The sequence below is a fragment of the Eschrichtius robustus genome, chromosome 4, assembly GCF_028021215.1.
Source record: "Eschrichtius robustus isolate mEscRob2 chromosome 4, mEscRob2.pri, whole genome shotgun sequence".
Taxonomy (NCBI): Eukaryota; Metazoa; Chordata; class Mammalia; order Artiodactyla; family Eschrichtiidae; genus Eschrichtius; species Eschrichtius robustus.
In genome coordinates this window covers 60155154-60227242 of record NC_090827.1, presented here as the reverse complement: position 1 = coordinate 60227242, position 72089 = coordinate 60155154, and the positions used below count along the sequence as shown (strand labels likewise).

Below are 72089 nucleotides of genomic sequence, written 5' to 3'. Positions count from 1 at the left end.
AAATGGACAAGAGGATTTATTTATTGCATTATTGTTTATATTTGCAAAAATCTGGTCATCTAACTGCTCCTCAGTTGGGGATTAGTTAAATAAATTATGGTAAGCCATATAATGGAATATATTAAACAAACCACTGGAAAGAATGAAGTAGACTTATGTGTAAGGATATGAAAAAATCACCAAAATATATTGTTTGGTGAAAAAAATCAAGGAACAAATCATGTAACTTCACATGTGCTTTTAAAAAGATATATTCCAATATGCTTATGCGTACCTTTAAACAATTCTGGAAGGACATATACAAACTGTTAACAAAGGTCTCTTTCTAGAAGAATTTTTTCATTTTATACCTATTTATATTGTTAGAATTTTTTACTGTATATATTTTCATAAAGAATATTAAAATATATGTCAGTAGTTGCCATTGAGTTTAATGGGTTTTAAAAGACTATGTTTATTCCCCAAAGTGAGGATAATTTGCTGAGTTATATTCAGGAAACCACTTCAGAGGAAAGATTTAGAACATTCTGCTGCTGATATTCTAAGGATGACTTTGGATCCCGAAATATCCCTCCTCTTCTCAATTTCATGGTGAATGATGCCCAATTACTACATTTTCTGCTCGTCGATTCCAGCTCTCATTGCTCTGTCTGTATCTTTATAAGAAGTCCCACCCTTCCTCCACTTACTTGAGTTAACAAGAGCTAGTTCTTTTTAACCAGAACACCCCAGGTAAAAAAGATATTTAAAAAAAATGATAGTTTAACTAATTTAGGTTCTTAAGCCTATGGACACTGATATGTTTTCTGACCAAGACTCTAGGGAATATACTAGTGTATTAACTCGTTCTTAACCAACTGAATTATATCGAAGGAGACATTTATGATTAGTAAGGGCCTATAACCAATTGTTCTCAAAATAAAATGAGGAAAGTGAAAAATAGAGACACTCAGTAACATTTCTGAGAGAATAAATGAAAATCATCTGGAGGTCTCACTCTCCACTGTGATGGAGGTTGTGGGTAGGAATGACAACACAGAGGGGGAAAGAACCATGAGAATTTCATTAGAAGGAAATCAAGGCTGGGGCTGGGAGATAGATATGGGATGGAGAGAGGCTTTGACATTCAGCAGTGGTTCCCAAGTGACGGTGCATGGACAAGCTGCCTCAGATTTATCTGGGGGAGATTTAACCATTTGTACGGGGCTGACAAATGGCCCTCCCCAAAGAGGTCCAGACCCTAATCCCCAGAACCTGTGAATGGATTACCTTACATGGCAAAAAGGACTTTGCAGGTGTGCCATATTATGTTAAAAAAAAAAAAAAAAAGGCAAGACTTCACTAAGATTTCAGCTACATAAATAATATGTTAAAGAAAGGACTAGAAGGAAATGCATTAAAAAGTTACTAGTGGTCAGCTCTAAGTATTAGGATTATGAGTTGTTCTTATGTTCTTTTTTGTTCATATGCATGTATTAATAACAAGTTTATTGAAGGACCTTTTAAGGTCCTTGAGATGTTGATAGCATCCTGCATTATCCAGATGGGCCCAATGTAATTACACAGGCCCTTAAAGAAGGAGGAGGGAGGCAGAAGAGGAGGTCAGAGTGAGGTGATGTGAGAAGAACTCGCTGTGCTGCTTTGAAGATGGAGAAAGGGGCCATGAGCCGAGGAAGGTAGGCAGCCCCTAGAAGCTGGACAAGGCAGGGAACAGATGCTCTCCTAGAGCCTCCAGAAAGGAAGGCAGCCTTGCCGAGACCTGTGTTGGATTTCTGACCTACTGAACTGTAAGAGAATAAATTTATGTTGTTTTAAGCCACTAAGTTGGTAATTTGTTATAGCAGCAATGGGAAGTAAATATGCCATCTACGAGCTCTGGGACCCCATCCTAGGTGATTCTGATCCAGCATTTTTATAAAGCTGATATCTGTCCAGGTTTGGAGAACCCTGCTTAGAATATGCTTTAAATCCATTTAGAAGAATGGATTTAAAGAATGTAAGTCTTTAAAACTTTTTGTAGATAAAACTTTTTGGAGATCTCATTTTTCTAAAGCACGTCCAACCAAATACTCCTCCTGATGAAGGAGAGTGTGTGACAGAGTGACCAAGAAATCCAGAAATCAAGTTTTAATACGTACTGATTTTTAGTGAATTTGGTGTGTTATTACTTTGCCGAGTTCTGCTATGTTTGCTATCTACTTCCTGGAACAGTTAATTCCAAATTTATCTCTCAGATAAAGAGATTAATTTGTGTAATTCTTTTATAGTTACACATTTTGTTTCAAAATGCAATGCGTCCAGCCAGTATTTGGTGGGCATTCCTGTGAGCAAGGCACATCAAACCCTCCTTCTTCCCGGTTCTCGCCTCGGGGCTGGGTCAGCAGTCCAGGGCTTCTCAAGGTGGCAGCTGGCCCTTGGTTCTGTGCTGTCACCGAAGAGCGAATTATCCTCACTCTTGGGGTAAACACATAACATGATTACAGTTTCATCAAAACTGCTGCTTTGCTCAGACTCAGTATTCACATTGTGTCATTAAAGACATTTGAATCTTATGTTTTGTAATGAGAAGCTCCAGCCTCTTTGTCAGTTATAATTTTTGTTCTGATTAAGGTCTAAACAAAACAAAACAGAAGCCCTCTAAGGTAGAGGTTTTCAACATGGCCACATATTAGACTTTAACATAATTGTTGATGCCCAGTTTCCACCCCCAGACTTTCTGATTCTGTTGATCCGGAATGGGGCCCAGGTGTCAATATTTTTTAAAACGCTTGCCTCCCCAGATGATTCTAATGTGGAGAACCCTGTTCTAAGAGACTTGAACTCTAGGGTGCCTGTCCTGCCTCCTTTCCTTTTGAGATTTGAGATGCCCAAGAATTCCTGCTGGTGGTTGTAGGGAATCCCACTGTTGGAGGGGCCGGCAGCAGGCGCTTTGGCCTCGGCAACACGGTTTCTTCTTGGATTAGAAAGCTGACAGGACAACCTACTCTTTCAAGTGGAGTTATGGATGCCCAGTGACCTTATTCTTGTTCCCAATGGCTTGGGAAATGGACACGTTACTGCAGGATTCCTGCAGATGACTCCAAGTGACAGCCCAAAGTCTGAACCTGCATGAACGTCTGGTACAAGAAACAGCTGTGAGCAAATGCACTAATTAGGGCTATGTTCGTAGCTCTCCAAGGAAGGGTACTCTCACTAGGTTACACAGGCACACTTGGGGAACTGTTGTTTTGGGCTGATGATCTACATGATGACTACATCATGCGCTACATGATGCACACAGTGTAGCTGAGAGCGCCCAGCTCTGTTTTCACTTGCAGATATGTAGCAGTGATGACTAAACAAAAACTAGAATTCCAACAAATGCTGTCAGGTCCCGCACGCGACAGACATGACAAAGCCGTTTTCCATGTGTTCTGTCAGTTAGATGGTAAATACAGAGGAAATATTTGAAATGCCCCCAACCAGATTGGGAGGAAGGCAAGCATCCAATGGGTGAAGCAAGTGCTCCCTATTTAGGCTGGAGAACCTATCTCTACCCCAGCCATAAACATAAATGGGGAAGGAAGGCCTAGGTTGATACGGGAAGCATTTGCTTGGGAGACTTGGCCTAAAAAAAGCAGTCAAAAACAGGAAAAAAATGAAGAGGCCCTCAAGTAACATCCTATCTGCCTATAGAGAGAGACAGTCCTGATGTGATGTAAAGGGCCACGACCCAAGATCAAGGGGTTGTCTGCCGGTGAGGAAGAATTGTGTTTGCTCTGAGTACAGTATCATGTGTTGTTGTTGTGGGGATCACAGAGACAAGGGATGTAGAAATGCCTTATGTAAACTGTAAAGTGCAATATGGATTTGATGGTAGTGGTTCATTACCCAGAGGACCTTGCTACTCAAAGTGTGGTCTGCAAACCAACATCATCAGTCTCACCTAGGAGCTTACTAGAAATGCTTCTGAAAGTGCTTTTTTTGTTTGTTTGTTTTTAAAGACACCACTTGTACCTGAACTTTTGTTACTTTCTTTTTTTTCTTAATTAATTAATTAATTTTTGGCTGTGTTGGGTCTTCGTTTCTGTGCGAGGGCTTTCTCTAGTTGTGGCAAGCGGGGGCCATTCTTCATTGCGGTGCGCGGGCCTCTCACTATCGTGGCCTCTCTTGTTGCGGAGCACAGGCTCCAGACGTGCAGGCTCAGTAGTTGTGGCTCATAGGCCTAGTTGCTCTGCGGCATGTGGGATCTTCCCAGACCAGGGCTCGAAACTGGGTCCCCTGCATTGGCAGGCAGATTCTCAACCACTGTGCCACCAGGGAAGCCCCCTGAAAGTGCTTTTAAAAAAAAACAAAAAAACAAAAAAAAGTTTTTTTAAAAAAAATTGTGATAAAACGTACATAACAAAATTTGCCATTTTAATCATTTAAAAAAGTACAGTTCAGTGGCATTAGGTAATTTACATTGTTGTGCAACCTTACCATCCATCTCCAGAACTTTTTCATCTTCCCATACTAAAACTTGTACCCTGAATGTGCAAGGTCTCCAGGTGATTCATATGCACAAAATTTAAGAAGCACTGGTCTGGGGATTTCTGGCAGATCCTGTGTTAAATTTAACCATAGTTTACTATGCAGTAGATGCTGTGCTAAGCATTCTTTATCTCACTTAATCTCAGTTACACTTTATCTCATTTAATCCTCCCAGCAACGTTATGAAATATTATCATGAACCTCACTGTACAGATAGGGAAACATTTCAGCGTTTTACTCAAGGTTGCACATTTGTAAGGGGTGGCCTGTCCTGCCTCCTTATCAGCTGGGGTATCACTTAGCATCTGTGGTTCCAGAGCATATGCTTTCCTTCTTCTGGACTTCCTTGGTACCCATAAAGATCCCATCCAGGTGCTTGCATTTGAGGATATGTGTTGAGGAAGAAAGATGCCTGGATATGTAGAGGGAAGAAGTAAAATAAGATCCCACCACAAGTAAATCTTTATTTCCATGGTTTTACACAACTCATGCATCTAGTAAAGAGACTTGGAGAATCTGGGATGCTGCTTTCACAGCATTATTTTACTTTGTTTCTCCAGAAACTTTACTCTCAACCTGATTTTCTTTCCGTTCTTATGCATTTCAACGGATCCTATGTCTCTCTTTTCAGAACCTTCTGGAACAAACCGGAAGGTCAAACAGGAAGTGTTGGTGGGGAATTCTGTGCTGAGTAGATTGGTGTGGCCAGGCTCACTGCTCTCCTCCCTCACACCCCGTGGTTTCAGGGCTCAGCGTGACTCAGGGATGCAAACTCTGGGAGGTCTGACTTGGAATGTGGGTCAGGAACCCTGACCAGTCTCCTTTGTTCATATCTGAAACTGGGACTTTTACAAAACCCCAAACCTTTTATAATCAGAAAAGATAAATCCCCTATAGGGAAGAAAAACACCATGGAAAATTCCATGGGAAATACCTAAAATTGCCTGTCTCTTTCGTCAACCACTGGGAAGTCAGGTGTGGCCAGATGGCCACAATCGGTGCACAGCTGGACAAGTCCTTGTCCTTTCAGAGAGCAAACACCGTAGAGGGTGCTCTAGTCATTAAAAGTTGCTTGAAAATTATATAAGCCAAGACCCAGGCTTTTTTTTAAAAAAAATTTTTATTAGAGTATAACTGATTTACAATGTTGTGTTAGTTTCTGCTGTACAGCAAAGTGAATCAGTTATACAGATACATATATCCACTCTTCTGAAGATTCTTTTCCCATGTAGGCCATTACAGAGTACTGAAAAGAGTTCCCTGTGCTATACAGTAGGTCCTTATTATCTATTTTATATATGGTAGTGTGTATATGTCAATCCCAATCTCCCAATTCATCCCTCCCCACCCCCTTTTCCCCCTGGTAACCGTAAGTTTTTCTACATCTGTGACTCTATTTCTGTTTTGTAAATAAGTTCATTTGTACCATTTTTTTAAGACCCAGGCTTCTTAAAGATTGCTCAGAACTACTCATTGAGCAAAATCGATCAGACGAATGGTTCTCAACCGTGGCCGCACAGTGGAATCAATCACTTGTGAAGCTCTAAACAAACAAAATCCCTATGCCAAGACCCACATCCAGAGACTCTGACTTAATTAGTCTGGGCGAATGCCCAGGCATTGGTATTTTTAATGTGTGCCCAGGGTTGAGAAACACGGAATTAGACAAAGCCGGCTAAGGTCCCATCATCTTTGTATTCACAGTGCGTAACACAGCATCTGGCCCTTCGTAAATGTTTATGGAACATACGTGTGAATAAATGAACTAGTGTTACTACATAAACTACTGTTAGCACTCGGGTAGTTTGTCATGGGTTTCAAAATACTCTTTGATATGCTTCTTTCATTTAAGTCTCGTGACTCCCCTGGAAAATACTGATGTGATGCCCATTTACGGATAAGGAAACTGAGGCTTAATTTCCCCTCCCAAATCCCACAGAACTGATAAACGAACTGTGTTTATTTAACCCTTGTCCACTGGGAAATCCACTGGCTGCTGTGGTTCTCATCTGGCTCTAGTTGTGGCCTGAGGAAGTTTCTCTGATTGTTTGCTTTGGCAAGTATGTCATTTATTCCTCCCATCTTAATGCTGATGTCTAATTTTTAAACAATGCTTATAGTAAAATTCATACAAAAAAGTAAAAAGAACAGTATAATTAACTCATGTAATCACCCAGCTTCAACAATGATCAACTCAGGGCCAGTGTGATTTCGTCTATAGCCCCTCACACTGCCCTTTATTTTGAAACAAATCCCAGTAAATATTTCAGTATGTTTCTCTAAGGGCTTAAAGACAAAAAAACCTTAATATCATTATCATACCTAAAAACTTAACAGTAATTCTGAAATATCATCAAATATCCAGTCAGTATTCACACATCTGATTTTTTTTTTTTCCAACAGTTTCTTTGATTAGGGATCCAAATAAGTTCTATACGTTGCAGTTGGTTGACATGGCTCTTAAGCCTCGTTTAATTTAAGGTTTTCCCTTTCATCTCTTTCTGTTTGTCTCCTTATAATTTATTTGTTGAAGAAACCAGGTTATTGGTCGTGTACAGCCCCCAGTCTGGGTTTTGCTGACTGTAAGCTCCTGTTGTCATTTAACAAATTCCTCTGGGCTCTGTAGCGCCTGTCATTTGCTAGGTAGATCCAGAAGTTTGATCAGATTTGGGCTGGATTTTCTTTTTTTCCCCACAACTCCTTCCTAGGTGCCGGAAAGGTTTTGCCTGAAGGTAGAAATTCTGGAAGTAAAATCAATTGTCAAGGCTAGGCAGCTAATACACATAAATTCATGGCCCAGAAGTAAGGCGACCCTGCCTGACTGTGGCCGTGGTGGGCCCGCTTCTGCTGGGATGATCCCTTTCCCGGCTCAGGGTCCAGGTCCAGCCCTGCCTCCCTCAGGTGTCCTGCGTCTGCGTCTCACCTTTCCTCACTTGCACCCCTTGGCACAGTGCACGGCACCTGCTGGAGCTCTGCGGGGACTCTTCCCCGGAAGTCAGCGTTTCCCTGAGACCAGATAACGTCCCTACTTCTAGCTAGTTGGTGATGAGGGATCAGCATTTTCTAACAGCCACGCTATGACACAGAGCATTTGCTCAGAGTGACATCTAGTGGCTTTAAAAATATCATTTATTGAGGTGTAGGGGCCCTTTTTTAAAGGAACATCAAACTGTAGGTTGGTTTATTTGTATTTTTTTAATTACAAAAGTATCTCATGATCATGGGACTTCCCTGGTGGTCCAGTGGTTAAGGCTTTGCACGCCCAATGCAGGGGCCCGGGTTCGATCCCTGGCCAGGGAACTAGATCCTGCATGCCCCAACTAAGATCCAGTGCACTGCAACTAAGACCCGGCACAGCCGAATAAATAATTAAATATTTTTTAAAAAGTATCTCATGATCATAAGAAAAACCTTAAAGGATACTGAATAATAACAGCCTTGCCAATTAGATTTTTTTCCAGAATTTCACTGAAAACTTTGATGGTGCACTGTATGAACAGAAAGTGAAAGTCCCACAGAAATGCACACCCCAGGAGTAACCACAGCTAATGGTCGATAATTCTCTTTAATGACTGCATAGTGTTTCATAAATTTTTTTCTTTTTTTACCCCATCCTTCATTAATGGACTTTGGGGTAGCTTCTAATATTGTTTTGCTATTACAAGCAATGCTGCCAAGAACATCTGTGGACATGTGATTTTGGTACTCTTGAGAGTGTTTCTGAAAATAGTCACCCAGAAGTGGAAATACTGGGTCAAAGAGAATGAGCATTTTTTGCACCAATTTACACCTCTACCGACAACGTATGAGGGTACGTTTCCCCATGTGCTCGAAACACCAGCATATTATCATTTACATAAAAATCTGTGTAGCTTGTTTTTAATCTTTCTGTTAAAAAAAAAAGAAAAGGATTTTTTTTGTTACCATGACTAGGTTGGGTTCTGTGTGATGCAGTTTTGTTAATCTTCCTAGAAACACTTGTGGGAATTTGTATCCTAGTGGTGGATTCCAACCTAGAAACAAGGAAATTTTTGACCCTTATTAATATTCATTAACTCAAATGATATTTGCGGAGTGTCTGGCCAGTTGCTGGAGACACAATGTGAATAGGGTACGAAACCTGCCCTCTGTTACTAGGGAGCTGGTGGAGCTGGCACATAAGCGGATCACTGTGAGTGTGCGAGTTGGGATTTAGTGGAAGGAACCCAAGGAAAGCTGGATTGAGGAGAAGATGGGTTCCCGGAAGGCCTCACACAGGAGAAGCCATTTGAGCTGGGTTTTTTTTTTTTTTTTTTAATTAATTAATTAATCTATTTATTTATTTTTGGCTGCGTTGGGTCTTCGTTTCTGTGGGAGGGCTTTCTCTAGTTGCTGCAAGTGGGGGCCACTCTTCATTGCGGTGCGCGGGCCTCTCATTATCGCGGCCTCTCTTGTTGCGGAGCACAGGCCCCAGACGCGCAGGCTCAGTAGTTGTGGCTCACGGGCCCAGTTGCTCCGTGGCATGTGGGATCTTCCCAGACTAGGGCTCGAACCCATGTCCCCTGCATTAGCAGGGGGATTCTCAACCACTGCGCCACCAGGGAAGCCCTTGAGCTGGGTTTTAAAGAATGAGGCTAGGCCAGCAGGTGGGGAGAGTTGGGTGGGACACATGCAATTCAGGATCAGGGAACCAGTATGTGAAAAGCAGGGTATACCTGGGGAACCATAGGAAAACCCAAGTGGCTAGAAAGTGTTTGGAAGCAGCTCAGATTTGAGACTGTAGAGATGGGCACAGGCTGGATCAGAGAGTCTGGACTTTATCTGCAAGTCTGATGTTTCTCAAACTCTGGATCTCTTATTTTATTTTTATTATTATTTTTTTAATGTTTTGACCACACCCACGGCATGTGGGATCTTAGTTCTCTGGCCAGGGATGGAACCCACGCCCCCTGCATTGGAAGCGCAGAGTCTTAACCACTGGACCGCCAGGGAAGTCCCTGGACTCTCTTATTTTAAAAGAAAACATTACCTCAATGCTGTAATTGAAAAAATCAGTATCCTTTGCCATAAACGTAAGATACCATAAAAACAACTTTAGTAAAAAAGAAAAAAATCCAAGTGAGTACATTTGAAATAGTTAAAATTAAAATATAATAATGAATCTAATGTTTACAAAAAAATGAGCACCTAAAATTATCTTCAGCTGGGAAAAAAATATAATGATTTATAATTGGTCAGTAATAGAGATTCAGCCCTGTGTCCTTTAGTTTCAGACCAAGAAGAGGGTTCTGTCAAGACAATTCTGTGTTTCTGATTTTGCGTTTATTAGCCCCCAGAAGCTCAACACACCTGTGTGGGTGTTTATGGCCCCCGCCGCCTAAAGACCAGGACGGCAGAGAGCTCAGATGACCTCCCAGATCCCATAGCTGGGAATCAAAATCCATGTCTTCTGACTCCAGACCCTCATGCCAGGCTGATGTTTTTTTTTTTTTTTTTTTTTTTTTTTTTTTTTATTTTTGGCTGTGTTGGGTCTTTGTTGCTGTGCGTGGGCTTCCTCTAGTGCAGGCGAATGGTGGCTACTCTTCATTGCAGTGCGGGGCTTCTCATTGCGGTGGCTTCTCTTGTTGCGGAGCACGGGCTCTAGGCTCGTGGGCTTCAGTAGTTGTGGCACGTTGGCTCAGTAGTTGTGGTTTGTGGGCTCTAGAGTGCAGGCTCAGTAGTTGTGGCGCACGGGCTTAGTTGCTCCACAGCATGTGGGATCTTCCCGGGCCAGGGCTCGAACCCATGTCCCCTGCATTGGCAGGCGGATTCTTAACTACTGCACCACCAGGGAAGCCCCAGGCTGATGTTTGATACAAGGGAAAACTTTCTAACACGTACATCTCTCTGAAAACAGAACTAAGCTGCCTCTGGGAGCAGTGACCCCCTGCCTGTAGCAGTCCAGCGCACACCTGCCTGAGAAGTGGTTTTTGAGGTTATGCTTAGTGTCTGAAGTCTGTGCCTGGGAAATATTTCACGATACTAACCCAAAGATTAAGAAATTTATGACTTTGTTTTAATCATTAAAACACGGGGAAAAGGAGGTTTTGAGTTCTACAGAAATAAACATTCAAATTTGAAGCAACGATTGTTAGAGATTTATGGAACCCTAATTATAACCGCATGTGAGTTCTCTGTCCAGCAGCAGTAGTAATTGCTTAGGAAACAAACCTCCAAAATATTTATAACTTGAAGATATGTCAAAAATCCCGCAATAGGAAAAGACTATTAGTATATTCTTAGAAAATAATGTTTCTGGGAAGTATGAGCCCTTCCTGACACTATCCTTCATGGACTAACACGGTGAAACTTTAATTCCTGGGATTGTCAAATGTCTTGGGTTATCTATTGCTGGATAACCAATTATCCCAAAAGTTAGTGGCTTTAAACAACAATAACTATTTATTATGTTTCACAATTCTGTGGGTTAACTGAGCTCAGCTGGGTGGTTCTTCTGCTTCATGTGTTATCAGCTGCGGCTGCCGTTAGCTGGCCTGGAACATTCAGCAAACCTAACTTTGTTCGATTATAGGTATGTTCCTGGTGGTCTTTGCCTGTATAGTATTGACAGCATGAAAAGTTTATTGATATGGTTTCAAAGTCCCCATTTATACTAACCTTTAAGAACTACCATTTGTCAACTTTTGGTATAGTATCAAAGAGGAATATCCACAGTTATCTGAAAAGGCTATTAAAACAGTCCATCCTTCTTCAACTATCAATATATATCCGTATGAGGCTAGATTTTTTCATATACTTCAGCCAACAAAACATTTCATGGCAGATTGACTGCAGAAGCAGTTATGAGAACCCAGCTGTCTTCTATTAAGCCAGATATTAAAGAGATTTGGAAATATGTAAAAAAGCCATGCTTTTCATGGAATTTTGTTTGTTGTAGGGATATATAATTAATCTTCTTTAAAATATGTTATTTATTATCAATTTGGTTTTGAGAATGTACTGTGGTTAAGTAAGATGTCACCACTGAGGGAAGGTGGGTGATGGAAACCTGGGATCTCTTGGCATTATTTTTCAACTTCTTCTGAGTCTCTAATTATTGCAAAATAAAAAGTTTAAGAATATGTTATTTGTGTTAACATATAAGTATAGTTGTTATTTTAAAATGATTGATAAGTAAAATATTTCTCAGTTTCAATTTCTAATACAGTAAACATACATAAGCAAAAGCTCTTTGGGATCTTCAATCATTTTTAACAGCATAAAAGGATCCTGTGATCAAAAACTTTGAGAATCACTGCAATATAAGTAAGGGAGGAAGTGGGGAGACTGGTGATAAATAATATGGTTTAGACTAGGGAGGTAGCAGTGGAGGAGTAAGAAGGGGTTCAATTCTGGATGTGTTTTGAAGGTAGAGTCAACAAGATTTGCTGAAGGATCGGTTGCGGGAAACAAGAAAAACAGAGGTGTGTGTTTTTGTTTGTGTTGTGCATAAGAAACTGGTGGAACGAAACTGACATTTAATCAGCTAGGAAAGATCATAAGAGGAATTGATTTTGGGGGGAATATATTATTTTGGAAATGTTAAGTTTTGAGATGCCCATTAAATATCCAAGTGGAGAAGTGTATATGTTCAATCTGACACAAGGCTTTCTTGGGTCTGGTAATACTATTTGGGGTTATTTGGCAGTTTCCTCATCTAAATCTGAAAATGTTAGGTTTCTGAATTGGCCTCTCATATTTACAGTTACACCGGTACAAGTAGCAGTTAATGTCTTACCAATCACCCTTCCCTATTGCAGGGTAAACCAATTAGATACGCAGTATTGGAGTCTGGCTGCACTTTAGAATCACCTGGGGAGCCTTTAAAACATTCTGATAGCGCGGCCTCTTACTCAGAGATTTTGATTTAATTGTTCTGGAGTGGGGTCACAGGCATCCTATGTTTTAAAAGCTCCCCAGATGATTTTAATGAGCAGTTCAGGCTAAATCACTGGATTAGAGTCATGATTTTGCTATTTCTTCCTAGAGCGATTTAAAAATTCCTTTTAAATTAAAACTCCCTTGAAACCAACCCCCCCCCTATTAATTCACTATGCTAATTGATAAAGGAAATTTTCTCTGAGCCTTGAGTGTGCAAATAGGACTTGCCCGCAGAACACAGAGCCTGAAGGGTGTAAACAGCAAACAGTGAGGGCCCCTGAAGAAGGAGCCAGAGCAACTGCTTCCCAGAAAACTGATTAGAGTGAGAAGGGCCTGATGTGAGCCTGTGACTATGCTATCTAGACTCAAGGAAGGAACTCGGAGTTCAGCCATTGACACGCCAAGCCCCACTACAACCAACCAATCCTGAACTGACAAGCCAAGGACTTGTTGAAACTGACCCATCATGTTACCTTGTGAAGCTTTGTGGCTTTTGCCTTTATAAGCCCCACCCTTGCCTTTGGTTGGAGAGATGGTCTGTCTTCAGGAGCTCCTCTCCACAATATATTCCTATACATAGTAACCCCCCAGGGCTCTAACTCATCCTCTCTGAGTTATTTTGAAGCCTCAGAGTCCTTGTTTACCTTTAATCACAAAGAAGGGGCGGGGGGGGGGGGGGGGGAACAACACATACTTCATTTGCTGAGTTTTAACTGTTTTCACAAGATATGTCAGACAGATATAAATGTGAATTCATTAGTATACTTGGTCTCTCAGTTAATGAATCAGGCAAGGTAAACACATGGGTCATATGTATTCACTAAAATATCTGAACTTTTCTCCAGATTGTACTCACTGACGGAAATCCAGACTTTTCTGGAGTAATGGAATAAGAAAATGAAAAGTTTTCCAGGAAGCACCGTGTGTTGGTTTTCTATGCTGTGAAACAAATAACCGCAAACGTAGTGGATTAAAACAACACACATTTATTATCTCACAGTTTCTGTGGGTCAAGAGTCTGGGTACAGCTTTACTGGATCTTCAGCTCAGGGTCTCACAAGCTTGCAGTCAAGGTGTTGGCCAGGAGGTCTTCTCACTGGGAGGCTCAACTACATCTGGAAGAAGCTGCTTCCAAGCTAAGTCAGGTTGTTTGCAAAATTTATTTCCTTGTATGAGTGAAGGCCCTGGCTTTTCATAGCCACCAGTTGGAAGCTGTCTGCAGATCCTACAGGACACCCAAAGTTCCTTGCCATGTGGGTTCCCTCAACATGGCTGCTTGTTTCCGCAAGCCAGCAAAGAGAATCTCCTGTTCCATTCTACTAACATAGGATTTTATATAATGTAATATAATCACAGGAGTAACACCCCATCACCTTTGCCGTATTCTACTGCTCAAAAGCAAGTCACAGGTCCTGCGTGCAACTCATGGAGAGGGGAAACACACAAAGGTGTGGCCACCAGGAGGCAGGATATCACTGGGGGCCGGGCTCACCTCAGGGTGTGTTTGCCAAACAAGAAAAGAGGGCAGGAGAAACAGGAATTGTTTATAGTCAAACCACACAAACCTAGTTTGTCCTGAAAAAACTGGAAAGGACAGTGGATGGAGCCAGGGATCAAGGGTTCTGGTCTTGGTTGTGTCATTACCTAGATTACATACCCAGCTGGACCTCAATTTCCTTACTTTACAAATGAGGTAGGGCAGGTGCTAATCAAAGAAATGCATATTAAAATAGCAAGGAAGCACCATTGTTCACCTTTAGCAAAAATTAGAAATGACTGTACTCCACACTCGTGAGTTTTTGGTGAAACAACTATGCTCTGTCCTGGAAAGCAATCTGTCATTAAAATGTTCACACCTGTGACGATTAATGTTATGTGTCAACTTGGTCATGGGGTGCCAAGATATTTGGTTAAATATTATTTCTGGGTATGTCTGTGAGGGTGCTTCTGGATGAGATTAACATCTGAATCAGTAGACCGAGTAAAGCAGATTGCCCTCCCCAATGTGGGTGGGCCTCATCAAATTCATTTAAGTCCTGAATAGAATAAAAGGCTGAGCTCTTTGACAGGCTCCCAGACACCCCGGTGCCCCACGCCCCCCGCCACCGGGTCCGCAGGTTGGTCTGGTCCCTGGGATGCGCCGGGCAGGCAGCCTCAGTTCTGGCCCGCCAAGAAAGGCCCGGTGACCTTGGCCCAGCTCCGGATTCGAATCCGCCTCCTCCACTGGCTGGCTCTGTGACCTTGGGCCGGGCCCCTCGCCCGAGTCCAGGTGACTCATTGGGACGAGAATGACCCTCCTCGTGGGCTAGGTGGTTCCGGAGGGCGCCTGTAAAGCGCTGGCCCAGGCTGCCGTCGGGTGGGGGACCGCCCTGGGTGCTGCGGCTGCCGTGAACCGGCAGGCCTTGCCATTAGCTTAGAACCCCTGGCCCAGAGGTGCCCTTCCAAGCTCGCCCTCTCCCTGAGGTCCCGTGCAGCCGTCACCTGGCCTCCCGGTGCCTTGCGACCCTGCACGGTCCCAGGGCGGTCCAGCCATTTCTCACGACCTCGCAATCACCCCACTGCACAGGCCACGAACCCCGTCAGACCCTCCCAGGCCTTCCAGTGGGGCCACTCCATCTGGACCCTCCTTCCTGGGCCCCTTGCCCATCATCAGCAAGCCCCAGAGAACAGGGTGATACAGTCAAGAGTCCCTCTGGTGCCTGGGGACAGAAGCAGCCTCTCTGAGGAGGTGAGCTGAACCAGAGCCAATCACCGTCAGAGCAAAGGACATTCAGCAGTGCGAGACTCAAGCAGGGGAAAGCTCAGCATGTCCCAGGAGCCAACAAAAGCAAGCCTCTCTACACTTGGATTCATCGTGTTTCAAGTACTCAGCAGCCACATGTGGCTCATGGCAACCGTATTAGACAGCAACCTATAATTTTTCACTCAGAAACAAAAATACCATGCAAGAATGAAGATAGGGGAGTAGAAGGACGTGCTCTTACTCCCTCTTGAGAGAACACCAGAATCACAACTAGCTGCTGGACAATCATTGACAGGAGGACACTGGAACTCACCAAAAACCATACCCCACATCCAAAGACAAAGGAGAAGCCACAATGAGATGGTAGGAGGGGCACAATCACAGTAAAATCAAGTCCCATAACTGCTGGGTGGGTGACTCACAGACTGGAGAACACTTATACCACAGAAGTCCACCCACTGGAGTGAAGGTTCTGAGCCCCACGTCAGGCTTCCCAACCTGGGGGTCCGGCAACGGGAGGAGGAATTCCTAGAGAATCGGTCTTTGAAGGCTAGTGGGAATTGATTGCAGGACTTCGAGAGGACTGGGGGAAACAGAGACTCCACTCTTGGAGGGCACACACAAAGTAGTGTGCGCATCGGGACCCAGAGGAAGGAGCAGTGACCCCATAGGAGACTGAACCAGACCTACCTGCTACTGTTGGAGGGTCTCCTGCAGAGGCGGGGGTGGCTGTGTCTCATCATGAGGACAAGGACACTGGCAGCAGAAGTTCTGGGAAGTATTCCTTGGCGTGAGCCCTCCCAGAGTCCGCCATTAGCCCCAACAAACAGCCCAGGTAGGCTCCAGTGTTGGGTTGCCTCAGGCCAAACAACCAACAGGGAGGGAACCCAGCCCCACCCATCAGCAGTCAAGCAGATTAAAGTTTTACTGAGCTGTGCCCACCAGAGCAACAGTCAGCTCTACCCACCAGCAGAGCCTCCCATCAAGCCTCTTAGATAGCCTCAACCACCAGAGGGCAGACAGCAGAAGCAAGAAAAACTACAATCCTGCAGCCTGTGGAACAAAAACCACATTCACAGAAAGATAGACAAGATGAAAAGGCAGAGGGCTATGTACCAGATGAAGGAACAACATAAAACCCCAGAAAAACAACTAAATGAAGTGGAGATAGGCAACCTTCCAGAAAAAGAATACAGAATAATGATAGTGAAGATGATCCAGGACCTCAGAAAAAGAATGGAGGCAAAGATCGAGAAGATGCAAGAAATGTTTAACAAAGACCTAGAAGAATTAAAGAACAAACAGAGATGAACAATACAATACCTGAAATGAAAACTACACTAGAAGGAATCAATAGCAGAATAACTGAGGCAGAAGAACGGATAAGTGACCTGGAAGACAGAATGGTGGAATGCGCTGCTGTGGAACAGAATAAAGAAAAAAGAATGAAAAGAAATGAAGACAGCCTAAGAGACCTCTGGGACAACATTAAATGCAACAACATTCGCATGAAAGGGGTCCCAGAAGGAGAAGAGACAGAGAAAGGACCCGAGAAAATACTTGAAGAGATTATAGTCGAAAACTTCCCTAACATGGGAAAGGAAATAGACACCCAAGTCCAGGAAGCGCAGAGAGTCCCATACAGGATAAACCCAAGGAGAAACATGCCGAGACACATAGTAATCAAATTGGCAAAAATTAAAGACAAAGAAAAATTACTGAAAGCAGCAAGGGAAAAATGACAAATAAGATACAAGGGAACTCCCATAAGGTTAACAGCTGATTTCTCAGCAGAAACTCTACAAGCCAGAAGGCAGTGGCATGATATACTTAAAGTGATGAAAGGGAAGAAACTACAACCAAGATTAGTCTACCCGGCAAGGATCTCATTCAGATTCGATGGAGAAATCAAAAGCTTTACAGACAAGCAAAAGTTAAGAGAATTCAGCACCACCAAACCAGCTCTACAACAAATGCTAAAGGAACTTCTCTAAGTGGGAAACACAAGAGAAGAAAAGGACCTACAAAAAAACCCCCAAAACAATTAAGAAAATGGTCATAGGAACATACATATCGATAATTACCTTAAACGTGAATGGATTAAATGCTCCAACCAAAAGACACAGGCTTGCTGAATGGAGACAAAAACAAGATCCATATATATGCTGTCTACAAGAGACCCACTTCAGACCTAGGGACACATACAGACTGAAAGTGAGGGGATGGAAAAAGGTATTCCACGCAAATGGAAATCAAAAGAAAGCTGGAGTAGCAATACTCATATCAGATAAAATAGACTTTAAAATAAAGAATGTTACAAGAGACAAGGAAGGCCACTACATAATGATCAAGGGATCAATCCAAGAAGAAGATATAACAATTATAAATATATATGCACCCAACATAGGAGCACCTCAATACATAAGGCAACTGCTAACAGATCTAAAAGAGGAAATCGACAGTAACACAATAACAGTGGGGGACTTTAACACCTCACTTACACCAATGGACAGATCATCCAAAATGAAAATAAGTAAGAAAACAGACGCTTTAAATGACACAATAGACCAGGTAGATTTAATTGATATTTATAGGACATTCCATCCAAAAACAGCAGATTACACTTTCTTCTCAAGTGCGCACGGAACATTCTCCAGGATAGATCACATCTTGGGTCACAAAGCAAGCCTCGGTAAATTTAAGAAAATTGAAATCATATCAAGCATCTTTTCTGACCATAACACTATGAGATTAGAAATGAATTACAGGGAAAAAAACGTAAAAAACACAAACACATGGAGGCTAAACAATACGTTACTAAATAACCAAGAGATCAGTGAGGAAATCAAAGAGGAAATCAAAAAATACCTAGAGACAAATGACAATGAAAACACGATGATCCAAAACCTATGGGATGCAGCAAAAGCAGTTCTAAGAGGGAAGTTTATAGCTATACAAGCCTACCTCAAGAAACAAGAAAATTCTCAAATAAACCATCTAACCTTACACCTAAAGGAACTAGAGAAAGAAGAACAAACAAAACCCGAAGTTAGCAGAAGGAAAGAAATCATCAAGATCAGAGCAGAAATAAATGAAATAGAAACAAAGAAAACAATAGCAAAGATCAATAAAACTAAAAGCTGGTTCTTTGAGAAGATAAACAAAATTGATAACCCATGAGCCAGACTCATCAAGAAAAAGAGGGAGAGGACTCAATTCAATAAAATTAGAAGTTACAACAGACACCGCAGAAATACAAAGCATCCTGAGAGACTACTACAAGCAACTCTATGCCAATAAAATGGACAAACTGGAAGGAATGGACAAATTCTTAGAACGGTATAACCTTCCAAGATTGAACCAGGAAGCAATAGAAAATATGAACAGAACAATCACAAGTAATGAAATTGAAACTGTGATTAAAAACCTTCCAACAAACAAAAGTCCAGGACCAGATGGCTTCACAGGTGAATTCTTTCAAACATTTAGAGAAGAGCTAACACCCATCCTTCTCAAACTCTTCCAAAAAATTGCAGAGGAAGGAACACTCCCAAACTCATTCTATGAGGTCACCATCACCCTGACACCAAAACCAGACAAAGATACTACAAAAAAAGAAAATTACAGACCAATATCACTGATGAATATAGATGCAAAAATCCTCAACAAAATACTAGCAAACAGAATCCAACAACACATTAAAAGGATCATACACCATGATCGAGTGGGATTTATCCCAGGGATGCAAGGATTCTTCAATATATGCAAATCAATCAATGTGATACAGCATATTAACAAATTGAAGAATAAAAACCATATGATCATCTCAACAGATGCAGAAAAAGCTTTTGACAAAATTCAACACCCATTTATGATAAAAGCTCTCCAGAAAGTGGGCGGAGAGGGAACCTACCTCAACATAATAAAGGCCATATACGACAAACCCACAGCAAACGTCATTCTCAATGGTGAAAAACTGAAAGCATTTCCTCTAAGATCAGGAACGAGACAAGGATGTCCACTCTCGCCACTATTATTCAACATAGTTTTGGAAGTCCTAGCCATGGTAATCAAAGAAGAAAAAGAAATAAAAGGAATACAAATTGGAAAAGAAGAAGTAAAACTGTCACTGTTTGCAGCTGACATGATACTATACATTGAGAATACTAAAGATGCCACCAGAAAGCCACTAGAGCTAATCAACGAATGTGGTAAAGTTGCAGGATACAAAATTAATGCACAGAAATCTCTTGCATTCCTATATACTAATGATGAAAAATCTGAAAGAGAAATTAAGGAAACACTCCCATTTACCATTGCAACAAAAAGAATAAAATACCTAGGAATAAACCTACCTAGGGAGACAAAAGACCTGTATGCAGAAAACTATAAGACTGTAACATGAAAGAAGTTAAAGATGATACCAACAGATGGAGAGATATACCATGTTCTTGGATTGGAAGAATCAATATTGTGAAAATGGCTGTACTACCCAAAGCAATCTGTAGATTCATTTGAATCCCTATCAAATTACCAATGGCATTTTTAACAGAACTAGAACAAAAATTCTTAAAATTTGTTGGAGACACATAAGACCCCGAATAGCCAAAGCAGTCTTGAGGGAAAAAAACGGAGCTGGAGGAATCAGACTCCCTGACTTCAGACTATACTACAAAGCTACAGTCCTCAAGACAATATGGTACTGGTACAAAAACTGAAAAACATAGATCAATGGAACAAGATAGAAAGCCCAGAGATAAACCCACACACCTATGGTCAACTAATCTATGACAAAGGAGGCAAGGATATACAATGGAGAAAAGACAGTCTCTTCAATAAGTGGTGCTGGGAAAACTGGACAGCTACATGTAAAAGAATGAAATTAGAACACTCCCTAATACCATACACAAAAATAAATGCAAAATGTATTACAGACCTAAATGTAAGACTGGACACTATAAAACTCTTAGAGGAAAACATAGGAAGAACACTCTTGGACATAAATCAGAGCAAGAGCTTTTTTGATCCACCTCCTAGAGTAATGGAAATAAAAACAAAAATAAACAAATGGGACCTAATGAACCTTAAAAGCTTTTGCACAGCAAAGGAAACCATAAACAAGATGAAAAGACAACCCTCGGAATGGGAGAAAATATTTGCAAACGAATCAACGGACAAAGGATTAAACTCCAAAATATACAAACAGCTCATGCAGCTCAATATTAAAGAAACAAACAACCCAATCCAAAAATGGGCAGAAGATCTAAATAGACATTTCTCCAAAGAAGACATACAGATGGCCAAGAAGCACATGAAAAGCTGCTCAGTATCACTAATTATTAGAGAAATGCAAATCAAAACTACAATGAGGTATCACCTCACACCAGTTAGAATGGGCATCATCAGAAAATCTGCAAACAACAAATGCTGGAGAGGGTGTGGAGAAAAGGGAACCCTCTTGCACTGTTGGTGGGAATGTAAATTGATACAGCCACTATGGAGAAGAGTATGGAGGTTCCTTAAAAAACTAAAAATAGAATTACCATATGATCCAGCAATCCCACTACTGGGCATATACCCAGACAAAACCATAATTCAAAAAGATACATGCACCCCAATATTCATTGCAGCACTATTTACAATAGCCAGGTCATGGAAGCAACCTAAATGCCCATCAACAGACGAATGGATGAAGAAGATGTGGTACATATATACAATGGAATATTACTCAGCCATAAAAAGGAACGAAATTGGGCCATTTGTTGAGACGTGGATGGATCTAGAGACTGTCATACAGAGTGAAGTAAGTCAGAAAGAGAAAAACAAATGTTGTATATTAATGCATATATGTGGAACCTAGAAAAATGGTACAGATGAACTGGTTTGCAGGGCAGAAGTTGAGACACAGATGTAGAGAACAAACATATGGACACCAACGGGGGAAAGCCGTGGGGGGGTGGGGATGGTGGTGTGCTGAATTGGGTGATTGGGATTGACATGTATACACTGATGTGTATAAAATTGATGACTAATAAGAACCTGCTGTATAAAAAAATAAAATTAAAAAAAAAAAGACTGAGTAAGAAAACATTCTTTCTCTCTGCTTGACAGTCTTTATGCTGGAATATCGGTCTTCTCCTGCCTTCAGACTCAGACTGGAACCACACCATCAACCCTCCAGGGTCTCCAGCTTGCTGACTGCAGATCTTGGGACTTCTCAGCTGCCATAATCACATGAGCCTTACAGTAAATCTTTTTACAGACTAATCCAACATTTGACAAAGTAATCTCATTCCTGGGAGTCTAGCCTAAGAAAATGTATAATTCAAGAGCTTTTTATGAAACAAGCTATATGCACAAAGTTATTAACCATAGTGTTATTTATAATAATTAAAAACTGGAAACAATACACATGTTTAACAACTGGAGCATGGCTGAATAGATTATATTACATCTATTTGAAATTATGCAGCCATTAAAGGAATAATCATTAAGAATATGTAGCAACACAGATGTCAGTTTATAAAAAAGCAGAACATTAAGTTATATAAACATTTTAGTTTTAAGAAGAAAAAGTAAATAATGAAAAGAATCCATATGTTTGGGTCATGGGATTACACAAACAATTTTTCACAACTTTCCTTTACCAATAAGACATTATAAAAACAATAAATAAAAGGTATACAATGAAAACAATGAAGGGGTTGAATTATCAATGGTTCTTAACTGGGATAGACTTCAGAATTTTAAAATATTTATACCTGGGTCCTACCTTGTGAAAATTCTGAGGTGGGATAGGGCACCTATATATTTAAAAATACGCAGAAACACTCTAACCTCATCCCCACCCCCAAATACACAGGTGATTATTTTTTTTATTGAAGTATAGTTGATTTATAATGTTGTTTATTTCTGCTGTACAGCAAAGTAACTCAGCTATACACATATATACATTCTTTTTTATATTCTTTTCCATTACGGTTTATCCCAGGATACTGAATATAGTTCCCTGTGCTATACAATAGGACCTTGTTGTTTACCAATTCTATATGTAATAGTTTGCATCTACTAACCCCAAACTCGCAGTCCATCCCTCCCCTTCTCTCCCACCCCCTTGACAACCACAAGTCTGTTCTCTATATCTGTGATTCTGTTTCTGTTTCATAGATAGGTTCATTTGTGCCATATTTTAGATTCCACATATAAGTGATATCATATGGTATTTGTCTTTCTCTGACTTACTTCACTTAGTATGATAATCTCTAGTTGCATCCATGTTGTTGCAAATGGCATTATTTCCCTCTTCTTTATGGCTGAGTAGTATTCCATTGTATATATGTACCACATCTTCTTTATCCATTCATCTGTCGATGGACATTTAGGTTGTTTCCATGTCTTGGCTATTGTGAATAATGCTGCTATGAACATAGGGGTGCATGTATCTTTTTGAATTATAGTTTTGTCTGGATATATGCCCAGGGAGTGGGATTGCTGGATCATATGGTAATTCTATTTTTAGTTTTCTGAGGAACCTCCATACTGTTTTCCATAGTGGCTGCACCAACTTACATTCCCACCAACAGTGTAGGAGGGTTCCCTTTTCTCCACACCCTCTCCAGCATTTGTTATTTGTAGACTTGCTAAAGAACCACTTTAGCAAGCACCACTCGCTAAAGAAACTGTCATTTTTTCATTTTATATCCTTGCCTCCTTTGTCAAAGATTAATTGACCATAGGTGTGTGGGTTTATTTCTGGGGTCTCTATTCTGTCCCATTGATCCTTATGTCTGTTTTTGTGCCAATACCACACTGTTTTGATTACTGTAGGTTTGTAGTATTGTTTGAAGTCTGGGAGGGTTATGCCTCCTCCTTTGTTCTTTTTTTTCTTAATTTTTATTTATTTATTTATTTATGGCTGCGTTGGGTCTTCATTGCTGCGTGAGGGCTTTTCTCTAGTTGCAGCAAGCGGGGGCTACTCTTCATTGCAGTGCGTGGGCTTCTCATTGCAGTGACTTCTCTCGTTGTGGAGCACAGGCTCTAGGAGCGTGAGCTTCAGTAGTTGTGGCATGCAGGCTCAGTAGTTGTGGCTCACAGGCTCTAGAGCACAGGCTCAGTAGTTGTGGCACACGGGCTTAGTTGCTCCACGGCATGTGGGATGTTCCTGGACCAGGGCTCAAACCCGTGTCCCCCGCATTGGCAGGCGGATTCTTAACCACTGCGCCACCAGGGAAGCCTCCTCCTTTGTTCTTTTTCCTTAGGATAGCTTTGGCAATTCTGGGTCTTTATGGTTCCATATAAATTTTAGGATTATTTGTTTTAGTTCTGTGAAAAACGTCATGGGTAATTTGATAGGGATCACATTAAATCTGTAGATTGTTTTGGGTAGTATGGCCATTTTAATAATATTAATTCTTCCAGGCCAAGAGCATGGGATATCTTTCATTTGTTTGAATCATCTTTAATTTCCTTTATTAATGTTTTATAGTTCTCAGCATATCAGTCTTTCACCTCCTTGGTTGGGTTTATTCCTAAGTATTTTATTTTTTTTTTTGGTGTGATTTTAAAACGTATTGTTTTTTTACATTCCCTTTCTGATATTTCATTGCTGGTGTAAAGAAATGCAACCAATTTCTGTATGTTACTCTTGTATCCTGCTACCTTGCTGAATTCATTGATCAGTTCCAGTAGTTTTTGTGTGGAGTCTTTAGGGTTTTCTGTATATGGTATCATGTCATCTGCATATAATGACATTTTACCTCTTCTCTTCCAATTTGGATACCTTTTATTTCTTTTCTGATTGCTTTGGCTATGACTTCCAATACTATGTTGAATAGAAGCGTTGAGAGTGGGCATCCTTGTCTCATTCCAGATTTTCGCGGTAGGTCTTTCAGCTTTTCACCGTTGAGTATTATATTGGCTGTGGGTTTGTCATAAAGCTTTTATTATGTTGAGATATGTTCCTTCTATACCCATTTTGGTAAGAGTTTTTATGATGAATGAATGTTGAATTTTGTCAGATGTTTCTTCTGTATGTATTGAGATGATTATGTGGTTTTTGTCTTTTCTTTTGTTGATGTGGTGTATCACATTGATTTGCATATGTTGAACCAACCTTGTGAACTTGGGATGAATCCCACTTGGTCGTGGTGTGTGATCTTTTTTTATGTGTTGCTGGATTCAGTTTGATAATTTTTTTTGAGAATTTTTGCATCTATATTTATCAAAGATATTGGCCTGTAATTTTCTTTTTTGGTAGTATCTTTGTCTGGTTTTGGTATCAGGATGATGGTGGCTTCATAGAATGTATTTGGGTGTGTTCCCTCCTCTTCAATCTTTTGGAAGACTTTGAGAAGGATTGGTAAAAGTTCTTCTTCGTATGTTTGGTAGAATTCACCTGAATACACAGGTGATTCTGATGCATACTGGTAGGCAAATTCTCAGCATAAAGTTCCACAAAGCTATGGAGAATAAGGGAGATATTCCCACAATGAGCTCAGCATTGCTTACGAGGCACCTTGGACGATGGGGACCAGACTGGCCTAAGTGTATATCTGGGCTGCTGCAGTCACTGTTATTAGTGTTTGTGGCTTGTCAGCAATCTGATGCATAACCCTTTGAGCAGGATTGCTCCACAAGGCGGAAGGCCTCCAGGAACTCATTGATGTCAATGTGGCCATCCTTGTTGAAGTCAATGCTCCGGGCAAGGTCACAGATGCAGTCGTCTGTGACATCAGTGTTCATATGAGAGCTGAACAGCTTCCAAGTCTGCCTGAACTCGTCCAGTGAAATGAACCCTTACCAGAGAAAGCAAGTCACTTTAGTGAGTCAGTCTAGTTTTCAGTGCTCATTTCCTCTGACATTCTTGCAAGGACACCTGCTCCCTACTGTTAAACAAAGACACCCAGGGCCTAGTATCCACTTTAAACTCACAAGAGGATAGCACTGAATCACTTAATCAGTGGTTCTGAGTGGGAAGCAATAGTGTTCCTCTCCTTATAGGGCCATTTAGAAATGTTTTGAGACATTTTTGATTGTCATGACTTGGGTGGGGGTAGGGTGTTACTGCATCTAGTAGGTAAAGACCAGGGATGTTACTAAACACCCTAAAATGTACAGGATGGGCACCAAAACAAAGAATTACTCAAGCCAAGATGTAAGTAATGCCACTGCTGAGAAACCCTGCATTAAATCATCCTAAACATATGCTAATTTAATCTGCTTGTAAAAAAGGCTTTGGACCTATACATCTATGGTCAGTTGACTTTTTTTTTTTTCTTTTTTTGGGCTGCACCACGTTGCTTGCGGGACTTTAGTTCCCCAGCCAGGGATCAAACCCGTGCCCTCCTCAGTGAAAGCATGGAGTTCTAACCACTGGACCACCAGGGAATTCCCTCAGTTGACTTTTTACAAGGGTTCCAAGACCATTCAACAGGTGAAGGATAATTTTTTCAACAGATGGTAGGGGACAACTGGATATCCACATGCAAAAAATGAAGCTAGACCCCTACCTTGCACTGCAAACAAAAATTAACTCAAAATGGATCAAAGACCCAACTGTAAGAGCTAAAACTGTAAAACTCTTGGATGAATACATAGGTGTAAATCCTTATGACCTTCAGTTACTAGTTTTCTTAGATATGACACCAAAAACACAAAAAACAAAAGAAAAAATAAATTGGACTTTTTTTTAATTAAAAACTTTTGTGCATTAGAAAACACTACCAAAAAGTGAAGAGATAACCCATAAAATCAGAGAAAATATTTGCAAATCATATATCAATAATGGCCTAATATCCAAAATATACAAAGAACTCTTACAACTCAACAATAAAAAGAAAACCCAACTAAAAGATGGGCAAAGGATTTGAATAGACATTTCTCCAAAGGAGATATACAGATTTCCAATAAGCACATGAAAAGATGCTCAATATTATTAGTTATTAAGGAAATTCAAATCAAAACCATAATGAGATATTTCACACCCAGTAGGATGGCTATAAAAAAAAAATTTTAATGGAAGATAACAAGTGTTGGTGAGAATGCAGAGAAATTGGAACCCTCTTACAATGTCAGTAGGAGTGTAAAATGGTATAGCCACTGTGAAAAAACAGTTTGACAGTTCCCCAAAAAGTGAAGCATCGTTTTACCATATGGTCCAGCAATTGCACTCCTGGGAATACATCCAAGAGAACTGAAAACATATGTTCACACACAAAGTTGTATATGAATGTTCATAACAACATTATTCATAACAGCCAAAAAGTGGAAACAATCCAAATGTCTATCTACTGATGAATGGATAAACAAAATGTGATATATCCATACAATGGAATATTATCCAGCTATAAAAAGAAATAAACTGATACATGCTACAACATGGGTGAACCTTGAAAACATGCTAAATGAAAGAAGCCAGACACCAAAGGCCATGTATCATACACATCTATTTATATGAAATGTCCATAATAGGCAAATTCATAGAGACAGAAAGCAGATTAATGGTTGCCAGGAACTGGTGGAGAAGGAACAGGGGATGGGGAGTGACTGCTAATCGGTATAGGTTTCTTTATAGGGGGACGAAAATGTTCCAAAATTAGATAGCGATAATAGTTACACAAGCTTGTGAATATACTATAAAAGCACGGAACTGCACATTTTCAATGGGTAAATTATATGGTATGTGAATTATATCTCAAAAAAAGTAATAACATTTGAACATTGTTCCTTTGGAACAATGAGGAAACAGGGTGAGGGTATACAGGACCTCCCTGGACATTTTTTTGCAACTTGTGAATCTATAATTATTTAAAAATTTAAAATTTTGAAAAATAATACTTTGGGAGTAAGATTGCAAAAGCCTTTCTGTTCTAGACACTCTTCACTCCTTTGTGGCTACTTTGATAGAAGGGATAAGGGATATCACAACTATTATAATTCTTCCTATAATAAGTTCTCATTCAGTTTGTCTTCATTCTTCTCTGCCCAACCCCTCTTGCGTAGGGATGGCTCATGTGGCTCAAATACTATCCTAGTTTCTGCCCATTTATAAGCACTGCCACTAATTTTGCTCCGAAAGTGCTTGAGTAGAAAGGTAAATAATCAGGGAGGAGACTAAAAGGTGGGAGGTAAAATAGTTGCTGTGTCAGAAGTGGCAGGATAATGAGCGCCTTTACCTGAATGATCACTGTCTATGATCCTAAAAATGGTCTCCAGGTTGGATCGGTTTCGATACAGTGCTTCCAGCAAACTTGATTGTATATTCTGCAAGAAAAAACTCATTTTCCTTCTCTTTTATGTTTAGGCTTCTCCTAATAGATAATTAACACACAAGCAACCCTGACAATAAGACTCTTGAAAGAACCTGAAGATGTTTTATGATCCCTTCACTCCAGCCCCCTTCAGCCTACTAAATGATCTGATGGTTTAAGAAGTACCTAGCCCATGATGAAAATGTTCTAAAATTGACCATGGTGATGTTTGCACATATCTGCAAATATACTAAAAACCATTGAACTCTACACTTTAAATGGGTGAACTGCATGATATATGAATTATATCACAATAAAGCTTTTTTAAAAAAAAGTACGTAGCCCAAGGCCTCACATACATTACACATAAGCATTTACTGAACAAACACCTTTTTAAATAGGGGAAGCAGCATCGTGTCAAGGAAGTAAGTCAGACCTGGGTTTGAGTTCTAGTTCTATAACTTAGAAACTCTATTATCCTAGGCAGGTTATCTAACCCTTGTGACCAGTGTTCTCTTGGGTATGTTGGTGCTGATTATACCTACCTCTTGGAGGTGGTTTTGAGGATAAACTGAGGCAATATGTGTAGGTCACTTAACACAAAGTCTGACACATAGAAACTCAACGAATAGTTGTTTCCATTCATCTTCCCTTTGGGGTTCTCAATATTTGGTTGTTTATGATTCAAAATTCTCCCTAAGGGGCTTCACGGTCCACAGTACGCCTTCATCCACCATTTTCAAACCCTTACCTCATGGCTGAATTGTTCTTTGGCCAAGTTTTTCAGCCAGGACTTGTACTCCAGCTTGTTATCTGTCAAGCTGCTCACCAGCTGTGGCCTCAGCATCCGCCATGGCAGTCCTAGATGCAACACAGACTCCACGGCGGCTGCCCAGTCACTCAGGGTGATTAGACCTATAGGAAAGAGCTAACTTGTTGACTCATCACCTACAAATCTTTTATCCTGACATTCTTCTTTCTATCAGTAGATAATAGGAATAATGGGTACTGTCACTATTTTTGTTGGTTATGGTAGAGTTGGCTGGAAAGTAGGGTTGCCAGATAAAATACAGGATGCCCAGTAGACCTGATTTTCAGACAGACTATAAGTATGTCCCAAATATTGCATGGGACACACTTATATTTAAAAACTATTTGTTGTCTATAATTCAAGTGTAATTAAGCATTCTGTGTTGTTTTTTAAAAATTAATTAATTTATTTATTTTTGGCTGTGTTGGGTCTTCGTTTCTGTGCGAGGGCTTTCTCTAGTTGTGGCAAGCGGGGGCCACTCTTCATCGCGGCGCGCGGGCCTCTCACCGTCGCGGCTTCTCTTGTCGCGGAGCACAGGCTCCAGACGCGCAGGCTCAGTAATCGTGGCTCACGGGCTTAGTTGCTCCGCGGCATGTGGGATCTTCCCAGACCAGAGCTCGAACCCGTGTCCCCTGCATTGGCAGGCAGATTCTCAACCACTGCGCCACCAGGGAAGCCCAGGCATTCTGGTTTTATTTGCCAAATCTATTTGGCAATACTACTGGAAGTCACACAAGACTCTTGTAAATAATATCATAAAACACTATATATATATATATATATATATATATATATATACACACACAGACACACACACACACACGTATACATAGCATTGGTTATTTCTATGTGTATGAAAAGATAGTGCTATGATTTTATGACTGTTACTGCTATTTTTCAATAGGGCTACATGTAGTCAATGTCCATTAGACGTTCCACCGAGTTGAGAAAAGACAAAATTTCCAGCTTGGATAAGAGAACAAGGAACAGACAAGCACACACTTAACAGTGAGAAACCAAATCACTGATCTTTTGTTAGTCTTGGACCCACTCTGGTAACCTGTCCCCCTGTTTCTTTTTGCTTAGTTCTGGCCTTGTCACCCTTCCCTTGACTCCATTTCTTTTCACCAGCTTTGTTTATATTTAGCTAAGTTCACGTTCTGCTAAAAGCTTAGAATTTATGAATTTAGGAAAGATAACTAGGATGTTAAGTTGAATAAGGGAGGACGTATTCAAAAAGGTCTTCTGGTCATTTAAACAAACATTTATTTGCTAATTACCTGAAACAGAGGGTTTTTTGGCCAGCTGCCCTCCTCTATGAATATTTTACTTGATTAGTCTTACCAGTTTTATCTTTATCATGCTTCTTAAATTCAACAAGAAGATCTGAGGAATGGACAAATAACTTTTCACGTAGGGCTCTCAGAGCCGACTCCCCAACTCTGCTAATCCTGGGACAGGAGATGAAAAGGAACATTTTAAAACATTAGTATAGAATAAATAGTCTTGGATTTTTACTAAATTTCTCCTCTCTCTTTGTTAATGTCTCAACCTTCAAAGAGCTCGTCTCTTTTTTCCCCCCAATGCTCTCCTGCTTTGCCCTGCTGTGCACAAATAGGATCTGTCTGGGGAATGCTTCTGTCCTTCCCAGTGTAGGACAGTGGTTAGAGCAGTAGTTCTAGAGAAACACCACCTTTGTGGTAAAGTTATCTAATTATACTGTACCTCATTTTCTCCATCTGCAAAATAGTGACAAAAATGGTACCTAACCCATACGATTACTGTGAAGATTAAATAAGTAAATTCATGTAAAGCACTTAGAAGAAAGCCCGGCACGTAGAAAGCACTCATCAAATGGTTATCTGTTATCATAATCATATGCTTTCCTTGTAATTTATTATTACATTAAACAGTCACAAGGCAGGATTTATGAATAACAAAACATCACTAAGTTAGTTTTCTTATGCTTACTCGGTCAACAGAGTAATGCTGGGCATGGTACTTGGCCTAAAATGTGTTCAATAAATATCTGTAGTTGAATAAACAAGAATATAAAAAGAGATAAAAGGTAGATATATACTTTGTCCTATGTCATTGAGGAAGCAGCCATTCTATAAATGATGACCAGATAACCTATCTTTTCAAGTGCAAAAAGTAAAAAAAAGGCCAAAACACAAACCAAAAAACCCCATTTTAATCATGTTTGATGAAAGTCTTCCTTGAAATTTAAGATACTTAGCATAATCGTCTCCATAAACCCTCAGAAAAGTATGAGCTGCCTAAAATTCATCTCAGATTTCATGGGTGTGTGAGCGTATGTGCTTTTCCTGGTGAGTTCGTTGTTTTATCAGAGGCTAAAAGAAGTATGGGACCCCCTAAAAGTTCAAGAACCACTGGTTTGAAAAGCATTTAAACTATTTCTGGTAAACTGTGCTCATTGATGGTTATCATGCAGGGATGGAGTATAGCAATGGCCTTGAGAGCTGCCTTGGATGCGCAAGGCTCTCTGTCCCTACGTCAAGCAGCGCATATTGAGCTCTGCGTGGATCATCTGATTAATCCTCCAACACCCACTGAGGTAGGTACAACTATTATGCCTATTACAGTGTAAGTAACTAGCCCAAGGTCCCATAGCTAATAAGGGGTAGGGCCAGAAATCAATCTTGACAAGCGGTCTCCAGGCTGGCTAAACTATTATCATGAGACGTGGGTTTAAACCAAAAATAAATGGATTCTGAATGAGGGTTCCTCTAGGAAAAACACATGATCTTGAGTTGATGGCCACTGAGACATCCATTATGGTTGTCAGAGACGTTTTCCTCTTTACTTCTTAGTTCTCCGTTGTGGTCCAAATAGTTGGAATTGTTAGACTAGTGACTTCTGCATAAATTAGGGGATGTTGTACTTGCTTTAATGCAATCAGTGAATATTTTTAAAAGGTGAGTGTTCTTTAATTACGGTATTAAAACACGTTATTTATAGGGTTCCCCACAGTGAATCCTTTTGCGGTGGGAACATCTAAATCACATGGAATCATGGTATTCCAGGTGCCTGGGGCCCACCCCTGGAGATTCTAATTTGGGAGGGGTGGGATGAGGCTCCAATAAACGATTTTTTATAAAGCTCCAGAGATGATTCTGTAGCATAGTAGGTTTGACTATCATTTGGTGAGCTTAGATTTTCACATAATACTTCTGTTTGAGTGATGCTGGCTCTGATTGTGTAAAACTTGAGTGCTGAGTAACTGTTGAGTATTTAATAACTCAAGAGTGATTTAAAATAATGCACTTTTATAGCACTCACACAAGGCAGATATTAAATATTCCTGTATTCTTTTCCCACTAGATTTATGCTGACTTTTTAAAAAAATTACATTATTTCACTTTTTAAAAAATTTTACTTATTTTTGGCTGTGTTGGGTCTTCGTTGCTGCGCGTGGACTTTCTCTAGTTGCAGCGAGTGGGGGCCGCTCTTCGTTGCCGTGCGCGGGCTTCTCATTGCGGTGCCTTCTGTTGTTGCGGAGCACGGGCTCTAGGCGCGCAGGCTTCAGTAGTTGTGGTGCGTGGGCTCAGTAGTTGTGGCGCACGGGCTTAGTTGCTCCGCGGCATGTGGGATCTTCCCAGACCAGGGATTGAACCCGTGTCCCCTGCATTGGCAGGCGGATTCTTAACCACTGTGCTGCCAGGGAAGTCCCTATGCTGACTTTGTTTTGATTTCTAATTTAGTTTGGCTGATAATTAAGCTTGTTCAGCAACACTGCAACTGTATCTTTCAGCAGCTTATATACTCTGGGGCCAGCTTCTCAGTGGGCAACAGCACTGTAGAGTTGTTAAGTACGTGGGTTCTGAAATAAGACTATCTGGGTCAAGGCTTACTTTCACCACTTACTAGCTGTGTGACCAATGGCCACTGATTTAACCTCTGTTCCTTAATGATCTCATCTATAAAACTGAAATTAGTAATGCTATGTATCTCATAAGCTCATTGTGAAACAAAATATATATCCTTTATAATAACACTTAGTGTATACTAAGCTCTCAACTAAGATTAGAACTCAGAATCATCTCAACAGAAACCATTTAAGTAATATTATATGCTCTCTTCCCAGGAAGAAAGGAGCATTGTTAACAAACGTGTGCACTGAAATCCATCTGCTAAATCCCCAGATAGTGAAAGAACCTTTGTCTGTGGTTGACCAGGTAACACAAACGCTTTAAGGATGAAAGAAAAAGGAAGAGTGACCCTGGAAAGATTTAGTGGCCTGGTATATGGACTTCACCCAGGACATACCCACGGAGAATAATTTCTGCAGGAAGCAAATTTGTCCCTTCCACTAATGATGGGTAGGTGGAGATTTTAGAGTGTATGGAGGAGAAAGAAGAGGCCCTGTTTTAATGTCTATTCTAGGTCCTACTACTGACACAGCTAAATTTTGAACTCTGACTTAGAATTTGGATAAATGTAATGACATTTGCACTTCAAAGTTTCCACGAACACTATAATTCTGTCTTTCTGAAAATCATTCATTGAAAAGTCTTGCCTTTGCCTCATGGTAAGCGTGTGGGTTGCCTTGTTAGCTTGAAACTGCACAATGTGCGGGGTCAAGGCCGGCCCTAGTTTGACATAGGCTCCTCTGTTACTGCCAACTTCGTAGTAGTTGGAGGCAGAAAAGATGGTTAACACCTAAATGAAAAAGCAGGAAAGAGACGGGCATTCAGGTTCACTGAAGAACTCTTCACCCTCAACCCTACAGGGCCCAACCCAATTTCAGGGGTGGCTGTTCCTTCTTGATCTCGTCTATGTTTTTTTTTGTTTCGTTTTGGTTTTTTTTTTTTTTATCATTAATGCTAGTAGGGCAGGAGTTATGACTCAAGTAATAAAAACTTGAATTCTGATAGGACGTCCACAACATGTTTTCTTCACATTTTTATCCCAATCAAAAATAGCAGGGGTCATAGAAAACACTTCATTTGGTTCGACTCAGAGGCAAGCTAGGTCTGACTAACTGGGATGGCCATTACAACTAGCAGGCAGATCAGTTTTTAAAGGTGGTGTGAAGCCTCAGAGCAGAGTTTCCTTTGGAGTGTTGGGCCTCCTGAGATGTTCTGTGAAAAAAATTTCCATTGTCAAGACAATGGGAAATGCTAGACACTGTATCTCTTCTTGGAGATTTACAATGAATATAGGAAATTAAAGGCTCTCAGAAGTCCTGCAATAAAGAAACTTATACAACTGTTTAACATTCCTGTTAAACATTTCTTACATTAGTTGATGTCAAACTTTTTTCCTCAGCATGGAAACCTGTAATTCTCCTGTAGAGTTGGTATTTCTGGGCATTAGGCTAAGCAAACATTGTAGGATTTGGAGATGCCCAAAGATTTAGACAGGATGTTAATTATGCTCCTGAGGAGACAAACAATCCTGAATGCCTGCCTGGGGCTCAGTGCAGAGATCCTGTTACCCTATAGTGTAGTTTGAGACCTGTGACAGTAAGCAGTGTGACAAAGAATAGAGATGTGACTGGGAAAACACTGGGCCATATTTCCACCCATGAAATGGGACCATATCTGCCCCTCACTTTCCTCTCAGGGTATTGGTAAGTGGTGGCCTCAATCAGATTTTGAGTTTTAAAAAGGCTACAAAAGTCAAGGATAAATGACTGTAAAGGACCTAGTTACTTTGGGCAAGTGGATAGCAAATGGATAACAGCTACAAGGCACAGCCGACAGTGAGGAGCTGAGAGCCTTAGCTCATCCATGCCCTGGAAGGGCGATATGGACCGGACCACTCTTGCGCGATGGCAGAGGCCTGCCCACCTTGCGGCTGTGGCAGAATTCATAGCCCTCGGGTTTGCACTCGTGCGAGCGGATCAGGAATTGCAGATTGTATTTCTGTAGCAACCGTTCTGTCACATTAGGCCCAAAATAACAGCCACCTCCTCGAACGGTGTTGGCCTTGCAGCCCTCCTGAGCCATGGGGTCACTCCACAGTATATCCACCACCTAGAGAGAAAAGGCGTATTTTGCAAAAGGAGAGACTTGCATTTTAAAGTTTCAGTTCTAAGTTGATGTTGAGGTCCAGATCGATAACTCGGAGAGTGTAACCCAGGCTCACCGTCTCTCTCTTGGAGGTTTGTAGCCTCAGAGTCACCTGCGATTCCTCCTTTCTCACCACCCTCCATCCAATCCATCAGCTAGTTCTGCTAATTTTACCTCTTAAGTAATTCTGAATTCTCGCCTTTTCTTTACTGAATGAGGCATAAGAAGCTGCCATTTTTCGTAGGTCAAAAATGGTTGAACACCAATGAGTTCAGGTAGTCCTATTAGCACTACTACACAAGATCACCGGCAGCAGAATCTCCCACCTGGATTACAGGTCTCCCTGCCAAAGTCTTGGCCTGGGGAAGTGGCCCCCCATTTGGCCGCCAGAGTCATCTATTTCGGCAAGCACTGTGCGTGCCTACTCAATTTCCGTTCTCCTCCTTCCTAGCTAACAGAACTCTTCCTGGGGTATTCGGCATGGCAATGTGCCTGGCTAAATACCTGCTTTCGCACTCTCCCTTGCAGCTAGGGGTGGCCGTGGGATGCAGTTCTGAAGATTTTGGAAAAGCCTTTAGTTGCCTGAAAACAGAAGATAGAAGCAGCCGATGTAGCCCTTCTGGCCTTGAGCCACAGCAGCCAACTGATAGATGTCAGATATATATAAAATAGCATCCAATAAACTGTGGCTTACCTTCTTAGCCCAGTGATGCTAGGTCACTAAACCTAGTTTACGCAGACAATAGAGCCCACCTGCTACATCTTCCCATCCTTTATAAAACTCCAAAGTATGAGTCACTAGGCAAATACCAATATCCTTCTGGGGTGTTCTCACTCCAGGGAGGGAGAGAAAGAGGGGCGAAAAAAAAAAACCAGTCTGAATTTACATGGAAGGAGGAGATTTGTTCGGTTTTTCTGAAATCCTTGCTCCTTCCCGAAGGCAGCCAAACTGCAGGGAGTAGCGCCGGCCACACCCACCTGCCTCCACGCCTCCTGAGTGGGCTCCGGCCGCCCCTCAGCTTCCGAGTCCACTTCGGATGCCAAGGGCAAGGGCTCCTCCTTCTCCTTGATCACCGGGAAGCCCGCTTGCTGCCGACACCTCTCCAGCTCCAGGTCCATGGAGTGCCGCACCCAATGGGAGAGCTCGTTGGGGTCCAGGGGGACCCTGCAGGGGACGCTGGAGGAGCGCCCGGCTCTGTGGGCCTTCTGGCTGCTGGGGCGGAGGGTCGAGGTGGGGAGAGAGTGGCTTTCGGGGAGGAACCACGGGGAGGGTCTCCCGGCAGAGCTCGTCTGGTTGGCTTTTCCCTTCTCCGCCTGTTTCTTATGCTCCTTTCTCGTTTTGCACCTCATGGTGGAAACAATCTAAAAATGTCCAGAAAAGATAACAGATGCTTCAGTGAGACGGTTGGTCCTTTTTGAGCAGCACTTTGGCATCAAGGCAGTGCTCCCCGCATTGGGCTCCACGGATGGTCCCGGCAGTGACAAGGTCAGCAGAGAACTAGGAGTAAGCCTTTAGAAGCTTTTATAGCAATTTGATATTGCTGTCATTCAAGCACGTGATCAGTGGGCTTATATGTTTTGTTTGTATTTCATTTTTCTAGTCATTCACATTTATTGGATTTTACAAAAGTATTGATCTGTAACAAATTAGAAATTTATGAAAACTGGTCCTCCACCACAGATAATTGGAAAATGCTAACCTAGGTCATTGTTTCTAGGAACCTAGTGATTTTTAGACAAGGATGGGAAAGGGTACCTCTCAGGAAGGAGAGCCCTTATTGATTTTCCTGTTGTTCCACAGACGCAAAAACAAAGGAGAAGAAATGCAGCCTATGGCTGAGAAATGTTGGAATGGGAATAACTTGATGCTTACTGTGGGAGAGACAGCACTTACTGGCAGTTTACAGGAAGTGCTATCTTGTCTGCTGAGGAAGGACAGGGGAGGGGAAGGGAGGACCTCTTTTCAGCCTGGACCTAATCGGGAAGATACTCTTCTTGCCAAAGGGACTGAGTGTGGTCCCTCTCACTGCCTCAGAGTCATTATGGTACTGGGACCAAGCCACCAATGTAAAGGACACAAGCAGGAAGAATTCTGATCATGAGAAAGAGAGGGCTCAGGCCACAGAGCAGAGCTGGGTCATCCAGCCAAAGGGAAAGAGCAGCCATTCCCGGGGTGCCTGAGTGCCACCGTGAAGACTGAGGGCCACAGTGTTCCACAAGGACATCAAGATAAAGGTCTGGCTCACAGGGGGAATTCTGTGCAAGTGTGTAATCAAGGAGCAAGAACTTTCTGCAAATAGGTCTAAGGGCTGATGTACAAGAAAGCCACGTCCTGGTGTGGACTGACTGTGGGCGGGAACAAAGACGGACACTCAGAGTGGCTCGGCGGTAACTGACTGACGTTTGAAGAGGGATCCAGATGGAAGAGAACAGAACAGAGGTTCTTCTCTAACACTGGACAAGTGCTAATTACTTCCTAGGCAGTTCCAGCCCTGGGCATAGAGAGTGAAAGTCCACAAAATGTGAGTGGACTCATAACCACCTCCTTCTCTCCTCATCTGTCTTCTTGCCAACTCACAGCCGAGGGCCAGTCCATCAGTCCTGCCCTTACGATCCTCAGGTAACTTTATAAGGATATTATCTGCTTCAGGAGGCATCCTTAGGACTTCCCTGGTGGCACAGTGGTTAAGAATCCACCTGCCAATGCAGGGGACACGGGTTCAATCCCTGGCCCGGGAAGATCCCACATGCCGCAGAGCAACTAAGCCCGTGCGCCACAACTACTGAGCCTGTGCTCTAGAGCCCGTGAGCCACAACTACTGAGCCTGCACGCCTAGAGCCCGTGCTCTGCAACAAGAGAAGCCACGACAATGAGAAGACCGTGCACCACAACAAAGAGTAGCCCCCGCTCACCGCAACTAGAGAAAGTCCCCGCACAGCAATGAAGACCCAACGCAGCCAAAAATAAATAAATTTATTAAAAAAAAAAAGAGGCACCCCTAACTTTTATTCTTAAGGGGAATAATAGTTTTAATATGTATTGAGCCTTTTCCAAATAGGTGCTATCCTTGGCCCTTTATAGGAGTTCATTGATGAGGCCTCACACCCCTATGAGATGCCATCTTCATAGTTTTGCATGAATTCATTGATTAGCCCTCACCTCCCTATGAGACAGCATCCTTACTTATAGTACAGGTAAGAAAATTGAGGCACAGAGATACTAAGACTGCACCAGGACTGAATCCAGAGCCCCTGCTTCTCCGATTTTCTGAAACTGTGGGTAATCATTAGTTAAATCCATTCCACCTATAACCTGCCTTCGCTAATCAAGGTTGTTTTCATTGTTGCTACAGAAGACTTGAATGTCCTCCAAGCAGTACACAGCCTAAATAAGATGCTTGCCTGAGTTGTTTTCCGGGAACTTGGAATCAGCTGCGTCTAGTTCGAGCTGAGCTGATTAAGACTGGAGGGGACCACTGACCCTTCAACTAGGCATGCACTAGGGTACTACTAGTGCCCTTTTGAAGGTGGAGAGGCCTGTGTAGCCTGGTTACACCTGCCCAGAACCATGATTACTGCACCTTTTTCTAATCACCTTTCCCCACACTCCTCAAACCTCAGATGCCCTGCTGCTTTCTCCTATAAATACACTGAGCACCTTGCCTTCAGGGAGGCAGATTTGAGATTTGTTCTCCCTCTCCTCACTTGGCTGCCTTGTCAATAAACTCTCTCTTTGCTGTAAACCTCAGTGTCTCAGCATTTGGGCTGCTATGCTAGGGCAAAAGGAACCTAGTTTGGTAACAAATACGGCAAACCAGCCAGGAGGTAAGTCCAGATGGACCTTTTGGCTGTGGTTGGTTGGCCCCTTGCCAGTATTGAGAGCCTGTGGGTGAGTCCAAGCAGCTCCCTTGCCCGTTTTTTCCAGGGACCATCCTCTGGATTTCCCGGGTGAGGTGCTGCTGACCTTCAGTGCTTAGTTTTGCAGCAAGGAGACGGATTTGGGGTTGGAAGACGTCTTTGGGTGAGTAACCTTGTTAAAGAAATGCACCTGTGCCTAGATTGTTTGGCAATTCTGACCTCCATACCTGGGTTAAAGGCCTGGGGCTCTGGTTTTTGGTTTTGTTTGGGTCTTGTTTTGTCTGTGTCCACCTATGGCTGATTGTCTTAAGTTGCTAAGGGTTGGCAATTGGGGATTCAACTTCTTGGTGACTGTAGCAAGGACCCTTGGAAAAATTCCACTGCTGTGACCACCTGGAAGCAAAGCCTCTTCAAAAGGGGAAATATTAATTCAGTTCCCCCTTGCAGCCCTCTAGGCAGCATTCTCCAAAATTGGGAGACTTTCAGTTATAAATTCATGGAAAAGGTTTTTTGTTTTTATGGGGTTTTTTTTGGTAACACTGCATGGCCACAATATCCTTAAGACCCTGGAGCACAATGGTCTGAGTGGATCCTTGAATTACAATTTTGCAACTAGATTTTGTAAATGGGAAGAAAAATAGGATGAAATAATTTATGTATAGTCTTTTATGTTATTGTGTCAGAAGATTGATACGTTATTGTAAGATTATGGTCCAACAGGAAGGGAAGGCAAAGAAACCTGTTTTGCTTGATTCTAATGAAAAGGAAGACGACTTGCTATTAATTCAGTCGAACGCCGCTTCGACTGCTCCTCCTCCACCCTTACATGATGGTGCTGCTGCTGTTTCATTGCCAGCGCCTGAGTCACAGCCTCAGGTTCGTCCCCACCCCTACCCCCCGACCCCCGTTAGATCCAGAAATAGGAACGGCCTTCCCCTCTCATACTGCATACTGATCAGGGTACTCAGTTTGGCCAGGGAGCTACCCAAGCTCAGGTGGGGCAATATCTGTTAAGGTAAGTAAGTCCCCGTTGTGGGTGTGAATGCTGAGACCGGGCAGCCAATGGGACTGATCTGGGTCCACTCCCCCTTTTCAGCTTTAGATGTATTTAATCGGAAGAATATGCCAACTTTAGAGAGATGACCCAAAGGGAATGGAAAATCTTTTTTTCATCGATTTTTGCAACTCACAGCCCAACCTGGGCAGATGTTCAAAATGTGTTAAATACCTTCCTCATTTCAGAAGAACTGGACAACTAGAATGGTGCTGGATAAAGCTAGGGAGGAGGCATATTGGCTTCATACTGAAACCCCTGGCAACCGGGTACGGGCTGCGGCAAGCATAGCTGTACCAACAGTGGATCCTAATTGGGATGTGAATGCTGGGGACAGGCCAAAACTTGAACGTTACTGAGATTTCATTCTTGCAGATTGAAATGAACATTTCATTCTTCATTGCGAAGAGGGGTACCAAAACAACTTTTATTGGTCAGAGTGCCCCCAATATACAGAAGAAACTGCAAAAGGTGGAAGGGGCTTTAGGGATGCCTATGTCTCAACTTGTTGAAATTGCCTTTTTTTTAATGGCAGAGACCAGGTTCGGGAGAAAAGGGAACAACAGAGAAGGAAACGACAGGCCATTCTGCTGGCGGCTGCCTTAACACAGGAAAGAGCTGGACCAACTCAAGGACCCACACAAGGGACTCAGCAAAAGTTAGGCGGCCCCAAGCTTCCACTTGAATGGAGCACCCCATAGTGGGACCCCTCCAGTGACACTGGAAAAGAGTGTCCCATCCTAAATAAGACTCTTGAATAAGGTCAACAACAAGTGGCACACCAGATGCCCAAACTGAGAATGAGTGACCAAGAATGATGGGGCCCAGGGTTTCCTTTAAATCCTGTCAAAATCCATCAATATCTCTCCTACAGAGGCCCCAGTGATGATGAGGGTGGGAAATCAACTTTCAGATTTTCTGACCAATTTGGGGCCACTCACTTGGTTTTTAAATACCCAGCTTTCTAAACTCTCTTCTGAGACTGTGTTTTAGTAACTGGGGTGTCTGGAGAAATCTTGAAAAAGTCTTTTCTCCTGCTGCTAGACTGCCAGATGGGGAAAACCCATCTGAAGTATAGCTTTCTATACATGCCTGAATACCCCATTCCTCTTCTGGGATGAGATTTACTAACTAAATTTACTGCCAAGGTTACCTTTGCACCTGGATGAATGGGTATTAAAGTATCACCAGAACAGGCTTGCGCACTGCAGACTTTATTGCTCTGACCTTGAAGAGGACAGCTAGCAATGATTCTGGATGAGATACTGCAGGAAGTGAGTCTGGAGGTATGGGCGGATGGGAGGCCAGGGAGAGCAAAGATGGCTAAGCCTAGACAGGTTAGACTTCACCCTGGGGCAAACATTCCAAACTTAAAGCAGTAATCGGTTAAAGGAGCAGGCAAAGTGTGGAATTCAACCCCTGTTACTGGCCTTCCTTGAACATGATTTAATATGCCCGTGCCGTCACCTTATAATACTCCAATTTTATTGGTCCAGAAACCAGGTGCAGATGAATATCAGTTTGTGCACAACTTAAGAGCAATTGATCAAATCGTAGAAGATATTCATCCAGTAGTCCCTAACCCGTATATTCTGCTCACTACTTTGTCCGGAGATTTTTGTTGGTTTACTGCATTAGAGTTGAAGGATTCCCTTTTTTTTTGTATACCCATGAGTTTTGAATCCCAAGAGTCGTTAGCTTTTGAATAGTAAGATCTAGATACAAAAGTTAACAGTACCGTTGGATAGTACTTCCTCAGGGATTTAAAAATTCCCCCACAAGGGACTTCCCTGGCGGTCCAGTGGTTAAGACTCCACGCTTCCACTGCAGGGGGCGCGGGTTTGATCCCTGGTCGGGGAACTAAGATCCTGCACGACGTGCAGCATGGCCAAAAAAAAAAAAAAAAATTCCCCCATAATATTTGGAGAAATCCTGGCAAAAGATTTGAGGGACCCTCAACTAATTGAGGGAGCCTTGATGCAGTATGTGGATGATATTCTGACACCTCAGACCAGAATACGGTTTTGACTTTGAATTTTTGGTTGAATGAGGCTATAATGTGTCCAAGAAAAAGGCACAAATTTTCTGCCCTCTGTCAAATATTTGGGTTTTGAACTCTCACAAGTGCAGAGAGACTTGCCCCCTGACAGAGGAAGCTCTAGTCAGGGTTGCCGTTCCCACTGCCGAGAGACAACGGCAGGGATTCCTAGGAATGGCTGGGTTCTGCCTCATTTGGATTCCCAACTTTGGACTCATTGCAAAACCCCTTTAGGAAGCTCTTAAAGGAGGAGGCAGTGAATCTCAAGTCTGGACTAGGGAAATGCCATAAGGCATTCCAGGTTATCAAAGAAAAACTGCTAACTGCCCTGGCTTTAGGTCTTCCAGATAACATCAGAAAGCCCTTTGACTTATCTGTTCATGAGAGACAAGGAATCAACCTTGGAAACCTGACTCGGAAACTGGGCAGCATAAGGAGGCCTGTTGCATATTTCTCAAAGCAGTTAGATACAGTTACTAAGGGATGGCCAGTTTGTCTTTGGGCTATAGCAGCTGCCTGTGATCTTTTACAAGAAGCAGAGAAATTTACACTAAAACAACCTACCATGGTGCATACCCCTCACTGTGCACGTCTCCTCCTAGAACAGAAGGAAGGATATTGGTAAACTTCAGGAAGATGAGGAAAATATCAGGCTATATTATTGGATAATCCTAATGTTACTCTGAAAGCAGTCTCCACCTTGAATCCTGCCACTTTGTTCCCAACTAATACTGAAGAGCCTATGCATGATTGTATTCAGATAATCGCACAAGGCTATTCCAGCCACCTAGACCTGATGGACCAACCATTGGAGGACCCAGTCCTTGAGATGTTCACAGATGGAAGCAGCTTTATGGACCAGGAACGATGCAAAGCTGGGTGTGCAATGGTAACTCATCCCAAAGACACTGGAAGCAGAAGCCCTTCCCCCACGTACCTCCTCACAAAAGGTGGAACTTATAGCCCTGATGAGAGCCCCCCATACAGGAAAAGATAAGAAAGTAACTATTTTCACTGATTCTAAAATGTACTTTCTTGGTGGTCCACGCTGGGGCCATTTGGAGAGAGAGAGGATGTTAACTGAAGAGAAGAAGGAAATTACACCTGCCACAGAAATTTTAACCTTATTAGAAGCTGACATGGAGCCAAAAGAATGAATGTCCACTGCCCAGGACATCAGAAATCAGATTGTCTGACTGCTCAAGGGAATAATCTAGCAGATCAAGCAGCAAAGCTAGCAGCCAGGACTAAAACACCTAGATCCCCAATGTTGGCCCTGATCCCCTGATGTGGATCTGACAAGATGCTATCCAAAGTATTTTCCTGAAGACTTAAGGCCAATGAATGGGGATCTGATTGGAGTCCTGGCCATTCTCAGGATGCTGACTCTAGGAAGGGTGGGTTTATAACAGACATAGCAAGATCCTTGTACCTGAACGCCTTATAGAAGATGTAATACGTTATATGCACCGGAGTACCCACTGTGGGAGAGATGCCACCCTCTAGTGGATTCAGAAATTCCTTACAGGACCAAACATGCAAAGGACAATTCAAAAGGTGATACAGAAATGCATGGTATGTACTAAAAATAATCCTAAAACTGGGCCACTGCCATTAATCAAAGGAGTTCAGACTCCAGGTACTGGACTGGGAGAAGATCTTCACTGTGATGCCAAGAGCCACTGGAAACCTTAGGTGCTTATTAGTATTTGTGGACACTTTCACTGGTTGGGTAGAAGCATTTCCTTGCTGGTCTGAAAAAGCCTGAGGTTGTTAAAGCTCTCCTAAAAGAAATAATTCCTAGGTTTGGGTCACCTGTGTTCATTCAGAGTGACAATGGAGGGGCCTTTATAGCAAGAATAACTCAAGAAATATCTAGAGTCTTAAACCTTTGTTGGAAAGTACATGCTTCTTGGCGACCCCAATCTACTTGCAAACTGGAAAAGAGGAATCATACTCTTAAAAAGACTGTAACTAAAATTTGTCAGATTAATTTAACCTGGGATAAAGCCTCACCAGTTGTCCTGCTTTGAGTGAAGGTGGACCCTACAAGCAGGCTCCAGTTGAGCCAACTATGAAATGTTGTATGAGAGACCCTGCCATTGTTCCAGAAATGGTTTGAGATCCAGAAGGAACTCAAATTAAGGAACGTAGATAATGTCAGGTGTGTAGAATCATTGGAAGCTACTCTAACTGCTCTATATAAGTTTGCTTCTAGCAGGTTAAAGTCTCCCGCAGATGTTCACCTGTGCCACTTTTGTCCTGGAGACTGGGTCCTGCTGAAATCTTGGAAGAATAAACATCCAGAAGGCTATCTCCATCCTTGCTGGACTGGACCTTATGAGGTGCTACTCATGACCCATTCCCTGGTGAAGGTGAAGGGATTAAGCCAGGGATCCATCACACTCAAGTTAAGCTGGTCCCACAGAGATCAATGGAGCCACCACATCCTACCTACAGGAATGTATTGACACTACATTCTGACCAATGGGATGAGAGCAGAAGAGATGTATGCAACGTCTTCATTATGTCTTTAAAAGGTAGGATCTTCTTCTTCCCTTCATTCCTCTATTGTATTGCCTGGAACACAGATGTGGCAAGCTGTGCAGATGAGGGCGCGGGGATGACGCGCTAAGGATGGCAGGGAACAAGACCTAAGAATCCTTGGTCCCTGGACAATCTAGTAAACAAAGGTGCCATACCAGCCAAGAAGTGCATGTTCCCAGATTCAAACCCAGGTTTCATAAATGAAACGCTCTTTCATTTATGTCTCATAAAATAGACTTTTATACCAATTAGAGTTGCCCAAAGTAGACTGGCTTGTGTGTAATGACCTCTCTGTCTTTGGAACTGCTCAGGCTACTGTTGTCAAGGATGTCGTAGCTGGGATTCCTGTGTGGATGGGCAGTGGAGGAGAGAGGCTATAGGAAGATACCATTCAAGTGTAAGAGTCTATGACTAAAAGGAAACAGAATCTTTGCTTTTTTTTGGCTGCACTGTGCAGCTTGCGGGATCTCAGTTCCCAGACCAGGGAGTGAACCTGGGCCACAGCAGTGAAAGCACCGAATCCTAACCACTAGACCACTAGGGAACTCCCTAGAATCTTTGCTTTCTAGTTTTCCACTTCGAAAATGAAACAGAAAATCGAGACCTATTCATATTGTGGTATAATGTACTCTGTCTTTCATTCTCACCCTCCCTCTGCTGGTTATTGTAAGTTCCTTTAAGGCAAGTACCATCTCTGGTTATTTTTGTATTTCTGCTAGCACTTTCCTTGCATAGAGTGAGCAATTAAAACACGGTTGTTGAGTTTTAACTGCAATTGATCTTCATCTTCGTATCTGCCAACAGCATCCCCCCTGCATGTAGTAGGCCCTCAATATACCTTTGAGTTTAATTGAAGATGATCTGAATTATTTAGGAAATGGCGGCACATCAGGTGGCAGTGATTGAGGGGTAGTGATTAGAATTACCTAGATCAGGAGTGGCAAACAGATGGCACTAGCTGCCACTCCCTACTATCACGTCCACGGCAAACATTAATTGATCACAGCACGCTTGCACCAGCTGTGAATTCCCAATCCTCCGTTCAAAGATTTAATGGATTTATTAGTCAGCTGGAGTCAGCATGGAGTCAAGATGACATCTGTTTTATGTTGGCAGTGACACCTGGCATTATAGTGAAATCTGCATTATTTTAGCACTCAGTCAGTACCTTGTGCCTGTCTAGTTTAGCCAAGAACTCCAAGTCAGTCATGTCTGACACTCCACCATGAAGAATCAGGACTTTCTCATCAACCAGAGTGGCCAGCGGAAGCCAGCAGAACACATCTTGCAGTAGTTTTAGTATTTTCTTGCCATGTGTCTAACAAAATGACATTAATATGATATTAAGTTTCAAATAATTTACTCAACTTATCTGAACTAAGAGAAGCTTTTGCTTTTAAAGGCAGCGTACCTTATATTTATGCATCACTTCTTTTGTGAAACCATATCTAGAGTTAGAAGCAGAAACAGATTTTAGATTTAGTGATATTAGTTATAGCATGCTTGCATTTTTATAAAAATGCATACTCTAGATGCATCTACTTAAATATATGGAAAAGACACTGAGAAATAATTGCCAAAATGTTTAAAATCATACCATTATCTGTGGGTAGAGATGTGGGATATTTTAATTTTCTTTTGCTTATCTATATTTTCTACTTTTTCTATAGTGAACCCTTATTGTTTATATGATAAAGTGTATGGCTATGTGAAAACAAATGTAATGGTTTTATTAGAACAGTAGGATATTGTATAAGTTTTTAAAAAATCTTTTAAAATGGTATATATTGTGTATTCCACTTTAGAAAATTGGAAGACTACTTTAAAAAGGCATCTAACAAATAAGAAGCTCTGGCAAAATAACTTTACAATCACAGCAAGTAAAGATCAAATCCCCAAGCATGTTTTGGTTTGTACCGTAAGTTCACCATATGGTCCTCATGGTTTCCTCGGTTGAGATGGAACTCTTTTGGGTAAACCAACATGAAGGCAAAAAGAACCATCAGGATCTCTACTGAATCCTTCCCTCGATCCACAAAGTCGCCGTTGAACACATAGGCCCGCTCTGGTGACGGGAGGCCGTTCTTCCCAATAAGGAGAGAAGTCCAAGAAGAGGCAGTGGAAGGAAGGGAATAGGAAATTGGGTCAAGCCAGTGTGCATTTGACAGTCCTATCAGGGCTGAAAGCCAATTCTGTGCTGTCTGGCTCTCTTCCAAACATGAAATGTCAGTAAAAGATGGGAATATTGGAAATACTGTAAATATTTTGTATTGGTCTCATATTTCCTTTCTAGCCAGGCTGAGGTTATGAGATGCTCATCGAAATAAACACGTTATCCAAAGCCACACTGCTGCCAGGTGGTCTGTGCAAAGGGCACTGAACTTGTAATTCCAAGGCCCATTTTAAGTTCTGGCCACTCTGTCCTTAACTAGCAATAATAACAATGGCTGCCATAGATTTCTCAGGATTTAACAAGACAATACATCAGAAACTGCTTTGTGTTAATTACATTAATAGAATATTTATATAGCTTGTTATATGCTCTGTATTTGGTAACTAAAAATAGATATGAAAATAGCTTTTGGTTGCTTTGATAATAAACAATTTCTCTATTTAGTAATTGATTTTCTTTTTCCCAAATAATGATTCTTTCTCTTTATTAACCTTAGATTTTGTGTTTTAAACAGTTTATAAAAATACACTAGAATATAATGCAGTGATGACTTTTACATTACACATTTGCTACATAGTAGCAAATATTATTCTAAAATATTTTAAAATCCAAGTAATAACTTAAGCATTTCTTTAATGGAGACTGTATTTGAACTTCTAAATTAAACCTCAGAGCAAGACAGGAACATAATTTGAGCGTTCATACCTTATAAAATATAAATATTAAGTCATCCAACTGGCCGTGTAAATCTCCTAACAAAGACAGAAAAACATCAGTTTTGATTGGTCTTCACCACTGTTTCTAATTTTTTATTATAAAAAGGAAAATACCCATTGTATACCTACAACTAATACAGTATTATGTCAGTTATATCTCAATTTAAATAAAAGGAAAATACCCAGGAAAACCTGACAAAGAAACTTATGCTTACTCATTTTTCCATATATAAGATAGGGATAAATATTAACTTCCCTTGTTGCAGGGATAGTTAATATTGAAAGCAGAAAGCACGATATTTCTCCTGTGTGATTATCATGAACAGTAAATGACTTACGTTTTTACTGAAGCAAAAATGGGACAGAAGAGTGCAGGGTTGAAAACCTGGATGAGAACTAGAGAGATTTTTGCCCCACCTGAAGCAAGAAGCTGCTACTCACGGGTCAGTGTTACAAGATTTTAAGAAGTTGGAAATCTGGATTTTAATATGAAATCCTCCAATTTTCAAATGTTGGAAACTAATGTTAGAAATTTAAGAACATTTTGAGGCAGACAAGACATATTGCAGGCTGCCAGTTTACAATCCCTGGTGTATCACCGTCTCCCCTAAGTTCAAGTGCGGGGCATCAGTCTATAATGGTTATTAAAACATCACTGAAAACATAAGGAGATGGAGAAGATTGTCATCAATAGGATTTCTCTCTGGAAGAAGAATAAATGTGGATGGAAGGAATAATTTGCTAGGCATTTAGGCCTGTTCAAATACAGTAAGTAAGTAAACTGTCTTCTAACAAGGGAAGGTCTGGTTATTTGCTAGGATTTTGTTCTGAATGGAGAGGATGAATTTGGGGCCAAATCTGAATCTCTGGGAAAAATAAAGCAGAGGCTGGGCCTTCTCACCCCACAGTTCTCCTTCACGGCACCACCCCTACCTTCAATAACTGTGGAGTAAATATGTAAATGTAATCAGTGTGAAGGCGTGAACCCGGCCTGCCCAAGTGGCCATCGGGTCCCCTTCAGCCCTCCTGCCCCTCCCTGATCACAGGCAGAGTTTTCTGCTTCGTGAAAAGCCGTTTCTGACTGGCTCTTACCACATACTGTGATTTCCTCGCTGTAACAAGTGGAGACCCGGTTGATGTTTGGCAGTTGTACCAGATGTTTCCTGGCTTCATACAAAAGATTCAAGACATAGCGAGCATGGAGCCTCTACTAGGAGGAAGAGGAGGGAGGGGACAAAACAACACACACTTGTGAGGGAAGATGGGCCTCACCTTTACTGCTTAATGACCCCAAGACCGCAAAAGGGACCCCAGTAAACTGCTCCTGGGACCCTATGCACAGATCCTTTCTTTCTCACCCATCTTCTGCCCTTGTTTGTGCTTTGCATCATCTCCCAAATACTGAACTGATGTCCTCTTTCCTACCTACTCTATGTAACCCCTGCTTGCCTTGAGCTTGGGAGAAACACATGATTGTCTCAGCAAAGTATGAATAAGCGCATGTATATCGATGGTATCGGTGATCCTGACATCACTGGGAAAATCATCCCAGCTCCTCCTGCAGTGAATTATCTTCATATGAAAAAGGGGAAGGATTGGAATCTGTCATAAGAGCCAGAATCTGACCACTTCTCACCAGTGCCACCTCTACCACCAGGGTTTCAAGCCACTATCATCTTTCGCCTAGACCATTGCAGTAGTCTCTTGACCGGCCTCCCTGCTTCAGCCCTTGCTCCCTATACTCTATTCGGCAAACAGAATGATTATATTAAAAGGAAAGCTGGATTATATCATTTCTGCGCTCATTGTCTCCCCATCTCTTTCAGAATGAAAGCCCACCCTACTCACCTCTCTGTCTCCATCTTCTAATAGTTGTTCCCTGGTTCCCTCCTCTCCAGCCACAATGGCCTTCCTGATGTCCCCGAGCAGTCCAGGCAAGGTCCTGCCCCAGGGCCTTTCCATTTGTTCCCTCTGCCTAGAACGCATTCCCCAGATGTCCACATAGAACCTTCTCTCACCACCTTTGACCTTTGCTCAGAAATCACCTTTTCAGTGACACCTTCCCAGACCACTCTGTAAAACTGCCATCTCTCCCACCTAGAACTTAGTTTATGCTTTGACATAGCTCTGTCACCTAATATATTAATATATAAATATTACTCATTTGTTATTTATTATTTATTATCTGTCTCCCCACTAAAATCTCAGCCCCATGAGGGCAGAGACTTGTGTCTGTCTTGTTCACTGTTCAGTGCCTAGAAGAGTACCTGCACATAGCAGCACTCAGTAATCATCTGTGGGATGAATGAACATAGAGATTACATGATGGGGAGGAGGGGTTCTCAATACATAAAAACTAGCTGATCAATCACAAGGTCCTGGCTAAGAAAAGGGCAAGTGGATCTCTCTGACGGATCCCTGACACAAACACCCTAAATCCAGGGCCATTCCTTCTGCATTGTGTCTGCTCTACTTCTACACATTCCGTGGAATTGGTGGTGACCCAGGTCCCCCGGGGTGAGCTTACTTGTTTCACTCTGAAAGCTTCCACCAGAGCAGTTGCATGGTCGGGAAGGAGCGGGAAGGAGAGGCGTGGCCCCGTGTAACTGTCCGGTACCTCGATGGATTCATAGTCCCTGCAATTCTCCATCTCGGAGTCCTGGGGGGGTCTCTCCTCAGTGAACATGCGGTTCAGGAAGTCCCCTAGTCAGGACAGAAGGGGTGGGCCAGCTTATGATCAGACCTGCAGGCACGGGCAATATAGAATTCATTCCCTGGACCATACTTGAAGTGGGTCCTGGCCAGTCTGGCTTCGGCTCCAACACAGGAGAGGAGAAAGTAAAGGGCAAAGTGATGACAAATTAGGATGGGCGGGAGAAAGGTTACATTATTATGTCAATTCCATTCTACTTTTATTTTAAAAGATTGCCTTAGAAAGTACAGAAATTTACGGGCCTAGGTTGGTAAGCAGGAGGAAAGCGAAAACTGCGGTGGAAAAAAAGTTCACGGGCATTTCTGGTGTACTTAGTGAGTGTGGCAGATGCCTCAGACTTTCAGGCAATTCATTTCCAAATGCTGCCCCTGCATCTCTGCCTGAGGGCTTTGTCCCTGGATCTGCAGAGAGCCCTGCATGGCAGGCCAGACCTGCGTGAACAACCCTTCCCGTCCGCCCCTCCCAGCAGCCTTCTACCAATGACTCTTGGGAGTTGAGACTCCAGTTCCCTCTGCCTTCATGCGGGATACTTCCCAGGCTGCGTTTTGCACTATTTCCCAGGTACACTGCAGGTTTAGTAACCCACCCTTTTTTGCCTGCCTCCCCTTTCCTGAGTCCCTTCCCCACTCCCTCCCCACCTCCCAGTATTTCCTGTATTTACCAAATAAACTCCTTGCACCCAAACTTTTGTCTCCAGGTGTGCTTCTAGGAGAACCATTTATTTGTCAGCCTCCTCGCTCATTCCCTGGCTGTCACCAGATTCACGTTTCCCCACCCTGTGCATCCCGCACCTCACCCCAATGTCTTTGACCCTGAGACAGGAGGACCGGCCATGCGGCAGTTCATACTCACTCTCGTTGTGACTGCTGGGGGTGAAGTGATCCACCAGGTAGCTGAAGAAATTGTGGAGCTGCAGAAAAACCCAAGAAGACGTGGCTTTAGAGAGAGAAAGAGAACCCAGGAGTGGTCCAGATCAGCTGCACCTCCTAGGCACCTGGGCCTTGCTGTGCGGGGCCTGGAAGGCAGAGCTGGAGGTGGCCCCATCCCACATCCCATCGCACCTTGACCTGGTCTTGCTGCCCAGCATCCTCTATAGACTGGAAGATGCTCCAGGTGCAGTGCCGCCTCATCTCCAGGCGGGCCACGTAGCGCCGGTACCACCTCTGGATCAGGGCCGCTGCCTTGAAGGCTGTGACACAGATGGAGAAGCAAGCCTGTGAGGTGGGACTCCCTGGGCCTGCGTGGGGAGGTCGGGGGGGGGGGGGTGCCTCTCCCACTGTAACATGGGGACAAGATGGTAGGGAACGCACTATACTTTGCCACCAGTAGGAAGGATTTGCCTCACTGCTGGCCGGGGTGCTCTTTTCCCCATTCCCGCCCCCATCCCTCCTCCATTCTTACCTATTACGTATAGTAAAATCACTGGAGGACTATTGGAATTCCCACTTTTTGATGAAAACATTGATATGTGTAGAGATGCAAAGGTTGGATTCTGAGAAAGAGATGTAAACTGGGGAGGCTGCAAGGTTGCAGCATCCTTGAAGAGTAGGATGATGCAGGTTCTACTCAGCCATAAAAAAAGAATGAAATTTTGCCATGCGCAGCAACACGGATGGACTTGGAGGGCATTATGCTCAGTGAAGTAAGTCAGAGAAAGGCAGATACTGTATGATATCACTTATATGTGGAATCTAAAAAATATCAATACAACAAACTAGTGAATATAACAAAAAAGAAGCAGACTCACAGATGGAGCAAACTAGTGGTTACCAAGCGGGGAAAGGGAAGGGGGCAGGGGCAATATAGAGGAAGGGGAGTAAGAGGTACAAACTATTATGTATAAAGTAAGCTACGAGGATATAGCGTACAACGTGGGAGATATAGGCAATAGTTTATAATAACTGTAAATGGAAAGTAACCTTTAAAAATTGTGTTAAAAAAAACACATTCAAATGCAAAAAAAAAAAAAAAAAATGGATGGGATGATGCAGGGGTCAGAGGGTGGGGAGGACATTTTGATACTGCAACAATAGACAGGATGTCAGGAGTCTGGTTCTGGGCCTGGAACTGCCCTGACCAGTGATGTGGCCTCAGGCAAGTCAACTTTCTGGGCCTCAGTGTTCTCATCTGGAAAAAGAGATGAACTAGATGGTAACTGGGGAGAAGAAACACACACACAAAATAACTACGTACTATCATGTCAGGTGGTGGTCACTGCTTGATATCCCCAAGTTCCTTCTATCCCTGTGGCTTTGTGTCCCCATCACAATACACCCAGGACCATGCTGACTACCCAATCCGAAGGGCAGCCTTTGCTTCTCCTTTTGCCAGGACCTGTGCTGGGTGGTCGTGTGCTGCAGGATGGCATGAGTAGGCTGAATTCTTCCTTTGAGCTCTGGAACCTGCAGTCAAGTACTGCTGCCAGAGAAGAGGACAGCTGTCCACGTGAGTAACTAGATTCTCCTTAAGCTCCTGGGCCTGAATGTGCCACCAGGGATGAATGGAGCCTTTGTGGATAAAGCTGGATTGCAAAGGAAACCCAGCAGGTTCACTCAGGTCAACCTTGTGAACAGTAGACAGATTGATTTAATACACCTAGCTTGCGTTAGAGAGCTAACGGAATTCCTACTGATGTCCCTAAGAGGAGATGAGATACAATACTGAATGGGAAAAGAGAACTTGAGAGAAATTTAAGCAAAGCTGAATTTGGTTTTCTGTGAGGAAAAAATGTCATACACTAAGTATGTCCCAAAGGCACTCACGAAATAATAAGCGATGAGGATTGAATTCTGTAAATCCCCATTCAGAGTAGTGAATGAAACGTCCAGAGTAAGCGGTACTTAAAGTAACAAGTCATGGGAAACACACAGACAACTGCACCTCACCCTAGACCTACAGCATCAGAATCTCTACAGGGAACCCAGGAATCTGTAGGTTTAACAAGCTCCATGATTGATCCTGACTTGTGCTGAAGGGTAGGTATCACTGAGGAATATCATGACCATCAAGTTTCCGTGAAAATGTTGTTTGCTAACACCTTGCCTCAAGCATTTTAAGGCAGGTGCTGCCAACTGGACATACTTACATCCTCAGTACCTCTTCGGCTGCTCAGGGTAGGCAGGGTAGGCAGACCAGGCAGTGCCTCTGTTTCTCCCTTTTATTCTCCCTCCCAATCCTCTGTCTAGGGCCTGGGTTCCATTGAGATGGGTGCTGTGAGGTTGTAGCATAGTTTAAGGACCTCTACCCCATCCTCCCTTCCCATCAGTGCAATACTACATGCTTGGGCTCCTCTTCCTCAGCCTCGTGCAGACTAAATCCTACGGCAAAAGTTACAGATACACCTGGCTGTTAAAATTCCACATTAAGGACAAGGCAACCACGCGGGGAGACAGAGGCCAAGGTGAAGAGCCGTCCTGGAAGCAGAACCTCCAGCCCCAGCTGCCCTGAGGATCATAGACAAGCCATCGAGCTGGGCCCTCTGCAAATTCCTGACCCACAAAATCATGAGCAGAATAAAATGATTGTCTTAAGCCACTCAGTTTTGGGATCGTTTGTTACACAGCACCAGATAATTGGAATGGGAATTGTATAAATGTTTTATAAAATTATAAAGCAAATTTAAATCAAAATTTAAAAAAAAATCAATCTCTAAAAAGCAAAAGTCAAACAAGTGAATCTAATCTTGTACAAACTAGTGGCATAACCACACAGAAAGGAGTTCTTTCAAATGACTTGAAAATTCAGTAAGTTGTATATGCCTAGTGGATGTACTCAAAGGACAAAAAGAACTACAAAGAAATCTTAAAGAGTTTTCAGTAATCATATTGTTATAATAGTATTGTTATTATTTTTCAGAAACTTTTTTATATGCTGTAGGACAAAGTAAATAATACCACATCAGTATCATTAGGGAAAAAAGTTTTTTTTAATAAAGAGAAAGGAGATATAAATATAATATCATATCAAAGTTTTTAAGTAAAAATATTGTGATCCTAAATATAAATTGGTCATTAAAATAATACATATTTTCTGGATCTGGTCACTGAAAAGGTGTAGGAAATAATGACCAACCTGGTAGCGAACACCCCAAGCTCTGGAGAAATAGCTATTTCTGGTCTGGAGCCAAAAATATGCAAGATGAGCCTGGGACCTATTGCCAAACTAGAAAGGAAGCCATGAGCTTATAAAGATGCTTAGGCTTATATAAACAGGGTGCTGTCACTATTTCCCTTGCTTCCTCCTTCATCTCTGGCTGCCTCTCCTCGGCCTCCTTCACTGGCTCATCCTCTTCGACCGATGCTTAATAAGTACTGGAGTCCCTCATGGCTCTGTCCTAGGCCCTGGTCTCCGACCTATCTTTACTCTCACTCTAGGCTACTTCAGTGACCCCCATGGCTTCAACAATCACCCGTACTCTGATGCCTTCCAAATGCATGTATCTCCACCAACATCTCCAAAATCCAGATCTGAATATGCAACTGCCTACTCAGCACATCCACCTGCATGTTGCATGGGCATCTCAAACCCAGTGTGTATAAACTCAGCACCTTCCTTCTACTTGAGCTTGGTTCTTCTCCATTATCTTTATGTCAGAAATTGGCATTATCACCTGCCGATGTTTTCTAGCTAGAAACCTGGAGGTCATTCTTGATCCATCCTTTTCCCCAACCCCACACATGTAATCAGGTGGATCCTATCAATTCCACCTCCTGAATATTGTTGGAATTCACCCTCTTCTCTCCATCTCTACTGCCACCAACTCTGGACCAAGGCATTATCATCTCCTGCTTAGATGACTTTAGTAGCTTCTAAATTGTTCTTCTGGGCTTCCCTGGTGGCCCAGTAGTTAAGAATCTGCCTGCCAATGCAGGGGACACAGGTTCGAGCCCTGGTCCGGGAAGATCCCACATGCTGCGGAGCAGCTAAGCCTGTGTGCCACAACTACTGAGCCTGCGTGCCACAACTACTGAGCCTGCGCTCTAGAGCCCGGGAGCCACAACTACTGAGCCCACGTGCTGCAACTACTGAAGCCTGCGTGCCTAGAGCCTGTGCTCTGCAACAAGAGAAGCCACCACAGTGAGAAGCCCGTGCACCACAACAAAGAGTAGCCCCGGCTCGCCACAACTAGAGAAAGCCCGCGTGCAGCAACGAAGACCCAACACAGCCAAAATAAATTAAATAAATAAATATATATATTTTTAAAAAATAATAAATAAATAAATAAATAAATAAATAAATAAATAGTTCTTCCTTCTACTCTTACCACCACCATCCAGCCTGCCTCAATCCCTTCTTCATGGAAGCCAGAAGGGTCTTTTATGTATGTAAATCTTATTCTAGAACTCACTGTTTTGAAATCTTCAGTGGTTCTTCTTGTCTTTAGGATAAAGTTTAAAATCCTACAAGCTCCTGAGTGACGTGGGCTCTGCACACCTCAGCAGCCTCATGCCATGTCACCCTCCATCTTGTTCACTTCAGACCACTCAGTTCCTTGAATGTGTCTCTCTCCTTGCTACTTCATGACCTTTGTACCCTCTACCTAGAACGTTCTTTCATCTCCTTTTTGCCCAATCTTATTTCATTCAGTTGTAAAGGTGTAGTTTGGGATAAACCCAATGGACAACACTGACTCCTTGAGTAAATTTTAATTCTATTAAATATAGTTCATCAAGTCCTAAGACATTCAGCTGAGCATCCTAGTGGTCATGTCGCAAGGAGGAGAAGCCGATTTTCAAGAGTTAGCATGAGGAGAAATGACGATTTCCTGCCCACCCTGAGAAGCCCCTCCCTATGCTATGTAGGCTTCGGGGTACCCACAGTTAGTCTGAAGGTGGGAAGCACATACCTTTCTCTGCATTCTGGAAAGCAAAATGATGTTGGGTTGAGGCGCCGCTTCCCATAGCTTAAGTGTAATGTTTCTGCAGGATGCAGATAGCAGGTCCAAGGGAGAGTGAATTGTTTGCTGACAAAAGGAAGAAGGAACCTGCAATAGGGAGATTTGGGCAGAATATTAGTTCAGGTAGACCAAATTATCTATGAACCTTGTGTCCCACATCATAAAAAAAAATGTGAGGCTATCATGTGATAGCACCCTCCCCGCACCTCCCCAGCCTCAGTGCATGAGATATTTCTCCCCTATGTTCCCTCCATGTGTCATCTCATCTCTCCCCTATGTTTTCAACCTTCCTACTAGATTTTCTTCAGTCTAAAAACATACTGAAGTCTCTTCTCAGAGCATTTCATCATCATCGTCATCCTTTGACCTCCTATATCCCTCAAGCTATAACCCAACTTCTCTTTTCTTCTCATCCAGATTTCTCTGGAGTAGACCACTTACTTTCTCCTTAATTCCTCTTAACACCATGTTTTTCATCCTCACTACTGACCAAACCTTTTCATGCTGATGTCTCCAATGCCTTCATCTTTTCAGCCCTGACCGTGCCAGAACAGCAAGGCCATCATGGCATAAGTCATGCCTTGATTTAAATTCTACCCCTTGGCTTTCCATGATGCCATGCGCCTATCTCTTGTTGACACAACATTAATCAGTCAATCTAAGAAAGAGTTGGAAAATTTTATTTGAGCCAAATTTGAGGATTTATAACCCCGGAAGAGCGTCTCAGAAAGCTCTGAGAACTGTTCTGCTGGTTAGAAATCAAGGCACAGTTTTATATAAGTTGCTTTTGAGACAGAGAACTGTACAGCAAATGATGTATTACAGTTTACACAATCCAGATCTGCAAGTACAAAGTGGCGGGTCATGTGACCCCTTACAAGATCAAGAGGGAATGTCATCTTCAAGCAATTGTCTTGTTGGTGCTGGGAGAATGATGTCTTTACGGCTGAGCAGGTATTCCTGCCGATCGGGGAGGTTTGGTTGATGCATAATGCAGATACACAGTTCACAGTAGAGGGGAGAGAGGAGGCCAAAGGGCAGAGAAATTTTTTTATGTTTAAATTCTTCTTGTCTTGCCATAAAATATGAATTTTATTTCATACTGTCTCTTTCTTCTCTCTCCTTCCTGAGCTCATTTTTCTCTATCCACCCCTTAAATGTCAATTTGATTTGTATTCTAGTCTCAAATGTCTGCTCTCCTCACTCTGTATATGCTTCTTTTTTATTTTTTTTGTATATGCTTCTTAAATAACTGAGTCATCTCACACTTTCAGCTATCACTTCCTCCCTCTTAAATCTCCATCTCCATTTCAGACTAACTCTAAACTTCAGCCTCACACACCCAGCTTCCTGCTGAATTTTGGGGTGCCTCAGGCTCCATGTAACGCAAATAGAACTCATCTTCCCAAAAGCCTCCTCCTCCAGCCTCATCTCTCTTTTCTCCTTTCTTCGACTCTACTTCTTGACCACCATGACTTCTGGGTTCTTGCTCTTACCTGGAATGTCCTAGCCCACACATGACTAACTTTACTCATTCCTTAAGGCTCACTTCAGGCCTCACCTTCCTTAAAGAAGCCAGTTCAACACGCCCCTCCTCTGAACTCCTGAATATCCTAGTCACATCTCTGATGAAATAAAATTTACATTTCAAGGCAGGACAAGAAAAATTAAACACAAAATTCTCTCTGTGTTTGTTTGGGCCTCTTCTTTCCCTAATGTGTAGTATGCATCTGCATTACACATTAACCAGACCTCCTCAAAGACGGGGGTGCCTGCGGAAGCATAAAGATGAATATTTTTTCTTTCTTCTTATGCTAGCAATGTGACTTCTTAGAAGAATAGTGCTCTTTCCCAGCTCCAAAGGGGGTCATGGTGACTTGCTGCTCACTTTGCCCATGCTTACCTGGACTGCGTATCCTTGATGAACTTCATGTAAAATATCAGTGTGTCATTTTGATGTACAATTCTTCGTCTCCAAAATGTATATGACTGTGCCTTTGACTCCTAACAAGTGGAACAGTTCTTAGAGCTTTCTGAGAAGCTGCTTCCTAGGTTACAATCCTGTTTGGCTCAAATAAAGTTCCCTTTATTTTTCTTCTTAACTTGATAGTTAACTGAATTTTCCTCGTCCTTTTCTTGGGGTAGCCAACAGGATATCAGAGACACCCACAAGAGGACACCTGGAGTCTACCCCAAACCAGTGTTTGGTACCAGCATGGGCCCTTTGAGCCCCATCCACTTCTTAGTATTCCTCAGGTGCTTCGGTGAGTTCTTCTGATATCCAGACACCATTGCTTTAAATGACGTCCTGAATTTTATTCAAGCTGTTTCTCTTGGGGCTTGGAGTCCTAAGGGGATACTGGTATATTTCCTATTTCCTAGCCAGGGACCGAAGGGGAAATTCCTAGGCAGACACCTAGGAGGAACTTTGAAGTAAACTGGATTGGCCATCTTTTTTTTTAAATTTGGCTTAAATTGGAAAGATTATGTGTATATGGTCTGAACAAACCGTTGCTGGTGAAATGAGAGACTGAGCCTGCTCAGCTCTGAAGAAAAGGGACTTCGCTCCTTCCGGCCATAATGTGTCCTCAGGTGACTGAGAACCTAGCGGAAGTGTCTGAGAATCAGTCCTCATGCCATGCAGTGGTCCTACAGGGGATCCCAGTACAATCATTAAGTAAATTCTGCTCCCCAGGGGGCACAATAAGGCACAATCACCTAGTGCTCTGGGCACCCATGGCAGTTTTAGACTGCTGGAGAGAGAGACTCAGACATGTAAGAGAGTCGAACAGACCCAAGGGTAACTCCTTGGGAAGCTAGACTCAGAAGCAGCACACATTCGATCCATCACACTGACCTCAGAAAGTTGTTCAGATCATATCTGAATTAGGGTACCAAATGAATAACGGGAAACCGTGCCTCAAAGGCCGAACAGCTCCGGTATGTGCACCCACTCCTGGAACCCCGGCTGGCTTCATGTACAATTGAAACAAAGCCAATGTTTGCAAGCACTTTAATCTTAACTCTTAAATGGCCAGGATAGAATTCTTTTGACGTTCCAAAACTGTAGAGAAAACCAGCTTGATAAAACATCTTTGCAAAATTCTGACCCTGAGAGAACAAAAGTATTCCTAGGAGAAAGCTTAAAGTTATAACTCTTATCATGTCTTGAAATGTAAACATAGCCCATATCGCCTGAGACTACAGCCTTGGCTCCATTAATAGAACTTAAAACTGAAAGGGGGAAAAAAAAAGGAGAGGGGAGCTTTCTAAAATGCAAGCAAGAAAACTATGAGATCTCTGTCTGTGTCTATCTGGATGTATGTATGTCTGTGTGTATGTTATAAAAATAATATAACCCTACCTCTGGATGGTGTTATCAAAATTATTTGTAAAAGAGCTCTATTTAATTGACTTAAAAGCAAGTGCTTACAAATCAAATATTTCTAAATGTAACTTAAACTAACACAAATTTTTAAAGGATCACGTGATCTAGGATTAATATTTACTGAAACAAGAAGCAAGTTTAAACTGATGGTTTAATTAATATAGACATGTTTTTAGAGTCATCAACATTAAGTAGAATACTTTTATTGCACCTAGGTTTACTGAAATTCAATAAGTTCATTTATCTAAGTTATAAATATTGTTAACAAGAAAATTAATGATCTGATGATATTTTCATAGGTAATGAAATAGATATAAATGGGATAAAAGGTTTTGGGTAAACTATTTAAGAACAATTATGTTTTATGGTATGTCTACCTAAAAATAGTTTCTCCAGATTTCTGGCAACTTGAAACCTTAGAGTTCTGGTAAGTTAAATGACAGAAATTCATTGAATGTCTAGATCATTTTTTTTCCTCTAGACCATTTTTAATAAGATAAAATGCTGAAACATTAATTGCTAAAGGAGTCTACGTTTACCTATTTTTGACTTCTTATTACAATGAAACTAAATATGTATGAGAATATTAATAAATATTTTGTGCTTTATTGAAAGAGTATACTATGAAATGGCATATATTTCTAGAAATTTATTCTAAAACGGGAACCTTGAGAAAAGAGTTTTATGCATGGTCAAGACTATCTTAGAGGAACTTCCCTGGTGGAGCACTGGTTAAGAATCCGCCTGCCAATGCAGGGGACACGGGTTCGATCCTTGGTCTGGGAAGATCCCACATGCCGCAGAGCAACTAAGCCCGTGCGCCACAACTACTGAGCCTACGCTCTAGAGCCTGCAAGCCACAACTACTGAGCCCACATGCCACAACTTCTGAAGCCTGCATGCCTAGAGCCCGTGCTCTGCAACAAGAGAAGCCACCGCAGTGAGAAGCCCGCACACCGCAACAAGAGTAACCCCTGCTTGCCGCAACTAGAGAAAGCCAGCGCGCAGCAATGAAGAACCAATGCAGCCAAAAAAAAGAAAAAAAAGACTGTCTTAGATTAGATTGAATTTGATTAAATAAGTGAAATTTAATATTAAGTGTGAAAAGGTGTAAAACTAGAATTTGATTTTTTTCTCTAAGTTTTCTTTGAAATGTTAATTTGCTTTGAATAACAGATTGTGAAGTTTCTTTACCAGTAACTTTCTGCACTTGCCTTTGAAATCGTTTACTGTCACTTTGGTTAAGTGAATAAATATTGCTTCACAGTGACTTATGATCCTACTTGGCCAAACATTTAAAACGTTTTGATATCTTTGACAAACTTTCTCAAATCAAATTCTAAATGAAGTTCTTTTGACCTCTAGCTAACTTTGGGATACTACAGAGGGCCCCTGAACATCTCAAAGAGAGATATTAAAATAATCAGGCTTATTTGGTCTGTTAAATTACATGGGAAACATTGTCAAATGAGTAATGATAAACCTTCTTAAGTTATATTCTATGGGTAAACGTTATTAATATAAATGTTCTAGAAATTGTATGAAGTTCCTAAAATTTGAAATGTCCATAATTCTAGTCATTATCTTAAAATTTCATATGTCACAGAAATAGCCAAATTTCCTTGACAATTGCATTGTAATCAGGTCTTTAACCATGCTTTTAAGTCTTTTGTCACTTATAGATAGCTATTGTCTTACTCTGACCCTTTTACAAAAATGCTTGTAAATGACTTGCTTTTACGCTCCAAAACTAAATTAGACTCGGTAGCAAAAGGACTTCTACATTGTATGTGGACCCTTTCAGCAAGGGTTCTCTTATGTAAGACTACTGAAGACATAGTAATGGGGTCTCCTTTAACTATTTATGTCCCACACTCAGTTGAGTCTCTTCTAAACTCTCACTACATTTAGCACTATTCTGTATGCCAACTAACTTCTTAAGAGGCATTGTTGCTTTCTGCACCTAATACTATCTTGCTTCTATGTAATAACAACCCTGCAACATTGCTTCCAGCACTACAGGAAGAAAACAACCAAACTGCATAGTGTTAACAGATTATCTTTTTGCTCCCAGGAATGACTTACAAGAAGCTCCTATTGATAAGGCTAATCTATTTGATTTACAGATGGGTCCTCCTTAAGGGATGAATATTACCAAGCTGGGTATGCAATAACATCCGCAGTGGACACAACTGAAAGTTCTTATTTATCAGAAACAATGTCAGCAAAATAAGCTGAACTAATTGCCTTAACCCAAGCTTGCCAACTAGCCAAAGACCAGATAACAAATTTTTACACTGACAGTTGCTATGCTTTTGGAGTGGCACACAATTTTGGAATGCTGTGGAAACAATGAGGTTTTTAACCTCTTCAAGACAACCTATTTAAAAAATGGGGGAATTCCCTGGCGGGCCAGTGGTTAGAACTTAGCACTTTCACTGCCAGGGGCTGGGGTTCAATCCCTGGTCGGGGAACTAAGATCCTGCAAGCCGCGAGGTGCAGCCAAAAAAAAAAAGGAAAACAGGTTGCAGAGTTGTTAATTGTTATGCAACTGCTCAAACAGTTAGCAATTATTAAAACACCAGGGCATTCCAAATCTGACACTGTGGAAGCAAAAGGAAATCAGCTTGTTGATGCTGCAGCCAAACAGGCAGCTTTAAACACTAATCTTGCCCAGCCTTGAGAATGTCCACTGCTCTCCATTAACCCTGCTAATGAAATAAAAGATTTCTTTCTACAGGCTCAGGAAACCACCGCTAAGGAAAAGAAGCAGATACTGGAACAAAAAGCGGAATTTTGACCCCACCACACAAATATGGTTTAGACCTGATTAAAAAACAAACCAGAAAAACCTTATAGTGTCTACTGAAGCACAATTGCCATTACTCCAGCATGTACATCTGTTACCCCTTGGGCATCCGAGAAAATGGTTTTATAGAAAAAACAATATTTTTGGAAACTTTCACCCATGGTGGTTCAAAAGAAATATATTACATTATTGACAGGGTCTTATTGAGACACTTTAAAAAACTGGTAACTAGCTCCTTTTACAGCAAGCTTCTAGGAGATGAAAACCTTAAGGATCATGGAATACTATCTCAAGGTTTTGCTTATTAGAAAGGACATCAAATAAAAGATCTTTGCAGCCACGATGGCAAGAACCTTGTCAAGTATTATTAACTGATCCATGTACAGCCAAACTGAAAGACATTAATTCATGGATTCACATCTTTATTTTATTTATTTATTTAGGGCCTTGCCACGTGGCTTGTGGAACCTTAGTTCCCCCAACCAGGGATCAAACCTGGGCCCCAGCAGTGAAAGTGCCGAGTTCTAACCACTGGACCGCCAGGGAAGTCCCCCACATCTCTCATTTTTAAAAAGGGCCCTCCAAACTTGCACAAGCCTCTTAGACAGCCTCATCCACCAGAGGGCAGACAGCAGAAGCAAGAAGAACTAAAATCCTGCAGTCTGTGGAACAAAAACCACATTCACAGAAAGACAGACAAGATGAAAAGGCAGAGGGCTATGTACCAGATGAAGGAACAACATAAAACCCCAGAAAAACAACTAAATGAAGTGGAGATAGGCAACCTTCCAGAAAAAGAATTCAGAATAATGATAGTGAAGATGATCCAGGACCTCGGAAAAAGAATGGAGGCAAAGATTGAGAAGATGCAAGAAATGATTAACAAAGACCTAGAAGAATTAAAGAACAAACAAACAGACATGAACAACACAATAACTGAAATGAAAACTACACTAGAAGTAATCAATAGCAGAATAACTGAGGCAGAAGAACGGATAAGTGACCTGGAAGACAGAATGGTGGAATGCACTGCTGCGGAACAGACTAAAGAAAAAAGAATGAAAAGAAATGAAGACAGCCTAAGAGACCTCTGGGACAACATTAAAGGCAACAACATTCGCATTATAGGGGTCCCAGAAGAAGAAGAGACAGAGAAAGGACCAGAGAAAATATTTGAAGAGATTATAGTCGAAAACTTCCCTAACATGGGACAGGAAATAGCCATGCAAGTCCAGGAAGTGCAGAGAGTCCCATACAGGATAAACCCAAGGAGAAACACGCCAAGACACATAATAATCAAATTTGCAAAAATTAAAGACAAAGAAAAATTATTGAAAGCAGCAAGGGAAAAACGACAAATAACATACAAGGGAACTCCCATAAGGCTGACAGCTGATTTCTCAGCAGAAACTCCACAAGCCAGAAGGGAGTGGCATGATACACTTAAAGTGATGAAAGGGAAGAACCTACAACCAAGATTACTCTACCCAGCAAGGATCTCATTCAGATTCGATGGAGAAATCAAAATCTTTACAGACAAGCAAAAGATAAGAGAATTCAGCACCACCAAAGCAGCTCTACAACAAATGCTAAAGGAACTTCTCTAAGTGGGAAACACAAGAGAAGAAAAGGACCTACAAAAACAAACCCAAAACAATTAAGAAAATGGTCATAGGAACATACATATCGATAATTACTTTAGACATGAATGGATTAAATGCTCCAACCAAAAGACACAGGCTTGCTGAATGGATACAAAAACAAGACGCATATATATGCTGTCTACAAGAGACCCACTTCAGACCTCGGGACACATACAGACTGAAAGTGAGGGGATGGAAAAAGATATTCCATGCAAATGGAAATCAAAAGAAAGCTGGAATAGCAATAGTCACATCAGATAAATTAGATTTTAAAATAAAGAATGTTACAAGAGACAAGGAAGGACACTACATAATGATCAAGGGATCAATCCAAGAAGATGATATAACAATGATAAATATATATGCACCCAACATAGGAGCACCTCAATACATAAGGCAACTGCTAACAGCTCTAAAAGAGGAAATCGACAGTAACACAATAATAGTGGGGGACTTTAACACCTCACTTACACCAATGGACAGATCATCCAAACAGAAAATTAATAAGAAAACACAGCTTCAAATGACACAATAGACCAGATAGATTTAATTGATATTTATACGACATTCCATCCAAAAACAGCAGATTACACTTTCTCCTCAAGGACGCACGGAACATTCTCCAGGATAGATCACATCTTGGGTCACAAATCAAGCCTCAGTAAATTTAAGAAAATTGAAATCATATCAAGCATCTTTTCTGACCACTACGCTATGAGATGAGAAATGAATTACAGGGAAAAAAAATGTTAAAAAACACAAACACATGGAGGCTAAACAATACGTTACTAAATAACCAAGAGATCACTGAAGAAATCAAGGAGGAAATAAAAAAATACCTAGAGACAAATGACAATGAAAACACGATGATCCAAAACCTACGGGATGCAGCAAAAGCAGTTCTAAGAAGGAAGTTTATAGCTATACAAGCCTACCTCAAGAAACAAGAAAAACCTCAAATAAACCATCTAACCTTACACCTAAAGGAACTAGAGAAAGAAGAACAAACAAAACCCAAAGTTAGCAGAAGGAAAGAAATCATCAAGATCAGAGCAGAAATAAATGAAATAGAAATAAAGAAAACAATAGCAAAGATCAATAAAACTAAAGGCTGGTTCTTTGAGAAGATAAACAAAATTGATAAACCATGAGCCAGACTCATCAAGAAAAAGAGGGAGAGGACTCAAATCAATAAAATTAAAAATGGAAAAGGAGAAGTTACAAAAGACACCACAGAAATACAAAGCATCCTAAGAGACTAGTACAAGCAACTCTATGCCAATAAAATGGACAACCTGGAAGAAATGGGCAAATTCTCAGAAAGGTATAACCTTCCAAGACTGAACCAGGAAGAAATAGAAAATATGAACAGACAAATCACAAGTAAGGAAATTGAAACTGTGGTTAAAAATCTTCCAACAAACAAAAGTCCAGGACCAGATGGCTTCACAGGTGAATTCTATCAAACATTGAGAGAAGAGCTAACACCCATTCTTCTCAAACTCTTCCAAACAATTGCAGAGGAAGGAACACTCCCAAACTCATTCTGTGAGGCCACCATCACCCTGATACCAAAACCAGACAAAGCTACTACAAAAAAAGAAAATTACAGACCAATATCACTGATGAATATAGATGCAAAAATCCTCAACAAAATACTAGCAAACAGAATCCAACAACACATTAAAAGGATCATACACCACGATCAAGTGGGATTTATCCCAGGGATGCAAGGATTCTTCAATATACGCGAATCAATCAATGTGATACACCATATTAACAAATTGAAGAAGAAAAACCATATGATCATCTCAATAGATGCAGAAAAAGCTTTTGACAAAATTCAACACCCATTTCTGATAAAAACTCTCCAGAAAGTGGGCATAGAGGGAACCTACCTCAACATAATAAAGGCCATATATGACAAACCCACAGCAAACATCATTCTCAATGGTGAAAAACTGAAAGCATTTCCTCTAAGATCAGGAACGAGACAAGGATGTCCACTCTCACCACTATTATTCAACATAGTTTTGGAAGTCCTAGCCATGGTAATCAGAGAAGAAAAAGAAATAAAAGGAATACAAATTGAAAAAGAAGAAGTAAAACTGTCACTGTTTGCAGATGACATGATACTATACATAGAGAATCCTAAAGATGCCACCAGAAAGCTACTAGAGCTAATCAATGAATGTGGTAAAGTTGCAGGATACAAAATTAATGCACAGAAATCTCTTCCATTCCTATATACTAATGATGAAAAATCTGAAAGAGAAATTAAGGAAACACTCCCATTTACCATTGCCACAAAAAGAATAAAATATCTAGGAATAAACCTACCTAGCGAGACAAAAGACCTGTATGCAGAAAACTATAAGACACTGATGAAAGAAATTAAAGATGATACCAACAGATGGAGAGATATACCATGTTCTTGGATTGGAAGAATCAATATTGTGAAAATGGCTATACTACCCAAAGCAATCTACAGATTCAATGCAATCCCTATCAAATTACCAGTGGCATTTTTTACAGAACTGGAACAAAAAATCTTAAAATTTGTATGGAGACACAAAAGACTCCGAAGAGCCAAAGCAGTCTTGAGGGAAAAAAGCAGAGCTGGAGGAATCAGACTCCCTGACTTCAGACTATACTACAAAGCTACAGTAATCAAGACAATATGGTACTGGCACAAAAACAGAAATGTAGATCAATGGAACAAGATAGAAAGCCCAGAGATAAACCCACGCACCTATGGTCAGCTAATCTATGACAAAGGAGGCAAGGATATACAATGGGGAAAAGACAGTCTCTTCAATAAGTGGTGCTGGGAAAACTGGACAGCTACATGTAAAAGAATGAAATTAGAACACTCCCCAACACCATACAGAAAAATAAACTCAAAATGGATTAGAAACCTAAATGTGAGACCGGACACTATCAAAAACTCTTAGAGGAAAACATAGGAAGAACACTCTTTGACATAAATCACAGCAAGATCTTTTTTGATCCACCTCCTAGAGTAATGGAGATAAAAACAAAAATAAACAAATGGAACTTCAAAGCTTTTGCACAGCAAAGGAAACCATAAACAAGACGAAACGACAACCCTCAGAATGGAGAAAATATTTGCAAACGAATCAACGGACAAAGGATTAATCTCCAAAGCATATAAACAGCTCATGCAGCTCAATATTGAAAAAACAAACAACCCAATCCAAAAATGGGCAGAAAACCTAAATAGACATTTCTCCAAAGAAGACATACAGGTGGCCAAGAAGCACATGAAAAGCTGCTCAACATCACTAATTATTAGAGAAATGCAAATCAAAACTACAATGAGGTATCACCTCGCACCAGTTAGAATGGGCATCATCAGAAAATCTACAAACAACAAATGCTGGAGAGGGGGTGGAGAAAAGGGAACCCTCTTGCACTGTTGGTGGGAATGTAAATTGATACAGCCACTATGGAGAACAGTATGGAGGTTCCTTAAAAAACTAAAAGTAGAATTACCCTATGACCCAGCAATCCCACTACTGGGCATATACCCAGAGAAAACCATAATTCAAAAAGACACATGCACCCCAATGTTCATTGCAGCACTATTTACAATAGCCAGGTCATGGAAGCAACCTAAATGCCCATCGACAGACGAATGGATGAAGAAGATGTGGTACATATATACAATGGAATATTACTCAGCCATAAAATGGAACGAAATTGGGTCATTTGTTGAGACATGCATGGATCTAGAGACTGTCATACAGAGTGAAGTAAGTCAGAAAGAGAGAAACAAATATCGTATATTAATGCATATATGTGGAGCCTAGAAAAATGGTACAGATGAACTGGTTTGCAGGGCAGAAATTGAGACACAGATGTAGAGAACAAACGTATGGATACCAAGGGGGGAAAGCCACGTGGGGGGGTGGTGGTGTAAAAAAAATTTAAAAATAAATAAATAAAAAGGCCCCTCCACCTAAATGGACTTCAGGCCCTGTTTCTCGCACCTGACTTCAACTAACTAATTCAAGCATCACCAAGCTAGGACAGAAGAAGAAGACAACAGTAGCAGACAGCTAACCCAAGAGTCTGGACCAGGCCTGTTAGACCCATCCTACTAGTTCAACTGTAGTGTTTACCAAATATCTATCTCTCTATCAAAATTTAAAGTTATTGGTTTTACTTCTAGCTATCCTTTTGCCCCAGTGTTGAAGACGGAAGGAAAATTCTGTAGTAAGTTGTCACAAAGTATAGTTACTGGAGGCAATTTAACTGATTGTTGGATCTGGCATCAAATTCCTTGGTCACTAAAAGGCTGATATAGATCCCTCATAATTGTTGACACTGACTTTTCAGATGTTCCTCTAAAGTGTTTCCTGTCAGCTTATACCTCCATGTTTGTTTACTACCTTTGATAAATGTACTCAATTCTGAAGTTTCTGTAATGGGAAAGTGATGTTGGAAAACGAAATGGCTCGATTTTTAAAACTGCTTTACAATGGGAAACTTGTTCTATAATCCAGACTGAATGTTGTGCTTTCATACCAGATTAGTCCGCTAATATAGCTATCTAATGACTCACATATAAAATCAGGTTTCTGCATTGAACAATCCCCTTTCCAGTCTAAATGAAATTCTGGGTAAATGGTTAAGCCCTGGGGATTCATGGCTTAAATCTTTGCTTCTGACTTTGCTATTGTTGTTGGCTATATTGATTGTGCTCTGTGTGATTAAGAGTAATAATCTCTTGTGCTTCTCAACGTATATTTAAAACTCCAACTAGAATAATGATGTCTAAATGACTTGAAACCATTGATGATATCTATAATTCAATATAAAACAATGGGCATGAATAATGCACATACAGGGTAAATTCACATAAGTACTACTGGACAACCTAGAATTGACTATCAGTCCTTGCCAAGCATTCTATTAGTCATTTTGATGTACGATCCTTTGTCTCCGTAATGAATATGACTGTGCCTTCCACTTTTAAGAGGCGGAACAGTTTTCAGAGCTTTCTGAGAATCTACTTCCTGGGTTATAATCCTCAGTTTGGCTCAAATAAAATTCCCTTTTTTTCCTCTTGATAGTTCACTGAATTTTTGTCAACATTTTCATCACTGAAATACCATATTCTAGTGTTCAATTTTGTATCTCTCTACTATTAGACTGAGTTCCTTGAGAGCAAAGATTGTGTGTGAGCAAATTCATCATTTTATCTCCAGGACTTAGCACAGTACCTGACACGGAGTGGAGATTCATTAAATAGTAATTGAATAAACTTTATGCTGGATTTATTTTTACACAACATAGATGAATCTTTCTCTAGCTCTTCTTCAGGAAGCTCTGTGAGATGTACTAACTAAACATCAAGAGTGGATTTCACATCTATATTCTTTTACTCCTTTACTTCTACCCCATTCTCCTTCCTCTATTTTTGAAGGTTATTGTACTGGGGATTGTCAGAGTTGTTATCTTTTCCCTTGCAAATCAAAATGAAAGGCTCACCTTGCTTATCTTGGTTTAACATAATAAAGAAATAATCAAAGAAAAAAGCACCATATCTTTTTTTTTTTTTTAAATCCACAAAATGGTTCCCAGATATAAGGGATGTTGTGAAAGCAGAATCTGAGTATGGGGTAAAGTGAGAAGCCATCATGACCAAAGCAACCAAACTCCCCCTAGATACCTGCAGTTTTAGAGATGGAAGGGAATTCAGCAATGATTGAGTCCACCAATGACTCACAACTTGCTTTGATCATTGGTAACTTGCCTATAGAGCCGTGCTATATATTAAAGTGTTTGGGGTTTGGAAGTGCACAGAATAGAAAGAAGTAAAATAATTCTCAGGGCAAAAAATGAAAAAGTAAAAACTGCATAAGATCAAAAATGGAAAATGGGGTGCTTCCCTGGTGGCGCAGTGGTTGAGAGTCCGCCTGCCAATGCAGGGGACACGGGTTCGAGCCCTGGTCTGGGAGGATCCCACATGCCGCGGAGCAACTAAGCCCGTGAGCCACAATTGCTGAGCCTGCGCGTCTGGAGCCTGTGCTCCGCAACAAGAGAGGCCGCGACGGTGAGAGGCCCGCGCACCGCGATGAAGAGTGGCCCCCGCTTGCCGCGGCTGGAGAGAGCCCTCGCACAGAAACGAAGACCCAACACAGCCATAAATAAAATAAATTTAAAAAAAAAAGAAAAGGTAAATGGGGGCTTCCCTGGTGGCGCAGTGGTTGAGAATCTGCCTGCCAATGCAGGGCACACGGGTTCGAGCCCTGGTCTGGGAAGATCCCACATGCCGCGGAGCAACTGGGCCCATGGGCCACAATTACTGAGCCTGCGCGTCTGGAGCCTGTGCTCCGCAACAAGAGAGGCCGCGATTAGTGAGAGGCCCGCGCACCGCGATGAGGAGTGGCCCCCGCTTGCCGCAACTAGAGAAAGCCCTCGCACAGAAACGAAGACCCAACACAGCCAAGAATAAATAAATAAATAAATTAATTAATTAAAAAAAAAAAGACTATCTCCTATTAAAAAAAAAAAAAGAAAAAGAAACATGAGCTTGGTATGTCCTCAGCGCCTTTTGGTAATGACTGCTTCTCTAGCTGGTGATTCCCCAGCTGAGCCATCTTCCCAGGTAACTGGCACATTTACACTGCATGGGTGAGAGGCCTTGTCCTTCTAGGACTTGACTTAGTATCATGCATATCTGACATTATCTTTTTTTTTTTTTAATGTAGGTAATTGTTTATCTGCCCACTAAGTGAACCCAAGAAATGCAAGATTCATCATCCAGGACTCCAAGACCTCAAAACACACACAGCAAAGACCCTCCCTTGGTAAATGGATGAGATAACAAAGGGGCCGTCTCTGACTCTGTCCCCAGGCCAAATCTGTATCTATTTCCCGTGTGAAACATAAGTTTGTTGCCCTCATGGTCTCAGCTATTTTCTGTACTTCAGGCTAGAAAGAAAGCTCTTACCTTCTTTGGTATGTGTTTACTACGAGCCACAACGAGGCAGAAACCTCTTTAACACACAGGTGTGATCCCCATCTTGTCTTCAGAGCTGGCCGAGGGATCCAGGGCTGATCTGATTTCTTCCAGATCTAGAGTCCGATAAATTAGGTGCCGGCCTAGTCCGGCATACCTTCCCTGAGAAAGCCAGTGAGGATATCCACAGCCAGGGCCAAGCATTCAGGGCTCCCTGCTTTCCAGCAGCAGGCAGCTCTGACCTCAGTCAGATCAGGCCTGCAAGGAGGATTTGAAGAGGGAGGTTGCTCAGTTGGGGTGTGTCCCTCACACCCAGGCCCAACCCCTGAAGACTGTTTCCCTGCTGCTCACTCCTGCCCCCTCCCCACTTCTAAGTCTTCTTACTCTCCTGGATTAGAAGGCTATGTTTCTCAAGCCACATCTGAGAAGGCTGAGCTCCTTAACCTAGAAACAGAAGAGTGCTGACAAGACAGATGGGCCTGGGGGCTCCAGAGCCCAAGGGGTCCCAGCTGGAACCACACAGGAGGCCAAGGCATTCTTCCTTGTGGCTGTCTTTTCTCTGTTTGCAAAACTTGATGGAAACATTTTGCCTTTTCTTGCTTTTTCCTACTATGGGCACTTTTTCCTTAGGTTACAACCTAAACTCTTACTAAATTAAAATAGTAATCACTATTCCCAGAAAATTTACTTTTTCAATAAATCTAAGATGCTTATGTGTGTGCTGGGAGGTACTAAATATTCCATGGGAATTTGCAAAAAAATTTATACTCTGTTTACATAGGTGTATTTAGTAGGTCAAGCTTGTTAATTATGTTGTTCAAATCCTCTTTATCCTTATTTATTCTTCCTGATCTGCTCATCTTTGAAAGAAATGTTTTAAAGCTTTCTATGATAAGTACAGGTTTAGCAATTTATCTTTGTATTTCTGAATCTTTGCATTATACATGTTGAAGCTATGCAATTAAATATTAGATTGAACCATATGACATTGACATTGGAAATTATATAATACATTAAGGTTTATGGCTATTTTCTTGGTAGAAGGTGACCTATCAAAATAAAATATCACTCTGCCCTTTTAAATCCTTTTTGCCTTGAATTCTCTTATGTCTGGTATTTTCACATAGGCTCACTTTTTGTTAGTGGTTAACAGCTAAGATACTGATATTTTCCCCAAATTGACTAAAAGTTAAAAGACCAATAAAATCATATATTATTGAGAGTATGAGAAAAACAGCCCTCTCCATTACACTACTGGTGGGAATGTAAATTGTTTTACTTTTTTGGAATTAAACTAGATTAAACTTTAACTGAGATTTATTAAATTATGTATTTAATTTATTAAATTACAAATTTGTAACACGTAAACCCTTTGGTCCAGAAATCCCACTTTTAAGTATTTTATAAAACTATACAACCATACAAAAAGTGGTAAGGATTTTCACTACCATATTGTTCATGATCATGAAAAACTGGAAACAAAAGTTCAAAAATTGTAGAATGGTTAAATAAGTTATTGTACATACAGGAGAATACTATGTAGTCATTTTTAAAAATGTAGATCAATTTCCTCTGTCATAAAGAGATGTTCATATTTTGTGCTATGTGAAAAAGGCAACCTGCTGAAATATATAAAATATAACCTCAATTTGGAAGAAAAAAATTATTTTGTACATTGAAATGTTTTCTAGTTTCTGTGTTGATACTTTGGCATCTTGGGGCTTTGCTGACCAGAGAGGGCCCCCCCCCCCCAGGGTTAGCTGATTCCTAGAGAGAGCAAAGGGCTGCGAGTGCGATTTTCATGTGCAAACCACCCAGCCCAGACCCACATCCGCAACTGCCTCCTTTATTGGCTTTTACACTCAGGGCCACTATTCCCACAGCCCTACCCACCCAAGGCCAGTATCAGACAACTAGGGGCAGCTCCTATATGAGGGAGCCAATGAAAGTATTCAAACTAGCCGATTTTAGACCTGTTTAGTCCATTACCCTGTGTCAGCAGACATTCTTCC

General features: G+C 41.6%; 1 protein-coding gene across 1 annotated transcript; it reads right to left on the bottom strand.

Moving 5' to 3' along the window:
* Window positions 1–24745: 24745 nt before the first annotated feature.
* On the bottom strand, window positions 24746–70142 carry PPEF2 (protein phosphatase with EF-hand domain 2). The gene is made up of 17 exons (XM_068542149.1): window positions 70069–70142; window positions 55196–55333; window positions 50412–50539; window positions 50203–50260; window positions 49165–49340; window positions 47730–47844; window positions 46627–46673; window positions 45666–45832; window positions 45160–45196; window positions 44917–45066; window positions 35230–35613; window positions 34030–34215; window positions 32754–32896; window positions 29558–29664; window positions 28154–28317; window positions 27328–27415; window positions 24746–24948 (listed from the first exon to the last, which is right to left on the bottom strand). Exons 2-17 carry the CDS (start codon window positions 55248–55250, stop codon window positions 24746–24748), a joined length of 2208 nt encoding a protein of 735 aa, XP_068398250.1. The 5' UTR covers window positions 55251–55333; window positions 70069–70142.
* Window positions 70143–72089: the final 1947 nt, after the last annotated feature.

What these genes read in the sequence shown, in the direction of transcription:
- PPEF2 (XM_068542149.1), bottom strand. Translation starts at nt 55,250, where the DNA reads ATGGGAAGCGGCGCCTCAACCCAACATCATTTTGCTTTCCAGAATGCA. An exon ending in CGAGGAAATCACAGTATGTG is followed by an intron (nt 46,674 to 47,729) that starts GTAAGAGCCAGT and finishes TGTCTTTGTTAG; the next exon opens with GAGATTTACACGGCCAGTTG. An exon ending in TAATATTTATATTTTATAAG is followed by an intron (nt 45,833 to 46,626) that starts GTATGAACGCTC and finishes CTTATTGGGAAG; the next exon opens with AACGGCCTCCCGTCACCAGA.